Source organism: Triticum urartu, chromosome 3A, assembly GCF_056163025.1.
Source record: "Triticum urartu cultivar PI428250 chromosome 3A, HENAU_Tu73, whole genome shotgun sequence".
Lineage (NCBI taxonomy): Eukaryota > Viridiplantae > Streptophyta > Magnoliopsida > Poales > Poaceae > Triticum > Triticum urartu.
In genome coordinates, this window is record NC_141875.1 from 593,659,729 (window position 1) to 593,731,817 (window position 72,089).

Genomic DNA, 72,089 nt, shown 5'->3' on the forward strand with positions numbered 1-72,089 from the left:
CAGCTTACTGCCCCACCATTCAAAATATACACGTATCCGGTTTGTGACTTTGAGTCGTCCAGATCTGTGTCGGAGCTAGCGTCGACGTAACCCTTTACGACGAGCTCTTCGTCACCTCCATAAACGAGAAACATTTCCTTAGTCCTTTTCAGGTACTTCAGGATATTCTTGACCGCTGTCTAGTGTTCCTTGCCGGGATTACTTTGGTACCTTCCTACCAAACTTACGGCTAGGTTTACATCAGGTCTGGTACACAGCATGGCATACATAATAGAACCTATGGCTGAGGCATAGGGTATGACACTCATCTCTTCTATATCTTCTGCCGTGGTCGGACATTGAGCTGAGCTCAATTTCACACCTTGCAACACAGGCAAGAACCCCTTCTTAGACTGGTCCATATTGAACTTCTTCAATATCTTATCAAGGTATGTGCTTTGTGAAAGACCTATGAGGCGTCTTGATCTATCTCTATAGATCTTGATGCCTAATATATAAGCAGCTTCTCCAAGGTCCGTCATTGAAAAACTCTTATTCAAGTAGGCCTTAATGCTGTCCAAGAGTTCTATATCATTTCCCATCAAAAGTATGTCATCTACATATAATATGAGAAATGCTACAGAGCTCCCACTCACTTTCTTGTAAACGCAGGCTTCTCCATAAGTCTGCGTAAACCCAAACGCTTTGATCATCTCATCAAAGCGAATGTTCCAACTCCGAGATGCTTGCACCAGCCCATAAATCGAGCGTTAGAGCTTGCACACCTTGTTAGCATTCTTAGGATCGACAAAACCTTCTGGCTGCATCATATACAATTCTTCCTTAAGGAAACCATTAAGGAATGTTGTTTTGACGTCCATTTGCCATATCTCATAATCATAGAATGCGGCAATTGCTAACATGATTCGGACAGACTTCAGCTTCGCTACCGGTGAGAAAGTCTCATTGTAGTCAACACCTTGAACTTGTCGATAACCCTTAGCGAGAAGCCGAGCTTTATAGATGGTCACGTTACCATCCGCGTCTGTCTTCTTCTTAAAGATCCATTTATTTTCTATGGCTCGCTGCTCAACGGGCAAGTCAGTCAAAGTCCATACTTCGTTTTAATACATGGATCCTATCTCGGATTTCATGGCTTCTAGCCATTTGTCGGAATCCGGGCCCGCCATCGCTTCTTCATAGTTCGAAGGTTCACCGTTGTCTAACAACATGATTTCCAAGATAGGGCTACCGTACCACTCTGGTGCGGAACATGTCCTTGTGGACCTTCGAATTTCAGTAGCAACTTGATCTGAAGTTTCATGATCATCATCATTAACTTCCTCTCTAGTCGGTGCAGGCACCTCAGGAACATTTTCTTGAGTTGCGCCATTTTCCGGTTCAAGAGGTAATACTTCATCAAGTTCTACTTTCCTCCCACTTACTTCTTTCGAGAGAAACTCTTTCTCTAGAAAGGACCCATTCTTGGCAACAAAGATCTTGCCTTCGGATCTGAGGTAGAAGGTATACCCAATAGTTTCTTTAGGGTATCCTATGAAGACGCATTTTTCCGATTTGGGTTCGAGCTTTTCAGGTTGAAGTTTCTTGACATAAGCATTGCATCCCCAAACTTTTAGAAACAACAGCTTAGGTTTCTTCCCAAACCATAATTCATACGGTGTCGTCTCAGATTTCGACGGAGCCCTATTTAAAGTGAATGCGGCAGTCTCTAAAGCATAGCCCCAAAAAGATAGCGGTAAATCGGTAAGAGACATCATAGGTCGCACCATGTCTAATAGAGTGCGATTACGACATTTGGACACACCATTACGCTGAGGTGTTCCAGGCGGCGTGAGTTGTGAAACTATTCCACATTTTCTTAAGTGTGTGCCAAACTCGTGACTCAAGTATTCTCCTCCACGATCTGATCGTAGGAACTTGATTTTTCTGTCACGTTGATTCTCAACCTCACTCTGAAATTCCTTGAACTTTTCAAAGGTCTCAGACTTTTGTTTCATTAAGTAGACATACCCATATCTACTCAAGTCATCAGTGAGGGTGAGAACATAACGATAGCCACCGCGAGCCTCAACACTCATTGGACCGCACACATCAGTATGTATGATTTCCAATAAGTTGATTGCTCGCTCCATTGTTCCTGAGAACGGAGTCTTGGTCATTTTACCCATGAGGCATGGTTCGCACGTGTCAAATGATTCGTAATCAAGAGACTCTAAAAGTCCAACAGCATGGAGCTTCTTCATGCGTTTGACACCTATGTGACCAAGGCGGTAGTGCCACAAGTATGTGGGACTATCATTATCAATCTTACATCTTTTGGTACTCACACTATGAACATGTGTAGCATTATGCTCGAGATTCATTAGAAATAAACCATTCACCATCGGAGCATGACCATAAAACATATCTCTCAAAAAAATAGAACAACCATTATTCTCGGATTTAAATGAGTAGCCATCTCGAATTAAACGAGATCCTGGTACAATGTTCATGCTCAAACTTGGCACTAAATAACAATTATTAAGGTTTAAAATTAATCCCGAAGGTAAATGTAGAGGTAGCGTGCCGACGGCGATCACATTGACCTTGGAACCATTCCCGACGCGCATCGTCACCTCGTCCTTCGCCAGTCTCCGCTTATTCCGCAGCTCCTATTTTGAGTTACAAATGTGAGCAACCGCACCGGTATCAAATACCCAGGAGCTACTACGAGTAGTGGTAAGGTACACATCAATTACATGTATATCACATATACCTTTCGTTTTGCCGGCCTTCTTGTCCGCTAAGTATTTGGGGCAGTTCCGCTTCCAGTGACCACTTTCCTTGCAATAAAAGCACTCAGTCTCGGGCTTGGGTCCATTCTTTGGCTTCTTCCCGGCAGCTTGCTTGCCGGGCGCGGCAACTCCCTTGTCGTCCTTCTTGAAGGTTTTCTTACCCTTGCCTTTCTTGAACTTAGTGGTTTTATTCACCATCAACACTTGATGTGCCTTCCCCTCTTAGGACTCTTCCTTTAGGGTTTCCCCCACCCTAGGCGCATGGGCCCTAGGGGAAAGTGGCGCCCCAGCCCACTTTGGGCTGGATCCCTTCCCACTTCAGCCCATGGGGCCCTCCGGGATAGGTGGCCCCACCTGGTGGACCCCCGGGACCCTTCCGGTGGTCCCGGTACAATACCGGTGACCCCGAAACTTGTCCCGATGGCCGAAATAGCACTTCCTATATATAATTCTTTACCTCCGGACCATTCCAGAACTCCTCGTGACGTCCGGGATCTCATCCGGGACTCCGAACAACATTCGGGTTACTCCATATACATATCCCTACAACCCTAGCGTCACCGAACCTTAAGTGTGTAGACCCTACGGGTTCGGGAGACATGTAGACATGACCGAGATCGCTCTCTGGTCAATAACCAACAGCGGGATCTGGATACCCATGTTGGCTCCCACATGCTCCTCGATGATCTCATCGGATGAACCACTATGTCGAGGATTCAAGCAACCCCGTATACAATTCCCTTCGTCAATCGGTATGTTACTTGCCCGAGATTCGATCGTCGGTATCCCAATACCTCATTCAATCTCGTTACCGACAAGTCACTTTACTCGTACCGTAATGCATGATCCCATGACCAGACACTTGGTCACATTGAGCTCATTATGATGATGCATTACCGAGTGGGCCCAGTGATACCTCTCCGTCATACGGAGTGACAAATCCCAGTCTTGATCCGTGTCAACCCAACAGACACTTTCGGAGATACCCGTAGTATACCTTTATAGTCACCCAGTTACGTTGTGACGTTTGGTACACCCAAAGCACTCCTACGGTATCCGGGAGTTACACGATCTCATGGTCTAAGGAAAGGATACTTGACATTGGAAAACTCTAGCAAACGAACTATACGATCATATGCTATGTTTAGGATTGGGTCTTGTCCATCACATCATTCTCCTAATGATGTGATCTCGTTATCAATGACATCCAGTGTCCATAGTCAGGAAACCATGACTATCTGTTGATCAACGAGCTAGTCAACTAGAGGCTTACTAGGGACATGTTGGTGTCTTTTATTCACACATGTATTACGATTTCCGGATAACACAATTATAGCATGAATAAAGACAATTATCATGAACAAGGAAATATAATAATAATGCTTTTATTATTGCCTCTAGGGCATATTTCCAACACTTACGCAAAGAAATGGAAGTAGCAAAAACCCGACACAGTAGTACCGCCGAGGGGCGGTACTACTGCCTGACCGCATAGCGCGGTACTACCGCGCGGCGAAAACAGTACTACCGCGGTAGGTGCAGATGTAAAAAATTACATCCGCCCCTACTACCGCGAAGGGGTGACACTAGCCTGGTGGGCAGCGGTAGTGCGGCTCCAGGGGAGTGGTACTACCGTGGGCACCTGCGGTACTACCGCGCCACTGCGCGGTACTACCGCGGATGCCTACGGTACTACCGCTTTCCTGGGAGCAGTACTATCGCGACCAACCACAGTAGCCAGACAAGGGAGGCAAGAAAACGGAGGAAGCTCCAAGGAAAAAGGAGGGGACAAGAAGGAGACGTGTACGTGATGATTCCACCCAAACCTTTCCAACGCGGACCCCCTCTTAATAGTACGGCTTTCCTACGACTCAAATCCACCAAAAAGAAACGTAGAAAAGACGCCGTCTTGATCAGTCTTCGAGGGACACCCAACCGTCTTGTGCCTAGCAATGAAGTGTCTGGAATACTCAAGGCACATGATTAGTCTGCAAATGTGTTGTCATCAATCACCAAAACACTTAGGGATAAATATGCCCTTACAAACTTGATTATAAACCCACAATTCATCGGATCTCGACAAACACACCGCAAAAGAAGATTACATCGAATAGATCTCCAAGAGGATCGAGGAGAACTTTGTATTGAGATCCAAAGAGAGAGAAGAAGCCATCTAGCTAATAACTATGGACCCGTAGGTCTAAAGTAAACTACTCACACATCACCGGAGAGGCCATGGAGTTGATGTAGAGGCCCTCCGTGATTAATGCCCCCTCCGGCGGAGCTCCAGAAAAGGCCCCAAGATGGGATCTCTCGAGTACAGAAGGTTGCGGCGGTGGAATTAGGTTTTCGTGGTGCTCCTGGATGTTTGGGGGTACGTGGATACATATAGGATGAAGAAGTACGTCGGTGGAGCAACGAGGGGCCCACAAGGGTGGAGGGCGCGCCCAGGGGGTAGGCGCGCCCCCTACCTCGTGGCTTCCTCGATTGTTTCTTGACGCCCACTCCAAGTCTCCTGGATCACGTTTGTTGAGAAAATCACATTCCCGAAGGTTTCATTCCGTTTGGACTCCGTTTGATATTCCTTTTCGGTGAAACTCTAAAATAGGCAAAAAAATAGCAATTTGGGTTGGGCCTCCGGTTAATAGGTTAGTCCCAAAAATGATATAAAAGTGTAAAATAAAGCCCATTAACATCCAAAACAGATAATATAATAGCATGGAACAATAAAAAATTATAGATACGTTGGAGACGTATCAAGCATCCCCAAGCTTAATTCCTGCTCGTCCTTGAGTAGGTAAATTATAAAAGAAGAATTTTTGATGTGGAATGCTTTCTAACATATTTCTCAATGTAATTTTTTCTTTACTGTGGCATGAATGTTCAGATCCGAAAGATTCAAGATAAAAGTTTAATATTGACATAGAAATAATAATACTTCAAGCATACTAACTAAGCAATTATGTCTTCTCAAAATAACATGGCCAAAGAAAGTTATCCCTACAAAATCATATAGTCTGGCTATGCTCTATCTTCACTACACAAAATATTTAAATCATGCACAACCCCGATGACAAGCCAAGCAATTGTTTCATACTTTTGATGTTCTCAAACTTTTTCAATCTTCACGCAATATATGAGCGTGAGCCATGGATATAGCACTGTATGTGAAATAGAATGGTGGTTTTGGAGAAGACAAAAAGGAGAAGATAGTCTCACATCAACTAGGTGTATCAATGGGCTATGGAGATGCCCATTAATAGATATCAATGTGAGTGAGTAGGGATTGGCATGCAACAGATGCACTAGAGCTATAAGTATATGAAAGCTCAACAAAAGAAACTGAGTGGGTGTGCATCCAACTTGCTTGCTCATGAAGACCTAGGGCATTTTGAGGAAGCCCATCATTGGAATATACAAGCCAAGTTCTATAATGAAAAATTCCCACTAGTATATGAAAGTGATATCATATGAGACTCTCTGTCATGAAGATCATGGTGCTACTTTGAAGCACAAGTGTGGAAAAAGGATAGTAGCATTGTCCCTTCTCTCTTTTTCTCTCATTTTTTTATTTGGGCCTTTTTTCTTTTTCTTTTTTTCCTTTTTGGCCTCTTTTCTCCTTTTTTCGTCCGGAGTCTCATCTCGACTTGTGGGGGAATCATAGTCTCCATCATCCTTTTCTCACTTTGGACAATGCTCTAATAATGATGATCATCACACTGTATTTACTTACAACTCAAGAATTACAACTCAATACTTAGAACAAAATATGACTCTATGTGAATGCCTCCGGCAGTGTACCGAGATGTGCAATGATGCATGAGTGACATGTATGAAGAATTATGAACGGTGGATTTGCCACAAATACGATGTCAACTACATGATCATGCAAGCAATATGACAATGATGAAGCGTGTCATAATAACGAAACGGTGGAAAGTTGCACGGCAATATATCTCAGGATGGCTATGGAAATGCCATAATAGGTAGGTATGGTGGCTGTTTTGAGGAAGGTATATGGTGGGTTTATGGTACCGGCGAAAGTTGCGCGATACTAGAGAGGCTAGCAATGATGGAAGGATGAGAGTGCGTATAATCCATAGACTCAACATTAGTCATAAAGAACTCACATACTTATTGCAAAAATCTATTAGTTATCGAAACAAACTATTACACACATGCTCCTAGGGGATAGATTGGTAGGAAAATACCATCGCTCGTCCCCGATCGCCACTCATAAGGAAGACAATCAATAAAGAAATCATGCTCTGACTTCATCACATAACGGTTCACCATACGTGCATGCTACGGGAATCACAAACTTCAACAAAAGTATTCCTCAAATTCACAACTACTCAACTAGCATGACTCTAATATCACCATCTCCATATCTCAAAACAATTATCAAGTATCAAACTTCTCATAGTATTCAATGCACTTCTATGAAAGTTTTTATATTATTCCTAAAAGCAAATTTCCATGTTGTACTAAAGGACTCTCAAAATAATATAAGCAAAGCATGAGAGATCAATTATTTCTATAAAATAAAACCACCGCCGTGCTCTAAAAGATATAAGTGAAGCACTAGAGCAAAAACTATATAGCTCAAAAGATATAAGTGAAGCACATAGAGTATTCTAATAAATTTCAAATCATATGAGTCTCTCTCAAAAGGTGTGTACATCAAGGATTATTGTGGTAAACTAAAAAGCAAAGACTCAAATCATACAATACGCTCCAAGCAAAACACATATCATGTGGTGAATAAAAATATAGCTCCAAGTAAAGTTACCGATAGACGAAGACAAAAGAGGGGATGCCTTCCGGGGCATCCCCAAGCTTGGGATTTTTGGTGTCCTTGAATTTTACCTTGGGGTGCCATGGGCATCCCCAAGCTTAGTCTCTTGCCACTCCTTGTTCCATAATCCATCAAATCTTTACCCAAAACTTGAAAACTTCACAACACAAAACTCAAAATAGAAAATCTCGTGAGCTCCGTTAGCGAAAGAAAACAAAACACCACTTCAAGGTACTGTAATGAACTCATTATTTATTTATTTGGTGTTAATACTACTGTATTCCAACTTATCTATGGTTTACAAACTCTTTTACTAGCCATAGATTCATCAAAATAAGCAAACAACACACGAAAAACAGAATCTGTCAAAGCAGAACAGTCTGTAGTAATCTGTAGCTAACGCAAACTTCTGGAACCCCAAAAATTCTAAAATAAATTGCTGGACGTGAGTAATTTATCTATTAATCATCTGTAAAAAGAATTAACTAAATAGCACTCTCCAAATAAAATGGCAGTAATTCTCGTGAGCGCTAAAGTTTCTCTTTTTTACAGCAAGATCAAAAAGACTTTCCCCAAGTCTTCCCAACGGTTCTACTTGGCACAAACACTAATTAAACACAAAAAACACAACCAAAACAGAAGCTAGATAAATTATTTATTACTAAACAGTAGCAAAAAGCAAGGAATAAAAATAAAATTGGGTTGCCTCCCAACAAGCGCTATCGTTTAACGCCCCTAGCTAGGCATAAAAGCAAGGATAGATCTAGGTATTGCCATCTTTGGTAGGCAATCCATAAGTGGCTCTCATAATAGATTCATATGGTAATTTAGTTTTCTTTCTAGGGAAGTGTTCCATGCCTTTCCTTAACGGAAATTGGAATCTAATATTCCCTTCCTTCATATCAATAATTGCACCAATCGTTCTAAGGAAAGGTCTACCAAGAATAATAGGACATGAAGGATTGCAATCTATATCAAGAACAATGAAATCTATGGGCACATAGTTCCTATTTGCAACAATAAGAACATCATTAATTCTTCCCATAGGTTTCTTAATAGTGGAATCCACAAGGTGCAAGTTTAAAGAACAATCATCAAAATCACGGAAACCTAACAAATCACACAAAGTTTTTGGAATAGTGGAAACACTAGCACCCAAATCACACAAAGCATAGCATTCATGATCTTCAATTTTAATTTTAATAGTAGGTACCCACTCATCATAAAGTTTTCTAGGGATAGAAACTTCCAAGTCAAGTTTTTCTTCATAAGATTGCATCAAAGCATCAACGATATGTTTAGTAAAAGCTTTATTTTGACTATAAGCATGAGGAGAATTTAGCACGGATTGCAACAAGGAAATACAATCTATCAAAGATAAATTATCATAATTAAATTCCTTGAAATCCAAATAGTGGGTTCATTGATATCTAAAGTTTTGATCTCTTCAATCCCACTTTTAACATTTTTTATAAAAAAACTCTGAATTTTTGGAGCGCCTTCTAGGTAAAGGTGGCTCATCTTCAGTCCCATCATTATCAAGATTCATATTGTAAAACAAAGATTTAATAGGAGACACATTAATAACTTTTAGATCTTCATCTTTATTTTCATAAAAAAAATACGGCTTAGCGGCTAGGGGGTAGGCGTGCCCCCTGCCTCGTGGCTTCCTCGATTGTTTCTTGATGCGCACTCCAAGTCTCCTGGATCACGTTTGTTGAGAAAATCATGTTCCCGAAGGTTTCATTCCGTTTGGACTCCGTTTGATATTCCTTTTCGACAAAACTCTAAAATAGGCAAAAAACAATTTGGGTTGGGCCTCCGGTTAATAGGTTAGTCCCAAAAATGATATAAAAGTGTAAAATAAAGCCCATTAACATCCAAAATAGATAATATAATAGCATGGAGCAATCAAAAATTATAGATACGTTGGAGACATATCAGTGCCCCTCTCTGGCAGGTATTGGCTCCAGAAATTCTTACTATTGATATAAAAAAATCCTCGCAAAGTTTCGTTCCATTCCGAGAACTTTTATTTCTGCACAAAAACAACACCATGGTAGTTCTGCTGAAAACATCATTAGTCCAGGATTAGTTTCATTCAAATCATGCAAATTAGAGTCCAAAACAAGAGGAAAAGCATTAGGAAAAGTAGATACATTGGAGACGTATCTGGTTGGCATAGATGAAGATTAGGATTTGTCACTTCGAGTATCCGAGAGGTATCTCTGGGCCCTATCGGTGATGCACATCACTATAAGCCTTGCAAGCAATGTGACTAATGAGTTAGTTACAGGATGATGCATTATGGAACAAGTAAAGAGACTTGCCGGTGACGAGATTGAACTAGGTATGATGATACCGACGATCGAATCTCGGGCAAGTAACATATCGATGACAAAGGGAATAACATATGTCATTATTGCGGTTTAACCGATAAAGATCTTCGTAGAATATGTAGGAACCAATATGAGCATCCAGGTTCCGCTGTTGGTTATTGACCAGAGATGAGTCTCGTTCATGTCTATATAGTTGTCGAACCCATAGGGTCTGCACGCTTAACGTTCGATGATGATTTGTACTATGAGTTATGTGTTTTGGTGACCGAAGTTTGTTCGGAGTCCCGGATGATATCACGAACATGACGAGGAGTCTCAAAATGGTCAAGAGGTAAAGATTCATATATTGGAAGGTAGTATTCGGACATCGGAAAGGTTCCGAGTGATTCTGGTATTTTACTGGAGTACCGAGGGGTTAACGGACCCCCCGGGGGGAAGTTTTGGGCCTACATGGGCCTAGGGGAGAGAGATGGAAGCCCGCATGGGGGGTGGCGCGCGCCACCCTCCTAGGGAGTCCGAATAGGACAAGGAGGAGGGGGCGCGCCCCCCCTTTCCTCTCCTTGTCCCTCTCCTTCATTTTTCCCTCCGGTGAAGAAAGGAAAGGGGGGAGGTGAATCCTACTAGGACTAGGAGTCCTAGTAGGACTCCCCCCTTGGCACACCCACTCTAGGTTGGCCTCCTCCTCCTCCCCTCCTTTGTATACGGGGGCGGAGGGCACCCCAAAGGCAGATCAATTGTTCTCTTAGTCGTGTGCGGTGCCCCCTCCACAGTTTACTCCTCCGGTCATAGCGTCGTAGTGCTTAAGCGAAGCCCTGCGCGGATCACTTCACCATCAACACGCCATCATGCTGATGGAACTCTCGCTCGACCCTCTGCTAGATCAAGAGTTCAAGGGACGTCATCGAGCTGAACATGTGCTGAACTCGGAGGTGTCGTACGTTCGGTACTAGATCGGTTGGATCGTGAAGACGTTTGACTATATCAACCGCGTTAACCTAACGCTTCCGCTTTCGGTATACGAGGGTACGTGGACACACTCTCACCCTCTCGTTGGTATGCATCTCCTAGATAGATCTTGCATGATCGTAGATTTTTTTAGAAATTGCATGCTACGTTCCCCAACACGATGATCGAATCTCGGGCAAGTAACATACCGATGACAATAACGTATGTTGTCATTACGGTTTGACCGATAAGTATCTTCGTAGAATATGCAGGAACCAATATGAGCATCCAAGTTCCGCTGTTGGTCATTGATCAGAGATGTGTCTCGGTCATATCTACATATTTCTCAAACCCGTAGGGTCCGCACGCTTAACGTTTGATGACGATTTGTATTATGAGTTATGTGTTTTTGTGACCGAAGATTGTTGAGAGCCCCGGATGAGATCACGGACATGACGAAGAGTCTCGAAATGGTTGAGAGGTAAAGATTGATATATTGGATGATAGTATTCGGGCACCGGAATGGTTTCAGAGTGTTTCAGATATTTATCGGAGTACCTAGGGGTTACCGGAACCCCCCGGGGAAAGTAATGGGCCAACATGGGCCATAGGGGAGAGAGGGCAACCCACAAGGGGTGGCTCCCACCCCACATGGGAATTCCGAATTGGACAAGGGGAGGGGGCGCGGCCCCCCTTTCCTTCTCCCTCTCCCTCTTCTTCCCCCTTTCCCCCTCTGAAAGAAGGAGGGGGCGACTAGGACTAGGAGTCCAAGTCGGTTTCCCCCCACTTGGCCCGCCCCTAGGGCCGGCCTCCTCCACTCTCCTCCTTCATATACGGGGGCATGGGGGCACCCCAAATCACATCAATTGTTCTCTTAGCCATGTGCGGTGCCCCCCTCCACAGTTTACTCCTCCGATCATATTGTCGTAGTACTTAGGTGAAGCCCTGCACGGATCACATCACCATCACCGTCACCACGCCATTGTGCTGACGAAACTCTCCCTTGACACTTTGCTGGATCAAGAGTTTGAGGGATGTCATCGAGCTGAACTTGTGTAGAACTCGAAGGTGTCGCACGTTCGGTGCTTGATCGGTTGGATCGCGAAGACGTTCGACTACATCAACCGTGTTAAGCTAACGCTTCCGCTTTCGGTCTACGAGGGTACGTAGACACACTCTCCCCCGCTGGTTGCTATGCATCTCCTAGATAGATCTTGCGTGATCGTAGGAATTTTTTTGAAATTGCATGCTACGTTCCCCAACACCAATCCCACTTGAACTTTGGACAAAGTTCATCATTCCGCGAAGCCATACACATTCACGTGATGCTTCGAACAAAGGAACTATCTCAGAATGATTGGTAGGCGTTGCCACTAATGTTTGCTTTGTTGACTTCCTAGAGAAGGTTGTACCACCATGTAAGAAGACAAAACAAGTCTGCGATCTGGCATCATGGGGATCTGACAAGTATCCAGCATTGCACTACCCCACCATGGTTCTCTCTTGATTTTTCAGATATAATAAACCAAGATATTTGGTGCCTTAAAGATATCTACAAATATTCTTCACACCAACCCAATGACTTCTCGTTGGTGATGCGTTATATCTAGCCAGTAAATTAATTGTAAATGCTATATCAGGTCTAGTGAAGTTTGCTAGATACATTAGTGCACCAATGGCACTGAGATATGGAAACTCTGGTCCCAATATCTCCTCATCATCACCCTTAGGCCTAAATGGGTCCTTATCTCTACCAAGAAACCTGACGACCATATTTGTTTTTGACGGGTATGCTTTATCCATATTGAACTTTTCCAGTATCTTTTGGATGTAAGCAGACTCATGAACAAGTATTCCTCAAGAAAAATGTTCAAGTTGCAAACCAAGACAAAATTTGGTTTTAGCCAAATCTTTCATCTCGAATTCCGTCTTCAAATGATTACTTGCCTCATGTATTCTATGTAGTCCCAATGATGTTCAAGCCATGAACATACATGAAAATTATACAAAATCCATATTTCTTGATGAACACACATGGGCAATCATTGTTATTCGAGTATCCCTTCTTCAGACGGAACTCACTTAGTCAGTTATACCACATTCTACCCGACTGTCTCAAGCCGTATAACAACTTTTGTAGCTTTACTCAATACATGTTGCGACTAGCTTTCGGATCCGGAATCTTCAGTCCCACGGGAACTTTCATGTAGATATCCTTCTTGAGCGACCCACATAAATATGATGTCACCAGATCCATCAATTGGATATACAAATTCATTTGCACTGCTAGTCATATCAAGTAGCGTCACGTCATTCCACTGATCACAGGAGAATATGCTTCATCATAATCGATGACAGGTCTTTGTGTAACCCCTTGTGCTACAAACCGTTTGAACCTCCAGGACCGTATAGAGCACGCATTTTCATGTACAAGGAACGCATTGGAGCACTTTCCAACTATCAGGACCAAGTTGGACCTCGCCATCGACTACGAGGACGATAGATGCAATTATCTCCCAAACGGAGGACGCGATCACGATCTGGACACTCGTCTCTTTTTTTCATGCTATTGCGCTGGGCCGGTAATCTACTCTTCCTTTAGGGTTTAGCTGGACCCGCGTATACCTAACCAATGATATTTTCTTTGTTGAGGCCGAGAGAAGGGCGATCTCTATTTGGCGTATAGGTCACCCGCTAGCGACATCGCGTACCCCCTATGGCGCCAGATCAAGTGTTTGGCCCGGGTCATATGGTGTTTGACCCCAGCCGGTTCCGTGAGGTTCTAGAACCTTCCCTGAACCGGTTTTTTGTTTTACTTTGGGTTTCTTATTTTATATTTTTCTTTCTTACTTTTATTTTTTCATTTTTTTTGTATTTACAAACAACTTTCAAGTTTGTGATCATTTTTCCAATTTTCATAATATTTTATGAAATTTGCGAATATTTTTCAAATTCATGAACATTTTTATATACATTTGCGGTTTTTTTTAAATTCTAGAACATTTATTACAGATTTGCGAACATTTTCATAAATTGTGAACATTTTCAGAATTCATGTATTTTTTCATAAATTCTTTAACTTTCTAAAATTATGATCATTTTTTAAACTCGGAATATTTTCTAAATCAGCAAATATTTTTTTAAACTGTGAATAATTGTTGAAATTCACGAACATGTTTTTGTTTTGATGAACATTGTTTGAATTTCATTGGAATTTTTGGAATTCATGGACATTTTTTAAATCAGTCAACAGTTTTCGAATAAATTACCTTCTTTTTGTAATTCACGAACATTTAGTTGATTTTTATGAACATTTTTTAGAAATTCATGAATATTTTTTGAATTTATGAACATTTTATTAGAATATATATTTTTATAGAATATATTAACATTGTTTTCAAAATAATAAACATATTTTGATTTCCCAAACAATTTTTCTGAAGATGCGATCATTTTTTAAATAAAGAATATTTTTTAATCCACGAAGCATTTATTATTTCCTAAAACATAGAAAATTTACTTGAAATTATTTGAAAGAAGAAGCTAAAACAGAAACAAAAAGGCAGAAAAAGAAATAAAAACGTGAGAGTCTAGCCCCGCTTATGGGTCGGCCCCATAAGGCGTGCGGGAAGGGAGCGGGTGCGCTTTACCTTGTTCGCCAAATAGGAGCTTGCCTATAGGCCGAGAGGAGAACCTATGGGAAAGCTCCTATTTGCCGCCTGTGTGCAGGCTTAGCCGAAGCCAGGTATAGTTTGCAAGCCCGCTCTGCCCACGAGTGATTTAATCGTTTTTATTGGTTTTCACCCAAAAATTTTGCTATGGTTTTTCAGGATTACAATAAAAAAAGCAACAGAAATATATTTTTAGAAAATCCGTAATGTATTTTATGAATAGTCCAGTGCATATTAAGAAAAAGTTCATCGTTTATTAAAAAATGTTCAGTCTGTATTAAGAAATGTTGATTGTGTTATTTAGAAAATTCAGTTGTATTTAAAAAATGTTCAGTATGTATTAAGAAATGTTGATCGTATTAATTAAAAATTCATTTGTATTTAAAAATGTTCACCTTTACTAAAAATGTTTAGTATGAATTCGAAAAATGTTGATCGAATATTAGACAAACACACGGTGGCAAATATTAGACAAAAATTAAGTTGTATTGCATAAATTATCTAATAATTTGTGAAAAAAAATCCAGAAAAACAGATGAACTTTTACGGGTGGCAAATAGGATTGGGTCAACAATAGGATGCCCGTTGCATCCAAAAGACCCACCACAGCCGCAGTCCCCTTCTAGGCCAACCCACTGCAGCCGCTGTGCCCGCATCAAACGACGAACTATAGGTTGACGGTATTGTAGCAACCCGGTTTCCTATACTGAACTTTTTTTATTTTTATCACGCATTTTTTTAACAAGGAATATTTATTGAAAACACAAAAAAATATAGAATTTTATGATATTTTTTTGGAAACATGAACATTTGTTGAAATTCCGAACAATTTCAGAAATATTAACATTCACTGAAAAATTCCTTTTTTTGGAAACTGAACTGTTTTGAATTTGTGTGTGGGAACATTTTTTAAGTTGTCAAAAAATTAGAAATTCAGAACATTTCTTAATACTCAATATTTTCCAAATTTTTGAAATGTATTTGAAATGTGATCACATCATTAAATTATAAATAATTTTGTTGAAACCCAAACCTGTTTGAAAGTTTGTGATATTTTTAAAATATGAACATTCTTTCAAATTAGCAAACATTTTTTGGAAATGAGAATTTTTTGTCAAATCTTGAATTTTTTGTTAAAAGCTGCAAGAAATAACATAATTATTAAATAAATACTTAAAAAACAGAGGAACATTTTCTCAAAATTTTCAATTTAAAAAGAAGTAGGAAAAAATGGTAACTGTTAGAAGAAAAAAATAGAAAAACCCGGTTCAGAAATCTTCTAGAAGGTTCTGAAAACCAACAGAAAGCTTCCCAAAACCCGGTAACTGTTTTCTATCTTCAAGTGGGCCGGCCCAACACAATACGATCTGTCTCAAGCGTTGAGCGAAACAACGACAATCTGACATAGAATGCGGCAAATAGGATTTGGCAACTTCACCGCTAAGCACAACGAGTCCTCCTATGTGACACTAGGCACAACGAGTCCTCCCATGTGACAATCTGCCATAGTATCGGGCGTGCACATGTGGGGCACTAGGCCAGCCCTGTCGGGTCTCACACAAAGTAACAGAGCCTAGCAGACCTTCTTTTCTAGCCATTTTTTAGGTTTTTTAAATGGTATTTTGCTTTTCATAAAAAACATGATACTTTTTATGAAAATGTCAAATTATCATTTATTAATGAAAGAACATTTTTCTAAAACAACATAAACATTTGGTGTGGATTTTTGGAACTTGGGTCTAGGCCCACCTGATTAGTCAGTTTTTCAAAAATATTAAAAATATAAAAAATGTGATATTTAAACAAACATTCTCTAGTGCATTACTCATGTTTGATATTTTAGGATAAATTGACTGCTATGGTATTGTAGGCAAAAAAACTTTTGCAAGTACAATTTTTGTGAATAGTAAGCTTAATATAGTATTGGTTTTGTTTTTATTTGTTCAAAATACAACGAAGTCATTTTGCGGCGAAACTTTACATGTGAGTAATACACTAAACAATGCTTTCTCCAAAAAAGATTCACTTTTTAACCATTTTTTATTCGGGTTCGCCTAGACCCAGGTACCATTATATATTTTCCATAAACATTTCTTAAAAATGTGTTGGACTATTTGAAATTAAATGGGCATTTTAAGAAAATCGAATAATAGTTAAACACTTTCAAATTTACATGAGACACTTTTATGAAACTTTGTGAATTCTTTATTGAAACTGTATTGTTTTTTAAAGAAATAATAGATAGATTTCTAAACAAATACCTGATTTATCGATGAGTTAATATCATATTTAAAAATTGTTCACTCTGTATTTTAAAAAAATGTTCATTGTTTATTTGGTGGCGGAGGATGTGTGGGTGGGGATTGCATGCACTCAAGAAAATACATTTGCACTAAAATATAAAATAAAAAGCAAAAAATAGAATACAAAAAGGAAAGAAAATTCCGTGCAAAAAGAAGAAAGAACCAAACAGATACCTTAATAATCTCGTCTAATCCGTGAAAACTAAAAAAGAAATAAAAATTATATAAACTATCAAAAAGGACGTAGCTAAAGGCCCGCAAACGCACCTAGCCCGGGAGATGGATTTTCTGAGCACAAACACTTGAGTGCGCTCACGAGCAGCATAAAGTTGGTAAGTTTTCTTCGGCTCACGGAAGCTCAAGGTGAATCATGTTATTGGTTTATTTTTTTTATTTTTTTTGCAAGAGTGATTATCAGTTCCATTTTGACTGAAATGGAATTGAGAGCTAATACTACAAAAATCGTTACATTTGTTGCCCGTACCCTTTCGTCTTACACGAGGCACACAAGAGGCAACTAGGGTTCCCTGCCTCCCGTCGGCGCCGCCGGTCTACTTCGTCTTCGTTGACCTTAGGGTTACAGAGACGCAATGGACCTCATCCCTTGCTAGCAGGAAGGCTCCTGCTTCATTTTTCAAGTAATGTTTTAGTTTGGTTAGGGTTTATGTTTTATTTAGGAAGGCGAGATGGCGATGAGGGTTCACTAAAGATGAAATAAGATTCTATCCGGTCATCGGAGGACGTGTGAAGAAGTGTCTTCCATAGACCATGCACAAACCTTCTACTTGTGGTTGTAGTGATAGTTGGAGATAAGACGCTAAATCTGCCTACAAGAAAAGCGTCGTGTGTGGTAGGCGAGACGGACGAGCCGCGAGCCGTCGCATCATGCGTCTCCGTCTCCGTCGAGGTACGACGGTCGCTCACCGGTTCAACTTGGCCATCATCGTGCGTGTGGGCTTCAACGGCCGTCATCCTCACTCAGGTCAACGTCGCGGCATTTGGATCCGGCGAGCTGCTCCGGCTGAAGATAGTTAATGCTTGACGCGCACCGCCGGTCTCCGGCGTCGCTGTCGGCGGAAAACCGGTGGCCAATCATCCGAGCTCGTCCTCGCCGGCTAGTCACCGGTGAGTTAGGTTGCCGGATGGGTAAGCTCGCACCCACCGCGGTTAAGCTTGCTGGGTCGCCCACGCAACGGGCCGTGGCCGTGCCTTCTCGAAACGCGTGACGTGATGTATGCCTACGGATGGTCATGAAATTTGAACGACCGAATGCGACCAATGATTTGTTGTACGACGAGCCATCTTGGATCGGTTATCACGTCGTGATCTCTCCCCTGCTGATTGTTGATGAGTTGCGTGGCTGATCGTGGGACGGGTCGGTGTTGGTGGCGTCCGTATGGTGCTGGACAGGACAGGACAACGTGTTTTCGTAACCAAATTGTGGAGCGTGATGCGCACGACGGGCGCGCGGTCTCTGCGGGTGCAACAGCTCTGAGGGTGCTGGTCTCCCCACCTTCCGGTGTTTCTGTCGTATTAGTGCGGCTTAACTTATTGTCATTGCACGAGTGGTGGTTTAGAGTAATGTAAGACTTGAGTCGCACTTCAGCTTGACGTTTGTTAACGAGGAATTCGTTTCTTTCTCAACTGCTGTGTTCAGCATACGTGCGGAGAACCTGGGAGCCATTGGGTGCTTTTTTTTGGGGGGGGGGGGGGGGGTTTAAAACACTTGTATTACTCAGAGTACTTACAAGGGTCTGTTTAAGACACATCTAGATATGACATAGTTATGCCACATCTAAACTGATGTCCACTTTATTTGTGGTCTATTTTTTTATTCTATTTTTTTTATTTTCTTATTGATGCATTATATATTTGTGGGAGCTTAGATGTGATATCCTTAAAAAAACATCTAAATGTGAATTAGACAAACTGTTCTTACAATCCTCGGACACCAAATCAAGGACCCTCGAAGGGCCCGAGCCAATCCAAGTAACTGTTCTACCTTCTACTCTTGAGAAATTCGCTAAACAATCACTAGCCTTGTTTTGACTATGAAAAACATAGGTAATGCTAGTTTCCCTGAGACTCCTCAGGTGCTTTATTTCCATCACATAGCTGCATAGACAGATCGGTCTATTCCAGGATCTTTTACTAGCGCAATCGCCTCAAGGGAATCCATCTCAATGACAATCAGGGACTCACACCATTGTAGAGCAAAAGACAGCCCTTCCATACACGCACTTAGCTCCGCCTCCGGTGCATCGCGGCACATATGTAAGTGTCTACAAGCAGAAAAAATGATTTTGCCCGAACCATCACGTACTATCATACCAGCGCCCGCTCTCCCATCAGTACCAAAAGATCCATCCGAATTTAACTTCATCCAATCTGGCTGGGGTGGAGACCAGGGCAACTGTATATTCCCCAAGGGAGCATGAGATATAGGAGGCGCATAAGATATGCTTTGCTTCCCTTTTGCCGGATCAAAATTAGAGTTCAGCGAGTCAAGAAAACTCTGGAGAAACCTACAGGATACCCCCACCAGCGGCACTGGCTTATTATGTACCATTCCATTGCGTATGAACCAGCATCTCCATAAGGTCAAGATGAACATACATCGGGCTGTATCATCCATGGGGGCAATGACCTGAAACAGCCACTCTTTTCCAGTATTCAAAATCGTCTTGATATCAGGGAGGAACCACACTTCTACCATTGCCATTGGGTGCATATTTCGTGCAAGTAAGCCGAGGTTCTTTCCTCGAGAAAATCAACTGCAATTCTGCTAACAAAATCCACTGTGATTGAATTCTGCCGGCAGATAATTTTACCAAATGACAAAGCAAATGCCTGACGAGCCTACAACGGGCGCTACTCTATATGATTTGTCGTCTCATTTTCATCGTCACTAGATCGTTGATGACACGTGTTGCCGCGACCGTCTATAATAACTATTCCCTCCATTCCAAATTAATTGAGATGGTACAAACATGAGAAAAAAAATGAATTACACTGCTTTAGTATAGACCTGGCATATTTGATGAAAAAATAGCTTCGTCAAAACTTGTACTCCTGTATGTAACACATACATATTGGGGAAGGAACAAAGATGATCAATATTTAGAATTAAGATAGCATACGTGTATCTAGAAATGGCATGTCACGACAAACTTGTGTATCCTGCTCAATGAAAACCACGCGGGTGTTTGGGGCTTGTTTGCGGCATGGTTGGATGGTTAGACCAACGTGATTACCTGACAAATATAGATGAAACCAGTCACATAAAACAATCAATTATTGGTTGGAGTACGCGGAACTGATCAGAAATTCCAACGGTCTCACCAAAAATAGAAATTTGGTTCATCTAAAGAGCGAATGCATATTGAGATGAGTTATTGGTAGCCTATATATGATTTAGAAACAAAGTTACAAATGATTGTATCTTCGTAAGCGTAGCAGCCCATTAAATGAAGTAAGCATAACTACGAGGCTGTGACTTCCCAGGTTCAAAAGCTTCTTTATTGATCGATGACCCCCAAGTATATATACTCCACCTACTTAAGGCTAGTTTTATGTTACTTTGTGCAATAGATAATCACCTTTTTTTTGTCTACCAGGTTTGAAACTTGCACATCTTCTTTAAGGCCCTCTTTGATTTGCATGATTTTTAAAACATAGGAATCAGAAAAATAAAGGATTTGAGTGGCATGTCCACTTGAATCCTCTAGGGTTAGCATAGAGTGTTTGATGCCATAGGAAAAACAAGGAATTGTAAAAGAAGGTTGAAGTGGATGCTTAATTTCCAATGAAATGAAGTACACTTGAATCCATAGGGGGAAAATCATATAGGATTCAATCATGTGAATCAAACGACCAACATAGGAAAAAATTCTATGGATTCTAACCCTCCCAAAAGCCCATGAAATTCCTTTGAATCAAAGGAGCCCTAAATGTTTCCACTAATGGGTTTAACTCAGTATATGTTGTGTACATACACACATATCTTCTCTCTAATCTGCTACCATATCAGATTTTTAGACTCTTTGTTGAAAATATGAGCAAATTACTACGAGATTTAATCCGAATAAATACGAAATAGATCATGACAGCAATAGCAGAGATTAAACTAATCATGCGAACTAGCATAGTAGATGAACAGATCACATCTAGGGCACATACTAGAAACATGAATTCTACCACGATCTCGAACAGGAAGGATAGAATCACATACGGTGCAGCGGGAGCAGCACCGCCGGCGTTGACGTTGTCGCCCATGTCGTCGAGGATGAGGTTGCCGAGGTCGGGGAAGAAGTCGTCGCTGCCAGCAGTCGCGCGAGTGCGCTCCCCAAAAACCTGATCGCCCCTCTCCCGTACAGGATCACGAGAGGCGGGGTTCCGGAGGCCTGCTGTCCCTTCTTCCGGTGCACGCCGAAAGGAGGGATGGAGAAGACTTGCTTGGCGGCGCAATGATCTGGAACGGCAGTGAGAAACCATACGAAGCGGCGGCGGCTAGGGTAGACGTCTGCCTGACTATATAGTGCGGGCCGGGTAGGTCGTGGGAGTAAACCCCACGTCCGAGTCGTCACGATCCAAAAGAATCGGAAACGGTTCAGTAATTAACGCGTCTGTTAATTATTAATTAATGACTCATTAATTTTTCCCGAGCAGCAAAAATATAGGCAACGTGCATAGCTCTGTCCTCGACTCGGCTCAATCCCGCAACCCACGTCGAGGCGAGGCGAGCGAGGAGGAGGAGCGCGCGTGTAGGTCTCCTCTTCTCATGCTCATATAAGTGGTAGAAGAGCTCACCTTATAAAGAGGTGCAACTCTCTCTCAACTTCCGGGGTGGGACTAAACTTTAGTCTCACTCACTCCACTCACATGTGTGCATGAATGGGCCAAGAGAATTTCAGAATTTTTAGTTGGGCTTTGGGCCAAAGGCCTACTAGCAAAATTCCAACACTCTTAGTGGGTAATATATTTACTGAAACATCCGATTCGACATTAATTACATAATTTGAAAGAAAAAACATTGGGACAATAACAAAGATTACAACACAAAATGTAAAAATAATGGGATAAGAGTTCATGAGCATTATGGGAATAGTTAACATTTATCATCATACCTTCTTGACCCCAAACCGCACAAATCCTCGGGCTGTTATTCTTCGTTGGGGCAACAAATCAATTCTCCCAAGGAGCAAAAACAAGGAAAATATAAATCGTTATTAGTTGGTCATATGTATCGCTATAAAGGAACCATATGAATAGCTATAAAGGATGTTGGCCTTATGGCAGAGATATGCTTTTCAACGCGTGGTACAGCAGCAGCTAGATAATATCCCGCCTTGTTTGCTCGGATGACCTATGTATGTCAAAAATACAACCTAGAATAACAGGTACACATGAACAACCATTGTATTGACTCTTGAAGAACACAAGAAATGATGCAGAATCAAGAGAGGTGTACTAACCAAGTAACTATAACATGTGTGAACTGCCCTGAATTGATCATAGGACGCATGAGTTTAGAAGAAAAGCAGTCAGATGCAAGGTTGTCAGAATCGCGATTTTGAATCGGATCGGAGCCCTGATGGTAGGATCGCAAATCGTGGAATCTTCACTATCAGGATCGTAAAAACGTAGATTCTATTAACTAAAATCGTAGAATCAGAGGGATTAGTTTGGATCGTAAAGTCGTAGAATCGTATAACAGAATCGCGATTCTGACAACCTTGGTCAGATGTATCCCCCAATAAGCATAATACTCTTATTTATCACAGAAATGAATGTATCTAGACGTATTTTTGGTTCTGATACATGCATTTCTATCCATTTCTGCGACAAGTAATTCGGTAGGAGGGGGTATTTTGCTATACATACCACAAGACAACAATGTTTTTGTGTGAGTATGTGTGCTTACCACCCAATATCAATGTGTTCCTAGGGATGTCAGCTGAGACTGGATAGCCAATCAACCTTAGAACCCAGAAAGCGTCTCCCGCCATTCCGCCTTCAAAAGCATCCAATGGCGCTTCCAGTGCCAAGGCTATGCCTCTCATGATCTTCCTTGAAAGATCTGAAACAAAAAATGTATTATATAGACTGCCAGAGGCAAAGTTAATAAAAACACTGTTATGGACAATTGACGAGCATAAAGAAAGCAAAGTGGTTTAGATAAGTGGATCTCATAGAAGGCTTATATAGTTTTCCAGCAACGTGTCAAAACTTGATGGATAATCTGGCCTGCATGGAAGATAGAACTATTTAGTTCTAAAAATCATAGTAAGTACTAAAGGAGCATTCTTTACATTACTAATGCCCCGTTTGTTTGGGCTTTTGCTTCTACTTTTCAAGCTTTACGCTTTGGCAAAAAAGCCACAAAAGCTCGTAAATAGGGGCTTTTTGCTTACAAATCAATATTGTTATGTGATGGTATAAGCCAAAAGCCGAAGCAAAAAGCACCTATTTAGAAATTTATTTTGGCTTTTTTGCCAAAGTGGAAAAGCTGCAAAAGCAGAAGCAAAAGCACAAACAAACTGGGCCTAAAGGTGTATAGTAATTTTACTGGAGCAGTTAAGCAATAATACATGCATACTGCAAGAACTTCCTGCCACATATTTCTCAATTTCTAATGCACAAGAAAAGAAGGTATTGAATCCTTTTCTCGAAAATGCAATAAATGTGGTACTCTAAGATATACCTATAGACAAAGAAAAGAGAATGGAAGTTGGAAAAACACCACAAAATAGATCCTTCCATTGGTTTAGCAGGATCACCATACCTGCCCGGTTTGATAAGCATGTAGCACTGCAATTTTTGTTCTAATGGTTTAGCTAAAAAAACAAAACAACTTAAACAAGCATGACAAGAAATTTTGGGACAGAGGTGAACTTACATCAATTGCTTCATGCATATCAGGTTTACCCTTGGTAACATTTTCTCTCACTCTCTGGTGACCTATGAATATAATCCATAAGGAAGTTTATTTGCACATGCAGAAGTTTCCAAGGACGAAACAACGAGTTGCAAGAAGAGTTAAATATTTACTCAAAAACACACCTATATTGTTGGGAATCGTAGTAGAAAACAAAAAATATGCCTTACGAATCAAGAACTAGGATCACTATGAAGATGCATGCAAGGTTATGTCATATCGTTACCAAATTCGAGTTGTGGCGAAAGAAAGGTTGGTGTAGATCGTTCTTGAAATCCCTCGAACCGTCCCATGAACTGTCCCTCGAACGGAAGTCAAAAGCACAATCTCTCTATGGATTGGACGTGTACGAGGTCGATGGTCCGATAGTGCTTCGCCTACCAGAGCTAGGCATCGTTGGAGAACTAAAGAAGGGAGGAAGAACCTCAGGGCGTCTCTCTACTATTTCCTGAAGAACTAGAGGACTAGAGAAAACTAAAGGGGGCTCCCGGAACGGAAGAGAACTTGTGTCTCAATAGGGGCGCCCCCTCACATATATATAGGTGAAGGAGGTAGGCTAATTGACTTGTAGGAGGGGGGCCCTCCCTTGGCACGCCGACCAAGGAGGAGGAGTCCTCCGCCAACTCCTAGCCGCCCCCTTGGCTTGTGGGGCAAGCTAAAGGGGGCACCCTTATTGGCCCTCTAGGCCCATTTGGCTGCCGGCAGCCCAAGGTGCCTAGAATAATTCTGCACGCGCGCGGGGGGGGGGGGGGGGGGGTGTCTCCGGAAATACCAGAGCCGTCCTATATTATTATTAGGTCATCGGGAACTTTTCCACCTTCCCAGTTTAATTGAGTTTTCTCCTGAAACAATTTTATTGTATCTGAAACTTTTCCGATGATATTTTCTAAAATTCCTAACTCCAATAGAACTCAACAGGTCATAAACCCTTAAGTGTGTGACCCTGCGGGCTCAATGAAATATGGACATGACCAAAACACTTTTCATTCAATGGTCAATAGCGAAATTGTGGGCATCGATATTGACCCTATACTTCATGAATGATTATCAAGTCAACGTGTGATTACCTTGTGCTATTCCTTTTTGCCTCATGATACTTTACACAAAAATCAAGGTGAGATATGTCGGCATCCCATGATCACGATGCATGTCTCCCAGTTTTGCTACGTTCACCAGGAGCCCATCGCATGGATATTGGCGCAAGGTCAATGCCATGTAGATCAGCAAGAGGCATTCACTGTAAAGCATTTACTAGCAAATGCTCGCCTTTTTCTCTCCCAAAAAATTGTACGATGTGCACATGGGTGGATTCGAACTTGAGACCTCCTACAAAGAGGGCACACACTTTACCACTTGGACTAAAGCAGGTTTGTGTAAATGTGTACTAAAACATGTTTATGTATTTTTTTGAAGCTAAATTCCTTTTTATAATTCCATTTGAAAAAAATGGAAATATAGATTTTTTTTCCATTATTAAAAGAACAAAACCCCCTATATTTAGAGGGGATTTTTTTCTTCTAAACTTGCCATGTGCAGTTTTATCATAGGTGGCATGGCATTTTCTATGTCCTTTTGTAATGCCTCCGTGGCAAGCTTTTGGAAATTTTATCACTTACTCATAGCAGAATTTTGGATTTTTTTTAGTTTCTCACTTGGAAGTTCTATTTGTTTGGAGTATGGCACTATTATAATTAATAACATAGCATTTTTATTATTAAAAGGATGTCGGCTTTATTATTAAGAGCATGGCATATTTTTTCCATCAAGAAGATGCCAATTTTATGATTAAGAGCATGGCATTTTCATTATTAATAACATGGCATATTTATTATTAGGAGGATGGCAGTTTTATTATTAACATGATATCAATTTTATTATTGAGAGCATGGCATTTTTATTAATGTTGGCATGAAATTTGTATTATCGGGAGCAAAAGTTTTATTATTAAATGGATGGCAATTTCATTTTTATTGGCATGGTATTTTTTATCATAGTAAATTTATAAATAGAGAAATGTCACTTCTATAACATGTCAATTTTATATGCGAGAGCATGGCATTTATAAATTTATGTTTCTCTATTTTTATAAGAAAATGTATATTTTTTTCATGGCCTTTTTTTATCTAGAGGATGGAAGTTTCAAAGTTTAGCATGCCAATTTTATTTTTCAAGATCACACATCATTTTTTATCATACTAACTGTAAATCTGTAAATTGTAAAAAAAAATTAAAAGTAGCATTGAACTTTTCATAATTTAGAGCGTTTCATTTCTAAATTTAGGTTTTCTGTTTTTTTGTAAGAAATGTTTATTATTTTTTGTTCATGATATTTTTCCAATAAAAAAAGAGTTAACTGGGCCTTTGCCTTGGCCTGCCCCTAGCGAATGGGATGGAATCGTTAGATGGGAGCAGCTCCATGGTGTTTAGTCGCCACACATTAGGGTCCTAATTTGACTAGAAGAACGCCAGTGCGTTGCAACAAAGTCATATTAACTTTAAGAGTTCAATATTAATTATATTAATATTACATTTAATATTTTTATACATATCAGGTGACATTGACGATCTTTTTTATCATCAAATCATCACACATACACTCTCTCCCTCCCTCTTCCAGGGGTCTTTCGCCGTGATGGGCTCCTCACTGCTCCATCGGCCGCGCGCTAGAAGCAAGGCTAGAAAATGCCCGCAATGCAACCGAAGGAGTGGTTTATTGCAAAGACCCACAGTTCGCTGTACAAACTTTGGTAGTCCGCTGCACACTCCCGATTGTACTGCTCGGGCATTTGAACGTGCGTGTGTACTGCCGACCGACCGGGATCCGGGCGATCCTTGCTCCTCGTAGTCGTAGGTACTGTACTTGCGGGCAGACGATGTGCAAACAGTTCTTCCGGCGTGGCCTTCGTCACCGCTCTCATCCATCACGTACTCGTATAGTATTTCGTGAAGGGCCTCGTTGACACTGATGCGACCTTGCTCGCTCCAAGTTGAAGTCCACGACATTTTAAAACCCACCAGTACTCCCGTGCGTCCGCACAGTGACCGCGTCTCCGCTTTGTATGCCAGCGTGCGCACACTCCGAAGTTGACCCGGAGCTACACCCCGCATTGTCTTGTCTGGCCCGGAACTATTTTTCTCCTATCCCGGCCGGACAAGAGAGTCGCGACGCCCAGAAAAGTTCCGAGGGACGGACGGAACAGTGCACGCTGACGCTCTGCCTGGGCCTGCGACCACCCCGGTTTCGTGCGAGCGGCCGGGCGGCGCGCCTGGCCGTGTCAGCGCTCGGACCAGGGCAACCGTCCCGTCCCATCAGTCACGCGCCATGACCTGACACCGTGCACGAAGTGACAGCGGTCACGGCAGTCTCTGATCTCGAGTAGGCAGGTGAAAGCCCAGCTTCGCCATGCGCGCGCCCGTGCCTGCTGCCGTGCCGCCGGAGATAACAGGCAACGGTGGCCGTTTGGTCATGATTGCTGGTCGAACGGTTCATCGCAGCTGAACTCCAAAATGAACCTACGAAAACCGTGATCCTTGCGTGTCTGTAGCAAGCAACCTCGGCCGTGTATCAAGGTCCGTGACCGGCCGGCCACTGAACCGTCACACGCCGCATAGCAAACTGCGGAGCTGCTGCAGGCGGCGGACGAAGACTCAGCGCAGATCACATCAGATTATCCATCTCAGTGCATCAGCGCACGGGAGGCGTAGCCGGTCCGGCGGATAGCGTGGCAACTGGCAATGATTTCAGCACGGTCCCTGTCCAAAGTTGGCGCCGGCGCGTTTCAAAATTTAAAAGTCGGCCGAGCAGGTAGATTGCGTCGCCTGCATCTCCATGACCACCAACTGCCAAGTGGCGTTCTACTGCAGAAGTCAGCACCCAAAGCACTTGGCAGAAATTAAAAATATCCCACAAGAATTTAAGAGCACGATCAGTTTGATGCCAGCATTTGGCAAGCAAACACTCAAAAAAAAACATTTGTCAAATTAAGATAGGAAAACATTTGACAAATAAAAAGTTACTAACAAATTTGACAACTTTTTGTAAGGTTGGCAAGAAAATTTGATACTCAACCTATCCAATGCTGGCATTTGCCAAATGTTGGCATGCATCAAACCAAACATATTCTTAGTTGCCCAATTTGGCGAGAAATTTTAGCATATAAGTAGGTATTTTCTGGTAAGCCATGATTTCACAAAGGTTACGTCAGCACCGACAAAAGTTGTCGTAATCCAATTTGTTTGCCTGTTAAACGGCTAAGCTTATGTGACGAATTCCCTCTTCTCTCTATCTCTCTCTGGCAAATTTTTTTCTCCGGCACAGATCTTTTTCCGATCTTTTTGGCATGCAACGATTTCGTGAAGGTTATCTCAGCACATATAAGAGTTGGTGTGATCCAATTTGTTTCCTTACTAAATAGCTAAGCTTATGTGACGCACCATCCTCTTTCTCATACACGTGTGTGCGCGCACAGACACACATAATATTTGTTTCAAATTCTATTAAAAATGTATGACAATCTAAAAATATGTAGTATTACTTGAAACAATGGTTGTATGGACGCGACTAACTGTTTGATTCAACGATCATGGTGCAAACACCATCTCCACATTTATGCATCTCATCTCTTTTTATATCTACTATGTTCATCTCAATGTGTTTTCACGTTTTTTACAACACATAAATCATTGGTGTAGCCTTGTGTCGGTGGCATGTGATATGTTCACCAAGGATCAAAACAACCCAAACAATTCATCCATAGAAGAATCTCGTAAGCAACTAGAAAGAGTAAGAGTGTGGATTTTTGCCGTGAAACTATTATAAACGGCCAATGGATTAGTAGGACAACATTCGATATGCTAAGCTCCTTATATAGTTTTCTCGAGTCTTGGGTAGAGGAAGAAGGATATATTCATGACTATTGGCAATTTATATTATGGAGGCACCTTTTTATCTTCCTATCAATTATGATTCACCTATATGTATATTCTTTTGGAGATCACCTTCAAGAATCCACATTCTAATACATCTAAACATTTATAGAATCAACAGAGCAAAACATTTTGCATTGAAAGTACTTCCACACCAAATTGGAGATTTCAAATCAAAACATATTTAGTTGAAGGAATGTGGTTATATATAGAATCCCTGCAAACTGGTTTAAAAACCTAAATTTCATAGGATTTGTAGCAAAAGGTAGAGAATGTATTCAGTGCACCCCATATTGCAATGCACCTAGTGCGCCTCAAGGCTAAGAACACATGCTCAAAGTTGTACAAATATATGAAAATAATTGAACTGAGCACATATAAACATGTCATACATTTGCCATGACACTAAATTCAACATTACAAAAAACATGGTGTGAATAGTAGTATCAAATCAAGTTGTTGATCGACCCATTAGCTATTGTGACAAGCCTCTTTCTTTGAGTTGAAATGTTATGACATGGCTCGTGCATATTGTGTCCACATCCTAGAAACAAATAATAATTTAATGACCTCTACGGAGGTGTCTCTAGGTTTTGGTCTGGATTATTTACCATCTCGAAGTTATTGTTTATGAGGTAGAGTGGGCATATTATGGTCTTCAAGAGGTTGAACCTAATTAGATAAAACTCTTTATCCGTTCATATTCAAAATACTACCTCCCCTAGGTTTAATTAATACGCATATTGTGTCCACATCCTAGAAACAAATAATAATTTAATGACCTCTACGGAGGTGTCTCTAGGTTTTTGTCTGGATTATTTACCATCTCGAAGTTATTGTTTATGAGGTAGAGTGGGCATATTATGTTCTTCAAGAGGTTGAACCTAATTAGATAAAACTCTTTATCCGTTCATATTCAAAAGACTACCTCCCCTACGCCCAAACAATGGTGAAGTGTCATGTAGTCGACGTTCACGTAACACCATAAGAGGAAAGACAACATACATCTCATCAAAATATCGAACGAATACCAAATTCACATGATTACTTATAACAAGACTTCTCCCATGTTCCCTGGAGCAAATGTAACTACTCACAAAGCATATTCATGTTCATAATCAGAGGAGTAATAATTATCATTAAGGATCTGAACATATGATCTTCCACCAAATAAACCAACTAGCATCAACTATAAGGAGTAATCAACACTACTAGCAACCCACATGTACCAATCTAAGGTTTTGAGACAAAGATCGGATACAAGAGATGAACTAGGTATTGAGAGGAGATGGTGCTCGTGAAGATGTTGATGGAGATTGACCCCCTCTCGATAAGAGGATCGTTGGTGATGACGATAACAATGATTTCCCCCTCTCGAAGGAAAGTTTCCCCGGCAAAACAGCTCCGCCAAAGCCCTAGATTGCTTCTGCCCAGGTTCCGCCTCGAGACAACAACGCTTCGTCCCGAAAGCTCCTTCTTGATTTTTTCCAGGTCAAAACCCTTCACATAGCAGAAGATGGACACTGGAGGCCTGCTAGGGGGCCTGATAACCCACAAGTATATGGGATCGCAACAGTTTTCGAGGGTAGAGTATTCAACCCAAATTTATTGATTCGACACAAGGGGAGCCAAAAAATATTCTCAAGTATTAGCAGTTGAATTGTCAATTCAACCACACCTGAAAGACTTAATATCTGCAGCAAAGTATTTAGTAGCAAAGTAGTATGGAAGTAACGGTAACGGTGGCAAAAGTAACAGTAGCAGTTTTGTAGTAATTGTAACAGTGGCAACGGAAAAGTAACTATGCAAATATCAATATGTGAAAAGCTCGTAGGCAATGGATCAGTGATGGATAATTATGTCAGATGCGATTCCTCATGAAACAGTTATGACACAGGGTGACATAGAACTAGTTCCAGTTCATTAATGTAATGTAGGCATGTATTCCGAATATAGCTATACGTGCTTAGGGAAAAGAACTTGCATGACATCTTTTGTCCTACCCTCCCGTGGCAGCGGGGTCCCATTGGAAACTAAGGGATATTAAGGCCTTCTTTTCATAGAGTACCGGAACAAAGAATTAACACTTAGTGAATGCATGAACTCCTCAAACTACAGTCATCACCAGGAGTGGTCCCGATTATTGTCACTTCGGGGTTACCGGATCATAACACATAGTAGGTTACTATTGACTTGCAAAATAGGATCAAGAACTCACATATATTCATGAAAACATAATAGTTTCAGATCTGAAATCATGGCACTCGGGCCCTAGTGACAAGCATTAAGCATAGCAAAGTCATAGCAACATCAATCTCAGAGCATAATGGATACTAGGGATCAAACCCTAACAAAACTAACTCGATGACATGATAAATCTCATCCAACCCATCACCGTCCAGCAAGCCTATGATGGAATTACTCATGCAGGGTGGTGCGCATCATGAAATTGGTGATGGAGGATGGTTGATGATGACGACGGTGACGGATTCCCCTCTCTGGAGCCCCGAACGGACTCCAGATCAGCCCTCCCGGGAGAGATTAGGGCTTGGCGGCGGCTTCGTATCGTAAAACGCGATGAATCCTTCTCCCTGATTTTTTTTTCTCCGTCGAATGTGAATATATAGAGTTGGAGTTGAAGTCGGTGGAGTCTCAAGGGACCCACGAGGCAAGGGGCGCGCCCCAGGCGAGTGGGCACGTCCTCCACCCTCGTGGACAGGGTGTGACCCCCCTGGTGTCGGTTCTTTCGCCAGTATTTTTTATTAATTCCAAAAATATTCTCCGTAAAGTTTCAGGTCATTCCGAAAACTTTTATTTCTGCACAAAAATAACACCATGATAATTCTGCTGAAAACAGCGTGAGACCGGGTTAGTTCCATTCAAATCATGCAAGTTAGAGTCCAAACAAGGGCAAAAGTGTTTGGAAAAGTAGATACGTTGAAGATGTATCAACTCCCCCAAGCTTAAACCTTTTCTTGTCCTCAAGCAATTCAGTTGATAAACTAAAAGTGATAAAAGAAAAAACTTTTACAAACTCTGTTTGTTCTTATTGTTGTAAATATGTAAAGCCAGCATTTAGGTTTTCAGCAAAGATTATGAACTAACCATATTAACAATAACACTTAGGTCTCATATTTACTCATATCAATGGCATAATCAACTAGCGAGCAATAATAATAAATCTCGGATGACAACACTTTCTCAAAATAATCATAATATGATATAACAAGATGGTATCTCGCTAGCCCTTTCTGATACCGCAAAACATAAATGCAGAGCACCTCTGAAGATCAAGGACTGACTAAACATTGAAATTCATGGTAAAAGAGATCCGGTCACCGTCATACTCAATGTAAACTAATAGTAATGCATGCAAATGACTGCGGTGCTCTCCAACGAGTGCTTTTTAATAAGGGGATGATGACTAAACATAAAAGTAAATAGATAGGCCATTCTCAGAGAAAAGCAGGGATCTGTAGAGGTGCCAGAGCTCGAGTTTTAAAATAGAGATGAATAATATTTTAAGTGACATACTTTCGTTGTCAACATAACAACCAAGAGATCTCGATATCCTCCATGCTACAGACATTATAGGCGGTTCTCAGAGAGAATGATAAAGTTTATACTCCCCCACCACCAACAAACATCAATCTATGGCTTGTCCGAAACAACGGGTGCCTCCAACTAACAACAACCCTGGGGGAGTTTTGTTTGCAATTATTTTAATTTAAGCATGGGACTGGGCATCCCGGTTACCAACCATTTTCTCGTGAATGAGGAGCGGATTCCACTCCTCGTGAGAATAACCCACCTAGCATGGAAGATATTGACGGCCCTAGTTGATACATGAGCTATTCGAGCATACAAAACAGAATTTTATTTAAAGGTTTAGAGTTTGACACATACAAATTTACTTGGAACGGCAGGTAGATACCGTTTATAGAAAGGTATGGTGGACTCATATGGAATAACTTTGGGGTTTATGGGAGTGGATGCACAAACAATATTCCCACTTAGTACAAGTGAAGGCTAGAAAGAGATTACGAAGCGACCAACCAGAGAGCGACAATAGTCATAAACATGCATTAAAATTAATCAACACTGAGTGTAAGCATGAGTAGGATATAATTCACCATGAACATAAATATCATGAAGGCTATGTTTATTTTGTTTTAACTACATGCGTGAACATGTGCCAAGTCAAGCCACTTGAATCATTCAAAAAAGGATACCACCTTATCATACCACATCACAACCATTTTAATATCATTTTGGCACGCAAGGTAAACCATTATAAACTCCTAGCTAATTAAGCATGGCATGATCAATTATAATCTCTAATTGTCATTGCAAACATGTATCATTCATAATAGGCTGAATCAGGGACGATGAACTAATCATATTTACAAAAACAAGATAGGTCGAGTTCAAACCAGCTTCTCTCATCTCAATCAGTTCATCATATATCGTCATTATTGCCTTTCAATTGCACGACCAAACGGTGTGATAATAATAATAATGCACGTGCATTAGACTAAGCTGGAATCTGCGAGCATTTAATACAAGGGGGAAGACAAGGTAATATGGGCTCTTGGTTAGATCAACAATAATGCATATGAGAGTCACTCAACATTTTCATCACGGTCTTCTCCCGTCGACCCCCAAAGAAAAAGAAATAAAACCATTTACACAAGAAAGCTCCCAACAAGCAAAAGAAAACGAGAAATCTTTTTGGGTTTTATTTTAATTATTACTACTACAAGCATGGAAAGTAAACTAGCTAAAAGCTACAACTATTTTTTTTGTTTTTATTAAGGTTTTTTAAACACACAAGCAGAATGCTGGAAAAGAAAATAAACTAGCATGGATAATACAATAAAAAAGTATGAGCACCAACAACTGGAATGAATGTGTGAACATGAATGTAATGTCGATGAGAAATATGTACTCCCCCAAGCTTAGGCTTTTGGCCTAAGTTGGTCTATGGTCACTAATGGCCTGGTGGATATCTAAAGTTGTAGCTGGGGTCGTACTGAGATGCAGCAGCTACTGCCTGACGAGCTGCAGCTTGGAGGTAGTACGACTCCGGTTTCGCGCTGGTACCGCCTCGACTCAAGACGTGGTTTTCTCGTGTCGGGTTCAGCGGCAGTAGGAGCGGTAGTACCGCTCGTGTGCGGTAGTACCGCGGCTACCACCGCCCCTGGTGCCGCTCAATGGCCCTCCTCCCTGTTCCTTCTCCATGTGCTCGTGGTAGGCGCTGTGCGCGGTCCCAGCGGTAGTACCGCTGTGCCAAGCGGCAGTACCGCCGTGACCTATGGTAGTACCGCTGGCTCCAGCAGTAGTGCCGCTCATACGGCTCTGCCTCGCCCTCTGTTTTGCTCCGCTCTCCGTGTTCTACCATCCGGGCGGTAGTACCGCTCCCCTGGACGGTAGTACCGCTCGTGCGCGGACTGATCACATAACGGTTGGATTCGGGAGCTCTTTTAAAAGGGGGTCTTCTTCCCCATTCAACCTTATCCTTTGAGCTCGTGTTCTTCCCCCATTGTTAACCTTCTTCGAGCTTGCTAACTCTCAATCCCTCCATGGATTCTTGCTAGTTTTTGAGGGAAAAGAGAGAGGAGATCTAGATCCACATTTCCACCAATCAATTTCTCCTCTATGTGAGGGGAACCCCTTGGATGTAGATCTTGGAGTTCTTGGTGTTCTCCTTCTTGTTCTTCCTCTCATTTTCCTCCCTAGCATTAGTTGCTTTGGTGGGATTTGGGAGAGAAGGACTTGGCACTCCGTGTGCCCTTGCCATTGCATTTGGTGCATCGGTTTGAGTTCTTCACGGTGATACGTGGAAGTTACAAGTTGAGAAGCTTATTAGTCTTGGGTGCTTGGTGCCCTTGAGCTTGTTCCTCTTGGGTGCTTGGGCGCCCTAGAAAGTTGGTGGTGTTCGGAGCTCGATCATTGTGGTGTAAAGCTCCGGACAAGCGTCGGGGTCTCCAATTAGGTTGTGGAGATCGCCCCGAGCAATTTGACGGGTTTCGGTGACCGCCCCCAAGGGTTGTCAAAGTGTACGGGTTCGGTGACCGCCCCCAAGGGTTGCCATTTGTATGGGTTCGGTGACAGCCCTCAATGGTTCCTTAGCGGAATCATGGCATCTTGCATTGTGCGAGGGCGTGAGGAGATTACGATGACCCTAGTGGCTTCTTGGGGAGCATTGTGCATCCACACCTCTCCAAACGGAGATTAGCATCCGCAAGGGTGTGAACTTCGGGAAACATCGTCGTCTCCGCGTGCCTCGGTTATCTCTTACCCGAGCCCTTTTCTTATGCACTGTACTTTGTGATAGCCATATTGTTCTTTGTCATATTTCTTGCTATCACATAGTTGTTTATCTTGCTTAGCATAAGTTGTTGGTGCACATAGGTGAGCCTCATTGTTTTAGGTTTTGTGCTTGGAAAATTAACCGCTAAGTTTATTCCGCATTTGTTCAAGCCTAAACCGTAATTATTTTAAAACGCCTATTCACCCCCCTCTAGGCGACATCCACGATCTTTCACCACTGCTATCATTGTTGTTGCACTTGCTACAAAATTACTGCTATCACTGTCACCGTTACTATTGTTGCCGCTACTATTATCAAAACTATCATACTACTTTGCTACTGATAACTTTGTTGCGGATAATTAATCTCCAGGTGTGGTTGAATTGACAACTCAGCAGCTAATACTTACAAATATTCTTTGGCTCCCCTTGTGTCGAATCTATAAATTTGCGTTGAATACTCTATCCTCGAAAACTGTTGCGATCCCCTATACTTGTGGGTTATCAAACCCCATGCTACCTATTTGAACAAAAGATTCAACCTAGTTCCTCCAAGCCTCATAAAACCATTCATCCTCAATGACTGTTGCAAGAAAAGCCATTTGACTTTATCACAAGCCTTTACAAAATCTACTTTGAAAATAGCTCCGTCAAGTTTCTTCGAGTGTTTTTCATACATTGTCTCATGCAGAACCACCAATACCTTTAGGACGTGTCGGTCAGGCATAAAGGCAGCTTGCATAGGTTGGACCACACAATGAGCAATCAATATAAGTCTATTTCGTTGCCACTTTGATAAAAATCTTATAATTAACATTTAATTATAAATTCGGTGTAAATTGCTCAATTCTCATCGCCCCTTCCTTATTGTTAAGTAAGCATAGTCCCAAAATTTAACTTGAACAATTGCGTCTCATCATTAAAAAGATCATGAAACATGGGAAGCAAATCCCCCTAATCACCCCAACATCTATGATAAAATTCTGCGAGGAACTCATTTGGTCCCAGTGCTTTATTATTCTTCATTTGAAGAATTGCATCACACACCGTCTTCTCCGTGAAGGGGGCAGTCAACACCGCATTCTCTCCCGGACATAATTGCAGAATCTCACCCCTTATGTCTTCCTTTAAAGACATAAAATTATATAGGGGGCCTCAAATAATCTCTTAATATAAATTTGTGATGTATGATACCAAGTTCTCTTAACCAACAATGGTCCCTTCATCTTGTTCAAGCATAATAATCTTATTCTTCACATGCTTGCCATTTGCAATCAAATGGAAGAATTGGTATTACTACCCCCTCCCTCACTTTAGCACGTTGTGCCTAGTGAATCTCTTCCTCTCTCAGCAATTTAGCAATCTTCACCCTCAGCCTTGCATTTAGGAGCATATCCTACTAAACCGAGAGGAGCCACCTCCGCTTTAATACCATGATCATCTATAACATGTAGTAGCCTATATCTTTCGACCTATAATTCACCGGGATTCTTAACCCGACCTCGCAGGAATTGTCTAAGTTGTCGGATTTTGAATTGCCATCTATCAATATTTGTATTACCCCCAGCCCCTTCTGCCCATCCCGCATGTACCATCTCTGAAAAACCTTTTCCTCAAACCACGAAAGTTCAAATTAGAAGGTCAATATGTTCCCTAAGTGGTCTGCCTCACCCGAACCCACAAGTAGATGGTTATGACCCGAGAGTCCCCTTTGTAACGCTCGCATTGTAGAGGAAACTTTTGCTCCCAATCCATAGAAGCAAAAACACGGTCTAGCTTCTCATAAATTGGAATTGGAAGATCATTAGCCTATGTATATTTACAACCTGAAAGAGCGATCTTTCTCAAATCAAGATTGTTAATAATAGCATTAAAATGAATGTCCATCTACCATCAAAGTAGTCATTATTGTTTTTATCTTCTCTACTCCCCCGTCTCAGTTTACAGGGCGTGCGCGTAGTTTTAGGTCATTCATTTGACTAACTAAATATGAGTTATATGTCACCAAAAGTATATTATTGGATTCTTAAGCTGATGTAGTTTTTAAACATATATTTTTCATCATATATAATACATATATAGCTAGTTAAATTCTCAACCTAGAATGACGCGCATGACATGTAGACTGAGACGGAGGAAGTACCGATGATGTTGAAGTCACCCCCACGAGAATATGGAGTTTCTCATCCCCAAAATACGTACTAATTTAGATAGGGTTTGTGCATATGTTGCGCCGCACCATACACCGTAGCAAGATCCCAATCAGAGTTGTCAACTTTCGTTTGCACATGAAATTTGAAGCAAAATCACCCACATCTTAATTTCCTCACTTTAATTAATGCCTTATTAACACCAGGTAAAACCCTCGCCGGACCTTCCTTGGGGTAGAAGGCAATACCATATGAAATCTAACCCCCCTAAAATAGTACCAAAAAACTTAAAATTAAAGTTGGGTCTCCCGGTCTTCGAGAAAGCAAGGAATCTAACTTGTGTTCTCTACAAGTTTCCTCTAAAACTCCCAGTTTAGCCAAGTATAGAAGACCTCTGTTATTCAAAAAAGCCCTCTCATTAATCATCGTGAAATTTCTTTTCAAACTCGAACTACGCCGTACCTTGTTAAATATTTTTGCAAGTGCTTACAAAATTTGTTCCCAAACCAAATCTAAACATATATTTGATATGTACAACATAAATATTCTACAAGCATTTTTTTAATTATAGCAAACACAAAATAGGTCAAAGTTTTAAATGTATTTTTTCTTAGGAAAAGTTCAAAATTGCTGGCTTGATCCACATCAAGAACATCTTCTTTTTGGGCGAGTGAGTTGTCGGGGTCCTCTGTCACCACTCGACCACCACCGCCACCGTTGCATACACGTAAATTAATACAACGGTCTTAAAAAAAGTAGGCGCGACAATTTTACACAGAACTGGGCGTGGACGTGTGGTTGGGAAGAACAAACAATGCACGGGCTATATATGCTGCCCGCTTGGCCAGCCTTGCCGTTAGCAGTGACGCCACATCTTAATTTGCACGTGAAATTTGAAGCAAAATCACCCACATCTTAATTTCCTCACTTCAATTAATGCCTTGTTAACACCAGGTAAAACCCTCGCCGGACCTTCCTTGGGGTAGAAGGCAATACCATATGAAATCTAAACCCCCTAAAATAGAACCAAAAAACTTGAAATTAAAGTTGGGTCTCCCAGTCTTCGAGAAGGAAGGAATCTAACTTTTGTTCTCTACAAGTTTCCGCTAAAACCCTCCGTTTAGCCAAGTACTATAGAAGACCTCTGCTATTCATAAAATCCCTCTCATTAATCATCGTGAATTTTTTTTAAACTCCAAACCATGCCGTACCTTGTTAAATATTTTTGCATGGGCTTCCGGAATTCGTTTCCCAAACAAAATCTAAACCTACATTTGACGTGTCCAATATAAATATTCAACAAGCATATTTTCAACTATATACAGCAAACATAAAGAGGTCAAAGTTTTAAATGTATTTTTTCCTAGGAAAAAGTTCAAAATTGCCGGCTTGATCCACAGCAAGAACATTTCCTATTTTGGTGAGCGACTCGTCGGGGTCCTCCGTCACTACTCGACCACCACCACCGTTGCACACACGTAAATTAATACAATGGTCTAAAAAAACATACAGTAGACGCGACAATGTTACGCAGAACTGGGCGTGGGCATGTGGTTGGGAAGAACAAACAATGCACGGGCTATCTATGCTCCCTGCTCGGCCAGCCTTGCCGCTAGCAGCGGGAGCTAGCCTGCGGGCTTGGTGGAGACAGACGCCACGATCCAGCAGCACCTTTGATCCACCTTCTCCAGATTAAGCTCCACTAGTTTTGTTTTATATAATCCTTGGGTGTTCCCCAAACGCCTCAAGTTCGTGCTGTGTCGCCACTTTGTTGAGCAGCGGCGCGGGAATCGCACGGGCCGCCACACGACACGGGCCGACGTGCCGCGATCGAGGCGTGCCGGACCGGCGACAGTGTCCGTCCGTCCAAAGGACGTGCCTCCCTCGCATACCAGAACGGAACGCAACGGCCAATGCGCACGGATCTTTCACCCGACGGAAGATAATGATTCACTAATCAAGTGGAGTACGTGCTAATTAACCTGGTTCTGTTGGAAGTCTGAATATTTGGCCTGGAAACAATGCTGTTAAAACAAAACTAAGAACCTGCGACAAACCTGGGCTGGGCGCCTGAAGTTTGGCACGCACGTCCGCACGTTTGCTTCGCCGCGCCCCCGTCCCGCCAAACCGGAGCACGATCCCTCGAAAGCCATGGCATGGGGCGCCCCGCGCCCGCTCGCTTCCACGTTTCTTTCTCCCGGTCCCGGGAACGACGGCGCCTCACCTCACCTCATCCCACGCCATTTCCGTCGCCCCGCCCAAAACGCGACCGCTGCCGCCAAAAGAAGCGCGCGGCCGTGAAAACAATTTGCCAAACAGAACGTGGTAAATTAAGATCGTGGCGCCCGTGAGCCCGAGGCGCTGGCTGGTTTCGCGGGGCTACGTACGTAGTACTCCTACGTGCGTACGAGGGCGCCGTCGGCCGAACCGGCGCGACAAGCGCGCCGCCATTGGCGACGGGCGTGGCCGGCCTGTTCTTTGCGCGGTCGTTGCGGAATCTATCGACCCATGCAGCGGCGGTCCGCAAGAATCCGAGGAGAAAAGGTTCCCATCCCTCGTACGCCAGCGCATCTGGGCGACCGGACGAATTGTTGCATCTGTATCTGCATGCCACTCTCGGGCTCACTCACTCTCGTCGGCGCACGGCACGCACGTACATTCACGTCTGGACTGGCATGGCATGGCACGGCACGAACGCGACGCACGAACGGGCACTCCGTTACCGGTTTACCACACGCAGTACACCTGGCCGCGGCCCGAGAGGCGAGCCGGACACGAATTCAATGTGGCCGCTGGACAGCGCGGTGACATGAGACGAGTACAAACTCCTGGGGCCCGACGCGGGTCTCGTGACGCACAAGCTTCTTCGTCGCGCACGCCAACGCGGCAGTAATTTAATCACCACCACAAATAAGTATCACCCGAATGGTGGCATTTCGGTGGGGGCACGCTGGTTTCCGCGTGAAACCACTTCCGTGAATGGTCCCTCTTAATAACGCGCTGATCTGCCTATAGATCGCACGTTCGATTCGGTCCGGTGCCTTGGTGTGAACCCCATGCAACTTTCCGCTGTCCATACGATGTTGTTTCGTCGCACACCCAACACTGCAACCAAAATCACGACATTGCGAACGCGACGCCAGACAATTATTGGGTGCCATTTCCAGAGGCAAAAGTCACATGAGTTGAGCTGAGGCTCAGCCAGAAGGGATGACAGACACGACGCGGCGAGGTGAGGTGAAACTGAAACCTCTCCGCCAGACGTTGCGCATGAGGGGGGAGCCGTAAAGCGCAGCGCGAAAAGAGCTGGTTATTTTGGCCAGGTTACCATACTTAACCCGGCCGGTTAGAAACGCGGCCCCGAGGAGGCGCACAAAAAACACGCCGGCGCCACCACCACCGCAAACGCAATGGTAACTTTTTACACTTTTGAACAAATCGCCCGGTAAATTTTGCCCCCCCCCCCCCTACCCTTTCTTTATAAACCACCCGCACATCCGCCCCTTTGACCTCCACATCGGCTCGCCGTCCGTCCTTGACATTCCCCCTCCCCCACCCCGCCGCTTTTCTCCGCCGTCCGTCCGTCCGTCCGGTGAGATAAATACGCTTTGTGAGGAGTGAGAAGCATTAGCGGCAGGAGAGGCAGAGGGAGCCATCACCCGGTACGTGTTGGGCGTAATTATCTCTTCCCCGAGCGGCGATTTCTGGCCTCCGTCCCCCGCCCTCGCGCGCGCCTATAATATTCGGGTAGGGGGTCGTTCCGTCCACGCTTCACGCAGAGGAGTTGGTTCCTTCTTCCTTGGGCGGAAATGGCGGAGGAGCACCACGGCGCCGGCGCCGGCTTCTGGCTGCCGGACGAGTTCCTCGACGACGACTTCTTCTCCGACGAGAAGGCGGCGGCCGCCGCGGCGGCGGCGGCGGCCAGGAGCGACAGCGACGACGAGGACGGGCTCGAAGGGCTCTCGCGCCGCGTGGCCGGCCTCGACTGCGACGCCGGCGACCGCGCCATTCCCAAGGTTGGTTTTCGGTTGCCGGACTCTCGTCTCCTCGTCTCGTCGCTTCTTGGCCTGGTTTGGGTTGGCATCCCTGTTTGTTGTCTTTGGAAGCATCTGATTGGTTGTTGTTTCTATCTGTCTCTGCGTGTCTCGCGCTCCAGGCGGAGGTGATGTCTGGGTCTCCGCAGTCCACGCTCTGCGTGCTGCAGGCCTCCGGGGAGGACAGCCCCACCGGCGGCGCCTCGCAGGTCAGCTCGCCGCCGTCCTCGCCGCTGGAGCAGCGGCCGGCCGACCCATGGGACCTCCTGCACGAGGCCGCCGGGCAGGTGGCCCGCCTCGGCGTGGACAGCATCCCCGTGCCTGTTGTCAACCCTCCTCCCATCCACGGCGCCGGCGTCGCGCCGCCGGCGAGGAAGCCCTCTCCGCCGCTGCTTCCCTCCCCAAAGCCCGTCGGCCCTTACCAGTACCCGCCGAACAACTCGCTCGCACAGCGCCAGGCCCAAGTCGCTCGTGTGAGTTCCTCTGTCTTCTCATGCACCGTGCCGGCCAACTCTTGCGCTTCGTTTCTCGCCGGAGTGATTATTCTCTGACGTTTTGTATGATTTCGGGTTTCAGTTCCATCTCCTGAAGCAGCAGCAGCTGATGAAGCACCAGCGGGAGCAGCAGCTGGCGATGGCGGCGGCCATGGCGTGGGGTTCCGCCGACGTCGGGCCGCTCGGGCTGAACCCCTCGGCCTGGCCGCCGCTGCAGAAGTCCCCGCACCACGCCCCACCGTCCGCGGCCGGCATGCGCGCCGTGTTCCTCACCCCTCCGGGGGCCAAGCGCGAGTGCACCGGCACCGGCGTGTTCATCCCCCGGCAAGCCGGCGCGCCCGCCGAGCCCAAGAAGAAACCAAGTGCGCCCCCTTTCTCGCCCCCACTTCCTTTGCCTGCCCCTGTCATGTCCCCCAAAAGTATTCTTAGCTAAAAATCCTGTGGCTCTGCTCGGCCTCAGGCTGCTCCACGGTCCTCCTCCCGGCGCGCGTCGTGCAGGCGCTCAACCTCAACGTCGAGGACCTCGGCGCCCGCCCGTGCTACCCCGGAGCCTTCGTTCTTGATCACGGTGAGCAATCAATCCCTTCTCATTACGCACGCACTAGCAACGCCAATGATAATCGCATCTTTATTTTGGGTTATGAAGATCCGTCAATGACTGACATTTCGAACTCGTTTCTTTGTGTCCTCACAGACGCGCTGGTGAGCCGGAGCAACGCGATGCAGGCGAGCCAGAAGCGCGAGCACAACGCCAACGCCAATGCCGCCGCCGCGCACTCCCCGCCGCTCGCCGTGGCGTGCGAGGTCAATCTCCCGCCGGAGTGGACGTACTGAGATGCATCGTCCGTCCGTCTCCGTCTCCCCGCGTTTCCATGGATCACTGCCATATTTAAGTATTACTACGTATTACTATCATCATCGATGGTTAGCGCTAGGTAGAAGTTAGCTAGAGGTAGGAGGCGGTGGCGGTAGCATCAGCGTTAGGTGTTCTTTTGTGCGTGCGTGCGTGGGTGCGTGTGGGTGATATATTGGTTATTTTGGGGGACGGTTGGTGCTGGATGGATGGATGGATGGACGCCGACGAGCAAACAACGGAGGAGAAACAAAATCCATGGCATGGCCTCCGTAGGTTGTTGCCGGGAGGAATAATAAGTGTCGTCGTGGATCCGACGAAGGAAGAAGTTTCGGAGCTATGGCGCTGCCTGCCAAGTAGTTCTTCTAGCTGTGTTAAGGTGATGAACTGACGATGATTGGGAAAATATCGTCGGCGGTTCGGAAAGGCGTCGCTGTAAGATATAAGCAAGGAGGAAAGAAATAAGAGCTCCATGTTTCCATTTGTGCTTAAGGCTTGGATTGGATTTGCGTTGTTGCAATTCCACTTCGGTCAGTCATGTGTACGCACGTACCATCATCATCCCTTTTGGCATCGCTCGGTTGCTTCGTGAATAAGGAACCCCCATCTTCTATAATAAGGAAAGATATAGTGCTGTTTTTTGTTCGGTGCTTGGGCTTTTCCTCCTTGTTACATTTCTGTTTTGGAATTATTTTTGCATGTGAAATTGATCGAGTGTCGTAGCTCAGTGATTAATTACACTTGGGAGGGAGTAGGTTCGACAGAGGTGGTGGGTGCACTCCACTTGGGCGCAAAAGTCTAATCATGTGACGTATAGTTGCTTAACAAGGGGGGGTGCTCGGTTCTTTGTTAATTGTATAGCTGATGGTTCCGACTGGAGTTAACGGGCCATCCGCCTCCAAAGAATCTTCTTCCCCGGCCGGGCCGGGCCCCCCGGTATCTTGCATCTTCACGGCTCGTGTCATGGCCTGACGGCGACGCCTGTGCTGTGTCTGGATCCCCGTAATTCCACGCCTCAATTATTTGCGAGACTCCGTTTAAAATCAAGAGGTCGGGGCCGGGACGGACGAACGACCGACCTCTTCTGAATCTTCTTCCATCGTCGGTCCCTGTCCGGCGCTCCGTCCGTGCGTTGGCAGGCGAGTGCAGATTCCGTTACGGCCTCGCATGGCTCCATCCTGTCGTCCCGTTGCGCCCTGCCGTGCCGCTCTGACCCGGTCAAGGCGTCCGGCTTTGTTCTGGGCGCCGTCTCCCGCTTTCTCCACCGGCTCGGCCCGGATCGAAAGTGGCCGCGCCACATGTCGAGGGCACATTTGGGATGCCTTCCGCAGCGAATTGGAGAGGACGGCAATCCGATGCGTATCTCTTTGAAGGGTACTGCCTGCAATGGCACGATCGGACAAAGCGGATTGCCGCGTTCCCAAATGTTTCTTTCCGGAACGCCTTTTCCTGGATTCTTGTCGTACTTCTTGGGGCGACGGATATGTGCTAAAACACTTTCGGAATGTTCGGTCCTAGCAGTAGCTTATTGGTGAGATTCGGGTCTAACTTGTACTGTAACGCAGAAATTAGGCAAAAATCCTCTGGCGATCGAGCTCATTCCACTGCAGGTCGTGCCAAAAAATTTGAGACGATTCGTACGAGTTACTCTCTTCGTTCTGAATTACTTGTCGATCTAAATGTATTTTAGTTCTAGATACATCCATTTCTGCGAACAATAATTTAGAACGGAGGGAGTACTAGCTAGCGACCGCGGGTGTCGAGTCTCATGGGAGACCGAATTCTTCCCAAGTAGGAGTAGTACGGTTTTTTGTATTTTGCTTTCTCGCTCGGAACGGCTCTACTCCACGTACCGTACCTACCATCATTGCTGCTGCTGCTGCTGCTGCTAGGAACCTGGCCGTCCGTCCGGTCCGGTTCGGTGGTCTGCTGTCTGCATCGGTGGAAAGGTGGGTGCGTCCGAGCTGGCGCAGCCGGCGCCCATGTGGCTCTCACGTTGCCGAGACACACCGGCCGGGCGGTGCACCAGTGGCACGGCCCCCGTCGGGTTGATTGGTCTCCGCTCGTTGTCACGCTGGTTGTGCGAGCGTGTCGCCTCTGATTGCTCGCCCGTTCCTTTCCTTTATCAACTCAAAACCACCCACTGGCGTTGCTTAAAAAATGTGTACCGTACCGTATGTTCTACTACCATCATGGCCGTGTGTTGTTGGAATCTACGGAATACGAGGCGAGCCAACGGGGAGGATGGGCGGGCCTGTGGGTGGCAGTACGAGGGAATTCAAAATGCTGTGGCGCGCTTCCTCGCGTGGCCTGCTGGGCTATACTGGAACAGAGATGGAAGATGACCATGGCAGCGGCAGTGGCAGGCCAGTAGCATGTGCCTAGAGATTTGAACTGGCAGGGCCGGGCTTTAATGCGCATTCTCTGACATGTGGAGTGGTCAACCTCCTCGAGCAAATTATGAGTAGTAGATTTTTTAAGCGTGATTTGTTCCTTGCTTATGTCATGCACCCACATGGTTGGAGACGTGGGCGACTCACAAGAGGAGTGCTAATACTTATAATTAGGTGGACTGAAGTGTACGTACGTACGTATGCAAGGCAAATGGAGGCTTGCGGTGACATTTGTTGTACTGTATAATTGTATTGCTGCTGCATGTCAGAGTCACGGTAGTGGTATTAAGTTGAGAGTAGTATAAAATTGGCGCTCCAAGTCAAATGGCAGCAGAGCCACACAAGCACAAAGTGTGCGTTTGAATCCCTGGTCAAATGCTGGCTTCCATTTGTTGGTACGGTACCTGACCCCAAGCTTGTGAATTTTTTGGCGCGGTTGGAATTTCCCTCCAACGGCGCGGCGGCAGGCAGAGACAAGGAGGAAGAGGCGGGGTCCTATCCTATCCTAGGTAGGAGTATCCTTGAACCTGAAGAGGCTGAGGTTTGGCATCCCACTAGTGTTTCACCAGCAGTTTTTTGGCTTGGGCCATTCAAGCTGGTCCTGTACTGGCTCCGAGTGCTTCACCGGACAGGGCTACGGCCTATGAGGGGACCGATGTTTTACAGTAAGCAGCGAAGTACGGCGATCAGAACTCTTTTTATAGTGTACAGAAAGAAATTAATTTTGTGATCCTTGTTACTGTGACTGTTTCTCTCTAGGACCACCAAGTTCTGGCTGTAGGAGTATCGCTTACAGTACCTTAGCTCCTTGTGGGAACAGCTACCGGTCGTTTTCTTCATAGTTTACAGCGGGGTGGGATGAGGGACTGGTCCTTGGAGCATGTACAGCCAGACGTCTCAAACCGGTCATGAAGGCCCGGACGGCTCACCCGGTCAGTGATCGGTCACGAAAATCTAACTCAGACGGGCGCCTCAAACGAGTCTTGAACGTTTGGGCTAACCGGAACACCTCATATCCAGTCAAATATGGTGCGCTAGGGCGCGCCCACCACGTAGGACTGGCTGCAAGGTCCCAGGCGGAAAAGATCGGAAACCCTGCGGTCCGATGGACACCTCCTTTGTTGCCATGGTGTGAACACCGCGTGGCGCCGCTCCGGCTCGCCGCCCAAGGCCAAATCCAACTATTTAAGCCAGCCGGCGTCCCCCAACCCTGGTCCATCCACCTTCTCCCTCTCTACGCCGCCACCCGAGCCCGTCCGCCTCCTCTCTCCCGCTCTCCGCCATCGCCATGGTCCGACGCTATATCATGATGTACGCTATACTGACGCCGGATCGCCGGAGGCAGATCGCGGAGGAGATCCTGGCGAGGCGCGCCTCCCGCATAGCTGTCGGGCTGCCATCGGACTCGCCGGAGCCGAAGGAGGAGGAGGAGGAGGAGCAGCCGGAAGAGGAGGATGAAGAGCAACTGTCGGACCCAAATGAGGAGGCGGAGCAGTCTGCTCTGGGGTTCACCATGGCGGAGGTGGAGTTCGCCGTCACCCAAGCCGCGGAGATGGTGGAGCTGTTGGCAATCGTTGCATGGAAAACAAAAAATTTCTACGCACACGCAATGATCTATCTATGGAGATGCATAACAACGAGGGGGAGAGTGTGTCTACATACCCTCGTAGACCGCAAGCGGAAGCGTTTCACAACGCGGTTGATGTAGTCGAACTTCCTTCGCGATCCAAACGATTGAGTACCAAACGTACAAAACCTCCACGTTCTGCACACGTTCAGCTCAGTGACGTCCCTCGCCTTCTTGATCCAGCAAGACGTCAAGGTAGTAAATGAGTTCCAACAATACGACGACGTGGTGACGGTGTTGGTGATGCGATCTCCGTAGGACTTCGCCTAAGCTCTACGAAAATATGACCGAGGGAGTAAACGATGGACGGGGACGCCGCACACGGCTAAGACAATGTTGTGTGTCTTTGTGTGGCGCCCCCTACCCATGTTTATATAAGTGGGAGGGCAAGGAGGCAGCCCCTAGGGCGCCCCAAGAGACCAGGGCTGCCGCCTTGCCCTGCGCCCCCTTTCCTTGTAAGAAGAAGGGGGAAGGAAAGAGGGGGGAGAGGGAAGGAAGGGGGAGTCCTACTCCACACTTTCCTTTTCCTCCCCTCTTTCCTTCTCCTACTCATAGGGCCGGCCTGTATAAGGGCGCACCAGCCCCTTGTGGGCTGCCTTGCCCTGCGCCCCCTTTTCCAAGAGAAGTTTAGTCAACGGGTCTGTCACATTCAGATCCGTATGTACTTTGTCAATTTCTATGTCTACAATGCTTCGCATGGAGCTACTCTAACTAATTGCTCCCACTTTCAATACGTATCCAGATTGAGACTCAGAGTCATCTGCATCGGTGTAAAAGTTTGCATCGACGTAACTCTTTACGACGAATTCTTTATCACCTCATAACCGAGAAATATTTTCTTAGTCCTCTAAGGATAATTTTAACCGTTGTCTAGTGATCTACTCCTGGATCACTATTGTATCCCCTTGCCAAACTCGTGGCAAGGTGCACAGCAGGTTTGGTACACAACATGACATACTTTATAGAATCTATGGCTGAGGCATGGGGGATGACTTTCATTCTCTCTCTATCTTTTGCCGTGGTCGGGTTTTGAGTCTTACTCAACTTCACACCTTACAATACAGGCTAGAACTCCTTCTTTGACTGATCCATTTTTGAACTTCTTCAAAATCTTGTCAAGGTATGTACTCATTGAAATTCTTATCAAGAGTCTTGATTTATCTCTATAGATCTTGATGCCCAATATGTAAGCAGCTTCACCGAGGTCTTTCATTGAAAAATTCTTATTTGAGTATCCTTTTATGCTATCCAGAAATTCTATATCATTTCCAATCAACAATATGCCATCCACATATAATATCAGAAATGCTACAGAGCTCCCACTCACTTTCTTGTAAATACAGGCTTCATCATAAGTCTGTATAAAACCATATGCTTTGATCACCTCATCAAAGTGTATCTTCCAACTCCGAGATGCTTGCACCAGCCCATACATGGATCGCTGAAGCTTGCACACTTTGTTAGCACCTTCGGTATCGACAAAACCTTCTGGTTGCATCATATACAACTCTTCTTTAAGAAATCCATTAAGGAATGCAGTTTTGACGTCCATTTGTGAGATTTCGTAATCATAAAATGCGGCAATTGCTAACATGATTCGGACAGACTTAAGCATCGCTACGGGTGAGAAAGTCTCATCGTAGTCAACTCCTTGAACTTGTCAAAAACCTTTTGTGACAAGTCGAGCTTTGTAGACAACAACATTACCATCAGCGTCAGTCTTCTTCTTGAAGATCTATTTATTCTCTATGGCTCGCCGATCATTGGGCAAGTCCACCAAAGTCCACACTTTGTTCTCATACATGGATCTTATCTCAAATTTCATGGCCTCAAGCCATTTATCGGAATCTGGGCTCATCATGGCTTCGTCATAGTTCGTAGGTTCGTCATGGTCTAGTAACATGACTTCCAGAACAAGATTACCGTACCACTCTGGTGCAGAACGTGCTCTGTTCGACCTACGAGGTCCAGTAGTAACTTGATCTGAAGTTTCATGATCATCATCATTAGCTTCCTCTCTAGTTGGTGTAGGCACCACAAGAATGGATTTCTCTAATTAGCTACTTTCCAATTCGAGAGAAGGTATAATTACCTTGTTAAGTTCTACTTTCCTCTCACTCACTTCTTTTGAGAAAAACTCCTTCTCTAAAATGTTTCCATTCTTGGCAACAAAGATCTTGCCTTCGGATTTGTGGTAGAAGGTGTACCCAATTGTTTATTTAGGGTATCCTATGAAGACACACTTCTCCGATTTTGGTTCAGGCTTATCAGGCTGAAGCCTTTTGACATAAGTGTCGCAACCCCAAACTTTAATAAACGACAGCTTAGGTTTCTTGCCAAACTACAGTTCATACAGTGTCGTCTCAACGGATTTAGACGGTGCCCTATTTAACGTGAATGCAATTGTCTCTAATGCCTAACCCCAAAACGATAGTGGTAAATCGGTAAGAGACATCATAGATCGCACCATATCTAATAAAGTACGGTTACGATGTTCGAACACACCATTACGCTGTGGTGTTCTAGGTGGCGCTAGTTGTGAAATGATACGTCTCCAACGTATCTATAATTTTTGATTGCTCCATGCTATATTATCTACTGTTTTGGATGTTTATGGGCTTTATTATACACTTTTATATCATTTTCGGGACTAACCTATTAACCCAGAGCCCAGTGCCAGTTTCTGTTTTTACCTTGTTTTAGGGTTTCGAAGAAAAGGAAAATCAAATGGAGTCCAATTGACCTGAAACTTCACGGAACTCATTTTTGGAAGGAAATAAGCCCAGAAGACTCGGAGTGCACGTCGGGGGATCTGCGAGGAGGTCACGAGGCAGGGGGGCGCGCCCTCCACCCTCGTGAGCCCCTCGTGGCCCCCCTGACGTACTTCTTCCGCCTATATATCTCCATATACCCTAAAAACATCCGTGAGCATAATAGATCGGGAGTTCCGCCGCCATAAGCCTCCATAGCCACCGAAAGCCAATCTAGACCCGTTCCGGCACCCTGCGGGAGGGGGCAATCCTTCTCCGGTGGCCATCTTCATCATCCCGGTGCTCTCCATGATGAGGAGGGAGTTGTTCTTCCTCGGGGCTGAGGGTATGTACCAGTAGCTATGTGTTTGATCTCTCTCTCTCTCTCTCTCTCGTGTTCTTGAGGTGATACGATCTTGATGTATCGCGAGCTTTGCTATTATATTTGGATCCTATGATGTTTCTTTCCCCCTCTACTCTCTTGTAATGAATTGAGTTTTCCCTTTGAAGTTATCTTATCGGATTGAGTCTTTAAAGATTTGAGAACATTTGATGTATGTCTTGCCGTGCGTATCTGTGGTGACAATGGGATACCACGTGATTCACTTGATGTATGTTTTGGTGATCAATTTGCGGGTTCCGCCCATGAACCTATGCATAGGGGTTGGCACGCGTTTTCGTCGTGATTCTCCGGTAGAAACTTTGGGGCACTCTATGAGGTTCTATGTGTTGGTTGAATAGATGAATCTGAGATTGTGTGATGCATATCGTATAATCATACCCACAGATACTTGAGGTGACATTGGAGTATCTAGGTGACATTAGGGTTTTGGTTGATTTGTGTCTTAAGGTGTTATTCTAGTATGGACTCTAGGCTGTTTGTGACACTTATAGGAATAGCCCAACGGATTGATTGGAAAGAATAACTTTGAGATGGTTTCGTACGCTACCATAATCTCTTCGTTCGTTCTCCGCTATTAGTGACTTTGGAGTGACTCTTTGTTGCATGTTGAGGGATAGTTATGTGATCCAATTATATTAGTATTGTTGAGGGAACTTACACTAGTGAAAGTATGAACCCTAGGCCTTGTTTCCTAGCATTGCAATACCGTTTACGCTCACTTTTATCATTAGTTACGTTGCTGTTTTTATAATTTCAGATTACAAATACTATTATCTACTATCCATATTGCACCTGTATCACCATCTCTTCGCCGAACTAATGCACCTATACAATTTACCATTGTATTGGGTGTGTTGGGGACACAAGAGACTCTTTGTTATTTGCTTGCAGGGTTGCTTAAGAGAGGCCATCTACATCCTACGCCTCCTACGGATTGATAAACCTTAGGTCATCCACTTGAGGGAAATTTGCTACTGTCCTACAAAGCTCTGCACTTGGAGGGCCAACAACGTCTACAAGAAGAAGGTTGTGTAGTAGACATCAAGCTCTTTTCTGGCACCGTTGCCGGGGAGGTTAGCGCTTGAAGGTATATCTTTAGATCTTGCAATCGAGTCTTTTAATTTCTTGTTTTATCACTAGTTTAGTTTATAAAAGAAACTTACAAAAAATGGAATTAAGGTTACCTCATATGCTTCATCTTTTTAATGTCTTTCGTGAGAATAAGGATTCCGATAATTGTGCTCAAGTGCTAGAGGAAGAATGCATTAGAATGTTTGGCATTAAATATTTGAATGATGACCATGATTGCAATGTTCTTAGTATGAATTCCTTGAATATCCATGATGCTAATGATATGCAAAGCCACAAGCTTGGGGAAGCTATGTTTGATGAAGATGATATTTTTTGTCCCCCAAGTTTTGATGAGCAAATTTATTATGATGAAAGCATGCCTCCTATTTATGATGATTATTGTGATGACACGTATGCTTTAAAGAATAATGATAACCATGAAACTTGTCATCTTGATCTTAATTTTCAATCACATGATAGTTATTTTGTTTTGTTTGCTTCCACTATTATTCATGAGAAGAATTTTGCTTGTGTGGAGAGTAGTAAAATTTCTATGCTTATGCATCATGAAAACAATGCTTTAGGTTCTGGTTATATTGTTGAATTCATTCATGACGCTACTGAAAATTATTATGTGGGAGGAACATATGCTTGTAGGAATTGCAATAATATCAAGTTTCCTCTCTATGTGCTTAAAATCTTGAAGTTATGCTTGTTTTGCTTTCCTATGCTAGTTGATTATTGTTCTCATAAATTGTTTGCTCACAAAATCCCTATGCATAGGAAGTGTGTTAGACTTAAATGTGCTAGTCATATTCTTCATGATGCTCTCTTTATGTTTCAATTCTTATCTTTTATGTGAGCATCATTGAAATCATCATGCCTAGCTAGGGGCATTAAACGATAGCGCTTGTTGGGAGGCAACCCAATTTTATTTTAGTTCATTGCTTTTTGTTCCTGTTTAGTAATAAATAATTTATTTAGCCTCTGTTATGATTGAGTTTTTATATTTTAATTAGTATTTGTGCCAAGTAGAACCGTTGGGAAGACTTGGGGAAAGTCTTGTTGATCTTGCTGTAAAAAAACAGAAACTTTAGCGCGCACGAGAATTGATGCCATTTTTATTTAGAAAGTGATATTTAGTTAATTATTTTTGCGGATTATTAATATATAAATTCCTCAGGTCCAGCAATTTATTTGAGAATTTTATGAGTTCCATAAGTATACGTTTGATTCAGATTACTACAGACTGTTCTGTTTTTGACAGATTCTGTTTTCATTATGTTGTTTACTTATTTTGATGAATCAATGGCTAGTAAAATAGTTTATAAACCATAGATAAGTTGGAATACAGTAGGTTTAACACCAATATAAATAAATAATGAGTTCTTTACAGTACCTTGAAGTGGTGATTTATTTTCTTATACTAACGGAGCTTACGAGTTTTCTGTTAAGTTTTCTGTTGTGAAGTTTTCAAGTTTTGGGTAAGAATTCGATGGACTATGGAATAAGGAGTGGCAAGAGCCTAAGATTGGGGATGCCCAAGGCACCTCAAGGTAATATTCAAGGATAGCCAAGATCCTAAGCTTGGGGATGCCCCGGAAGGCATCCCCTCTTTCGTCTTCGTTCATCGGTAACTTTACTTGGAGCTATATTTTTATTCGCCACATGATATGTGTTTTGCTTGGAGTGTCAATTTATTTTGTTATGATTTTCTTGCTGTTATTTAGAACAATGTTTTGCATCTTTTATTTTAATAAAAGTGGCATTGATAGTCTTTACTATGCCTATTTTAGAAGTCCACATGTTGCTGTTTGAAAACAGAAAGTTTACCGCTGTTGCAATAATTCCCTAGAAAATTCAGAATGTGAGAAAATGTTGAAACCTTTTTCATATTAAGCTCTGATAAATTTACTACAGTGGGAATTTTCTTTCATAATTTTTGGAGCTAGGGAAATATGGATGTTGCAGCATTCTTTACAGACTATCCTGTTTAGGCAGATTGCTGTTATGTTTGCATTGTTTGCATATGTTTGCTTCTTTAATGATTCTATTTGAGGATAGGGCTATTAAATATGCAGAGGCATTTAGTATGCAATGTTGAATAATAATTTTAGTGATTTGCTACAGTAGAGTATGATAAGATTTTGGCAATGGTTTATACTAACTTATCTCACGAGTCCTTGTTGAGTTTTGTGTGGATGAAGCTTTTGATATTTAGGGAGACCTTGATATGAGAGGAATTAAGGAGACACAAAAGCTCAAGCTTGGGGATGCCCAAGGCACCCCAAGATAATATTTCAAGAAGTCTCAAGCATCTAAGCTTGCGGATGCCCCGGTTGGCATCCCACCTTTCTTCTTCAACAATTATCGGTTAGTTTCGGTTGATCCTAAGTTTTTACTTCTTCACATGATGTTTGCTATTCTTAGATGTCATTTTATTTTGATTTGCTTGTTGTTTGAATAGAATACCAAGATCTGAAATTATTAAATGTTAGAGAGTCTTCACATAGTTGCATAATTATTCGACTACTCATTGATCTTCACTTATATCTTTCGGAGTAGTTTGTTGTTGCTCTAGTGCTTCACTTATATCTTTTAGAGCACGGTGGTGGATTTGTTTTATAGAAACTATTGATATCTCATGCTTCACTTATATTATTTTGAGAGTCTTAATTAGCATGGTAATTTGCTTAAAATCCTAATATGCTAAGGTATACAAGATTAGAAAAACTTTCATATAGAGTATTGAATACTAAGAGAAGTTTGATGTTTGATGATTGTTTTGAGATATGTAGGTAATAATATCAAAGTCGTGCTAGTTGAGTAGTTGTGAAATTGAGAAATGCTTGTGCTGAAGTTTGCAAGTCCCGTAGCATGCACGTATGGTAAATGTTGTGTAACAAATTTAAAACATGAGGTGTTATTTGATTGTCCTCCTTATGAGTGGCGGTTGGGGACGAGCGATGGTCTTTTCCTACCAATCTATCCCCCTAGGAGCATGCGCGTAGTGCCGAGGTTTTGATGACTTGTAGATTTTTGCAATAAGTATGCGAGTTCTTTATGACTAATGTTGAGTCCATGGATTATACACACTCTCACCCTTCCATCCTTGCTAGCCTCTTCGGTACCATGCATTGCCCTTTCTCACATTGAGAGTTGGCGCAAACTTCGCCGGTGCATCCAAACCCCGTGATATGATACGCTCTGTCACACATAAACCTCCTTATATCTTCCTCAAAATAGCCACCATACCTACCTATTATGGCATTTCCATAGCCATTCCGAGATATATTGCCATGCAACTTTCCATCATTCCGTTCATCATGACACATTCATCATTGTCATATTGCTTAGCATGATCATGTAGTTGACATAGTATTTGTGGCAAAGCCACCGTTCATAATTCTTTCATACATGTCACTCTTGGTTCATTGCATATCCCGGTACACCACCGGAGGCATTCATATAGAGTCATCTTTGCTCTAGTATCGAGTTGTAATCATTGAGTTGTAAATAAATAGAAGTGTGATGATCATCATTATTAGAGCATTGTCCCAAGTGAGGAATAAAAGAAAGGCCATAAAAAAGGAGAGCAGGCCCCCCAAAAAAGAAAGTCCATAAAAAAGAGAAGGCCCAAAAAATGAGAGAAAAAGAGAGAAGGGACAATGCTACTATCCTTTTACCACACTTGTGCTTCAAAGCAGCACCATAATCTTCATGATAGAGAGTCTCTCATGTTATCACTTTCATATACTAGTGGGAATTTTTCATTATAGAACTTGGCTTGTATATTCCAACAATGGGCCTCCTCAAGTGCCCTAGGTCTTCGTGAGCAAGCAAGTTGGATGCACACCAACTAGTTTCTTTTGTTGAGCTTTCATACATTTATAGCTCTAGTGCATCTGTTGCATGGCAATCCCTACTCCTTGCATTAACATCAATCGGCGGGCATCTCCATAGCCCATTGATTAGCCTCGTTGATTTGGGACTTTCTCCTTTTTTGTCTTCTCCACATAACCCCCTCATTATTCTATTCCACCCATAGTGCTATATCCATGGCTCGCGCTCATGTATTGCGTGAAAGTTTATAGGTTTGAGATTACTAAAGTATGAAACAATTGCTTGGCTTGTCATAGGGGTTGTGCATGATGAGAGCATTCTTGTGTGACAAAAATGAAACATGACTAAACTATATGATTTTGTAGGGATGAACTTTCTTTGGCCATGTTATTTTGAGAAGACATAATTGCTTAGTTAGTATGCTTAAAGTATTATCATTTTTATGTCAATATGACTTTTGTCTTGAATCTTTTGGATCTGAATATTCATACCACAATTAAGAAGAATCACATTGAAATTATGCCAAGTAGCACTCCGCATCAAAAATTCTATTTTTATCATTTACCTACTCGAGGACGAGCAGGAATTAAGCTTGGGGATGCTGATACGTCTCCAACGTATCTATAATTTTTGATTGCTCCATGCTATATTATCTGCTATTTTGGATGTTTATGGGCTTTATTATACACTTCTATAACATTTTTGGGACTAACCTATTAACCCAGAGCCCAGTGCCAGTTTCTGTTTTTACCTTGTTTTAGGGTTTCGAAGAAAAGGAAAATCAAACGGAGTCCAATTGACGTGAAACTTCACGGAACTCATTTTTGGAAGGAAAGAAGCCCAAAAGACTTGGAGTGCACGTCAGGGGATCTGCGAGGAGGTCACGAGGCAGGGGGGCGCGCCCACCCCCCAGGGCGCGCCCTCCACCCTCGTGAGCCCCTCATGGCCCCCCTGACATACTTCTTCCGCCTATATATCTTAATATACCCTAAAAACATCCGTGAGCACAATAGATCGGGAGTTCCGCCGCCAGAAGCCTCCGTAGCCACTGAAAGCCAATCTAGACCCATTCAGGCACCCTGCCGGAGGGGGCAATCCTTCTCCGGTGGCCATCTTCATCATCCCGGTTCTCTCCATGAAGAGGAGGGAGTAGTTCTCCCTCGGGGCTGAGGGTATGTACCAGTAGCTATGTGTTTGATCTCTCTCTCTCTCTCATGTTCTTGAGGTGATACGATCTTGATATATCGCAAGCTTTGCTATTATATTTGGATCCTATGATGTTTCTTTCCCCCTCTACTCTCTTGTAATGAATTGAGTTTTCCCTTTGAAGTTATTTTATCGGATTGAGTCTTTAAAGATTTGAGAACACTTGACGTATGTCTTGACGTATGTCTTGCCGTGCGTATGTGTGGTGATAATGGGATACCACGTGATTCACTTGATGTATGTTTTGGTGATCAACTTGCGAGTTCCGCCCATGAACTTATGCATAGGGGTTGGCACACGTTTTCGTCGTGATTCTCCGGTAGAAACTTTGGGGCACTCTTTGAGGTTCTATGTGTTGGTTGAATAGATGAATCTGAGATTGTGTGATGCATATCGTATAATCATACCCACGGATACTTGAGGTGACATTGGAGTATCTAGGTGACATTAGGGTTTTGGTTGATTTGTGTCTTAAGGTGTTATTCTACTACGAACTCTAGGGCTGTTTGTGACACTTATAGGAATAGCCCAACAGATTGATTCGAAAGAATAACTTTGAGGTGGTTTCGTACCCTACCATAATCTCTTCGTTCGTTCTCCGCTATTAGTGACTTTGGAGTGACTCTTTTTTGCATGTTGAGGGATAGTTATGTGATCCAATTATGTTAGTATTGTTGAGGGAACTTACACTAGTGAAAGTATGAACCCCAGGCCTTGTTTCCTAGCATTGCAATACCGTTTACGCTCACTTTTATCATTAGTTACCTTGCTGTTTTCATAATTTCAGATTACAAATACTATTATCTACTATCCACATTGCACTTGTATCACCATCTCTTCGCCGAACTAGTGCACCTATACAATTTACCATTGTATTGGGTGTGTTGGGGACACAAGAGACTCTTTGTTATTTGGTTGCAGGGTTGCTTGAGAGAGATCATCTTTATCCTACGCCTCCTACGGATTGATAAACCTTAGGTCATCCACTTGAGGGAAATTTGCTACTGTCCTACAAACCTCCGCACTTGGAGGCCCAACAACGTCTACAAGAAGAAGGTTGTGTAGTAGACATCATGAAATAGTTCCACATTGTTTTAAAAAAAGGCCAAACTCGTAACTCAAATATTTACCTCTATGATCAGACCGTAAGAACTTTATTTTCTTATTACGATGATTCTTCACTTCACTCTGAAATTCTTTGAAGTTTTCAAATATTTCAGACTTGTGTTTCATTAAGTAGATATACCCATACTTACTCAAATCATCTGTGAGGGTCAGAAAATAACGATACCCGCCGCGTGTTTCAACACTCATCGGACCGCATACATCGGTATGTATTATTTTCAATATGTCATTAGCTCGCTCCATTGTTCTGGAGAACGGAGTTTTAGTCATCTTGCCCATGAGGCATGACTCGCAAGTATCAAATGATTCATAATCAAGTGATTCCAAAAGTCCATCTGCATGGAGTTTCTTCATGCTTTTTACACCAATATGACCTAAACGGTAGTGCCACAAATATGTTGCACTATCATTATCAACTTTGCATCTTTTGGCATCAATATAATGAATATTTATATTACTACGATCGAGATTAAATCAACCATTTACATTGGGTGTATGACCATAGAAGGTTTTATTCATGTAAACAGAATAATACTTATTCTCTAATTTAAATGAATAACCGTATTGCAATAAACATGATCTAATCATATTCATGCTTAACGCAAACACCAAATAACATTTATTTAGGTTCAACACTAATCCCGAAGGTAGAGGGAGTGTGCGATGGTGATCATATCAACCTTGGAATCATTTTCAACACACATCGTCACCTTGCTTTTAACTAGTCTCAACAACTCATGTTTCGAGTTACTAATCTTAGCAACTAAACTGGTATCAAATACCCAGTGATTACTTCAAACATTAGTATAATACATATCAATAATATGTATATCAAATATACCTTTGTTCACTTTGCCATCCTTCTTATCTGCCAAGTTTTTGGGGCAGTTCCACTTCTAGTGACCATTTCCTTTGGAGTAGAAGCACTCAGTTACAGGCTTGGGTCCAGCTTTTGGCTTCTTCACGGGAGTGGCAACTTGCTTGCCATTCTTCTTGAAGTTCCCTTTTCTTCCCTTGCCTTTTTTCTTGAAACTAGTGGTCTTGTCAACCATCAACACTTGATGCTCTTTCTTGATTTCTACCATTGCTGATTTTCAGTATCGTGAAGAGCTCGGGAATCATTTTTGTCATCCCTTGTATATTATAGTTCATCACGAAGTTCTAGTAGCTTGGTGATAGTGACTAGAGAACTTTGTCATTCACTATCTTATCTGGAAGATTAACTCCCATTTGATTCAAGCGATTGTAGTAGCCAAACATTCTGAGCACATGCTCACTGGTTGAGCTATTCTCCTCCATCTTGTTGGCAAAGTACTTGTCAGAGGTCTCATACCTTTCAACACGGGCATCAGTCTGAAATACCAATTTTTAGGTCTTGGAACATCTCATATGCTCCATGGCATTCAAAACGTTTTTGAAGTTCCGGATCTAAGACGTAAAGAATGGCACACTAAACTATCAAGTAGTCATCATATCGAGTTTGTCAAACGTTCATAATGTCTGCATCTGCTTGTAACATCCCAAAATTCTAAATTTTGGAATGTTATATTAAATAAATAATTCTGATTTGTTTGTTTGATTGTTGAGTGATTGATTGTGTGAAATTGAGTGGAATTTGAAACTTTTTGAAAGTTTAATGAGAGGGAATGAAATGACTTTCCCAGGCTTTCTTTTTGACTTTTGATCTCTGGGGATTCAAATTCATTTATCATCATAACACTAGTGTGAAGATGACATGACTTCTTCCATTTGAAATGAAAAGGGTTTTTGAAAAAAAGAGAATATTTGAATTCCATCTGAAAGTATTTCAAATTCATAAACTTTATGCAACTCAATGATTTTCATGAGGGAAGATAAAATGACTTCTTCAAAGTATATGAAATATGAGTTGGAAGTATGAAGAAAGGTTTGAAGATGGTTTGAATTTTTTTAAATTCAAAACCATTTGGAGTTATTTGGTTTATTTCGAATTATTTTTCTCCAAAATTAAACTATATGGAAAATAGGGTAAAATGATTCCCTACATTATAAAAATGGAGAAAATTTAGTTTGAAATAATTTTGGTATCTTAATGTAATTTTATTTGAATTTTAATTGCATCAGTAGCACTTTTTGATTTATTAGAATTTATGTGAATTTTATTTCACCATGTAAAAATGTTCATGTTGTAGGATTTATTCTTCCTGTCATTTTGATATATAATATGTCTATATAAAAGTATTATTGTTTTTCCTTTATTTAGTTTTCTTGTCTGTGCTTTATAAAAAAAATTAGCCGAAGCCAACGGACCAAGGGCCCACCTAATTTTCTCTCTCTCGCTCTCCCTCGGCCCATCTACGCGCTAGGCTGGCCCAGCAGCCACGCGCACGCCCGGAGCCCCTTCGCCTCGGTCGCCCGCTCTCTCCTCGCTCGCCCTCTGCCGCTGACCGCTGGGGCCCACTGCCCGATCGCCCCGCCCGCATCTTCCTCTTCTTCCTCCCCACGCCAGAACCACCGCCGCCGCCGGCGTATCCCGGAGATCGCGGGATCCTCCCCTGATTCGCCCCCTCCACCAAGGAAACCCCTCCCCCTATATATATACCCCTCCCCTCACCCCGTTCTACCCCTTCCTGACCCCCGAACCCCTCTCCATCGCCTGCAATCCCTCGCCGGAGCCCGAGCTCCGCCGCCACACCATTGCCGCCGCAGCACTCGACCCCGCCACCTTGCCGCCACCTAAGATCACCACCACAACCCCATCGCTCGTCCGCATCTCCCCATGCCTTCGCCCGAGCCCGAAACCCACCGGAGCGCCGTCATCCGCCGACGCCCGAACGCCATCGCCGCCTCAACCTCACCGCCGTCCTCCTCTGACGTCCCCGAGCTCACCGCCGACCACCATCGGCATCGCCGTTGTCTTCCGCATCGCCTGGGCGTCTTCACCGTCGTCGAGGACCACTGGAGACCTCACTGCATCGTCCCCGAGCCGCCACCGCCGCCGATGACCTCGCCGGAGCTCGCCCCACCGCGGTGAGCCATTCCCCTTCGTCCGATCTGTTATTGACGCGCTAGATTAGATCTAACGAACGGTTAGGTTTTTCTGTTTATAGATCAGTTTAGTTCCGGTTCGTTTCAGTTTTATTCGGTTTAGATCGGTTCAGGTCGAGTCGGTTTAGCCGATCGGTCTTTCTATTTTAGCCCGTACACGTTTCTACTATTTTCCGCCCGAGCGCTGTTTAGTTTCAGCTCGCACACCCCGTAGCGCCCGTTAGTTTTTTTTCGTTTCTGTTTTAAAAACAGAATAGTTCTGATTTTATATTGCTTATAACTTTTATGTTTTAGATCCAAATTGATTGATTCTTTTTGAATTAGATTCAAAATTTGTTGAAGTTTCTGCTTGTACCATTGGATTTCAAATGTGAGTAGTTTAAAACTGAATTTGATGAAATTTATCCAAATCGCTATTTTGGCCGTATCTTGAATTTTATGAAATATTTTTGATTGATTCTTTTTGCTACTGTTTTGTTACTGTTTTGTCTATCCAGTAGCTTATAGTTATTCATTTTTTTAGTTTAATTTAATTAGGTTTATTGCGAAAACAGTACTGTTTTGCTTATGTAGTTGTTTTGGTCATATAATTGGTGTTTTTAATTATTTTTAGTTAATTCCTTTTGTAAATTTTTACATGTTGTCGTATGTTTATGTTAGACTGCAGTAGATAAATTTTTGTAGTTATTTACTAGTGTTTAGCTACTATTTTAGTATTTGTTTGTTTAGTTCATAGTGATAGTTGATAAAAGTAGTTCCATTAGTTTCAAAACTAACTCTTTTTGCCACTTCATTATATGTTGTCATTGATTCTGTTATTTAGGAGTAAATTAGTTTGATAATTATTTTAGTATTGTTTACTTTTGTCTTTTGCTAGTTGTTATAGTTGTTCTGGTGTTAACTAGTCAGTTACAATAGTTTTCATACTAGTTCCTTTTGCTAGTAAATGCTTTAGTAAATTTTTCGTTGTTGTTTTATTAGAATTTTATTTTCTTTACTGTAGAAAAGTTATTAGAGTAATTTAGTGATGTTATGTAAGATTTGTGTGAATTTGGTCTGCACTAGTTTTCCTTGAAGTTTTCTTTCGAAGTTTTCCTTTGGTTTCCTTTGGTTTTCTTCTTGTTTTTATTGTTATTTCGAGTGCTAGTATTGTTTATATGATTACCATGTTTGACTATATAGATTTACATCGGAGTGACGAATAGTTTTATCAAGTTTCCGAGAGCGTTTATATCTTCATCAACATACCAGGCAAGTTCACTTTGACCATGTTTTTCATACCTATATTTTTATTGCATTTAGTGTCATCCTTGCAACAACTTCTCCAGCAGTGATATTGATTCTTGTAGTTGAGTAGAATGCATGAGGTAGGAACCCACCTCCCTGTTACCAAGCCCGGGACGTATATAGTTTTAATGCTACGCTGTAGTAGACGGGGTTGGTATGAGTGCTCGGGAGTGGTGTGAGAATGAAGGACTTTACGTCAAAGACGACAACTTCATGATGGCATCTGCAAGGACTGCATCTTCAGGACTCCTCAAGATTTCGAGACTCGAGACAAGAATTCAATACACACTACTGGGTGAAGGACGGTTGACGGGCACCCTGGAGAAACCAGTGGTTGGCCGGGATGCATGGAGAAGCGCCATGACATCTTGCGGAAAGCTTCACCCAGACTCAAAGAGACGGGAGGATACTTCATCCCCGGAAGCTTACCTGTGCAACCGCAAGTCACTATGGGCTCTGGCTTGGTTGACCTTAGTGGTGACACTGGCTGGGACGGTGCTAGCAGATGTAGAACTATGGTAGGATTGGATGAGCACCGGACAATGGTCAGAGGAACTCTTCGGAAGACCATGTTTCGGTCATCTTGTTCTCAAACACCCTGAAGTGCGAGAATGAAAAGAGAGGGATCGAATCTTGCGGGTAAAGTGTACAAACCTCTGCAGAGGGTTAAAACCTAATCGATTAGCCGTGTCCCCGGTTACGGACAATTTGAGCCTCTGGACTTGGATCTATCTCGGAACTCTCAACACCGGATTGATAACTTAATTGTGGGCAACTTATGATGATTTGGGCTATGAGACATCGGTTGGCGGAACCTTGTCATGATAGAAAACTCCGTAGTACAGACTCCTGATATTCCTTTGTTGTAGGGTAAATAAAACCAGCTTTTACGCAAAACATCAGACACAGAGCCACAAAGCCATATTGCATATAGAATGGTTTTATCATCTATTTTCCTCATATTGTGATCTTGCCGGTACATTCAATGTACTGACCTACACGGCTGCAACGTCTCATGTTGCAGATATGTTCCTTCCGACGAGTAAGAGTACGGTACAGGGTTACGGTCTACACTCAACCTACCGATGGCGTTGATGGGACTTCACACCTGATTGTTTGTTTCCGCTGAGACTTATGAGGTATATATCCATTTTACGTTATTTATACATGTGATTGCACTTTGATATATACATTGATGTACTGTGTGTGCCAGCATACCGATCTAGGGATGGCACAGATACACAGAGGCTTGACCGTCTGAGGTCGGGTCGCTACACTGCTCCTGCATTAGGTCTGTCACCTAGCGGTGAATCAAGGGCATAATTCTTCTGTGCAGCAATGAGGATAATCCTCAGATCACGGACCCAGTCCGCATCATTGCTACTATCATCTTTCAACTTAGTTTTCTCTAGGAACATATCAAAAATAGGGGAGCTACATCACGAGCTATTGATCTACAACATAGATATGAAAATACTATCAGGACTAAGTTCATGATAAATTAAGTTCAATTAATGAAATTACTTAAGAACTCTCACTTAAATAGACATCCCTCAAGTCATCTAAGTGATACGTGATCCAAATCAACTAACCCATGTCCGATCATCACGTGAGATGGGGTAGTCATAAATGGTGAACATCTCTATGTTGATCTACTATATGATTCACGTTCGACCTTTCGGTCTCCAGTGTTCTGAGGCCATGTCTGTACATGCTAAGCTCGTCAAGTTTAGCCTATGTATTCCGCATGTGCAAAACTATCTTGCACCCGTTGTATGTGAACGTAGAGTCTATCACACCCGATCATCACGCGGTGTCTCAACACAATGAACTGTAGCAACGGTGCATACTCAGGGAGAACACTTTTACCTTGAAATTTAGTTAAGGGATCATCTTATAATGCTACCGCCGTACATAAGCAAAATAAGATGCATAAAAGATAAACATGACATGCAATCAAAATATGTGACATGATATGGCCATCATCATCTCGTGCTTTTGATCTCCATATCCAAAGCATCGTCATGATCTCCATCGTCACCGGCTCGACACCTTGATCTCCATCGTTGCGTCGTGGTCGTCTTGCCAACTATTGCTTGTACAACTATCGCTAACACATAGTGATAAAGTAAAGGAATTACATGGTGTTTGCATTTCATACAATAAAGAGACAACCATAAGGCTCCTGTCGGTTGCTGATAACTTTACAAAACATGATCATCTCATACAATAACGTATATCACATCATGTCTTGACCATATCACATCACAACATGCCCTGCAAAAACAAGTTAGTCGTCCTTTACTTTGTTGTTGCAAGTTTTACGTGGCTGCTACATGCTTCTATCAAGAACCGTTCTTAGATATGCATAAAACCACAATGGTGTTTCGTCAAGTTTGCTGTTTTAACCTTCTTCAAGGACTGGCTGCAGTTAAATTCGATTCAACTAATGTAGGAGAAACAGACACCCGCGAGACACCTTTATGCAAAACTAGTTGCATGTCTGTCGGTGGAACTAGTCTCATGTGCGTGGACATGTAAGGGTTGTCTGGGCCGCTTCATATTACAATACCGCCGAATCAAAATAAGACGTTGGTGGTAAGTAATATGACTATCATCACCCACAACTCTTTGTGTTCTACTCGTGCATATCATCTACGCATAGACCTGGCTCATGATGCCACTGTTGAGAATCGTTGCATGGAAAACAAAAATTTTCTACGCACACGCAATGATCTATCCATGGAGATGCATAGCAACGAGGGGGAGAGTGTGTCTACATACCCTTGTAGACCATAAGCGGAAGCGTTTCACAACGTGGTTGATGTAGTCGAACTTTCTTCGAGATCTAAACGATCGAGTACCGAACGTACGGCACCTCCGTGTTCTGCACACGTTCAGCTCGATGATGTCCCTCACCTTCTTGATCGAGCAAGACTTCGAGGTAGTAGATGAGTTTCGACAGTACGATGGCGTGGTGGCGGTGATGGTGATGCGATCTCCACAGGGCTTCTCCCAAGCTCTACGAAAATATGACCGAGGGAGTAAACGGTTGACGGGGGCGCCGCACACGGCTAAGACAATGTTGTGTGCCTTTGTGTGGTGCCCCTACCCATGTATATATAGGTGGGAAGGGAGCAGACAGCCCCAAGGGCACCCCAAGAGACCTGGCGGCAGCCGTAGGGATGCTACCTTACCCTGCGCCCCTTGTAAGAAGTAGGGGGAAGGAAAGAGGGGGGAGGGAAGGAAGGGGGAGTCCTACTCCACACTTTCCTTTCCCTCCCCTCTTTCCTTCTCCTCCTCATAGGGCCGGCCTGTATAGGGGCGCACCAGCCCCCTGTGGGCTGGTGTGTTCCCTCTCTTGGGCTCTTGGCCCATAAGGCCCATATCTTTGACGGGGGTGCTCGAAACTCCTTTCCGGTGACCCGATAAGTACCCGGTACCCTCCGAAACACTTCCAGTGTCCGAATACCATCGTCCTATATGTCAATCTTTACCTCTCGACCATCTTGGGACTCCTCATCATGTCCTTTATCTCATTCGGGACTCCGAACAACATTCGATCAACAAATCACATAACTCATATAATACTATATCATCAATGAACGTCAAGCGTGCGGACCCTATGGGTTCGAGAACTATGTAGACATGACCGAGACACCTCTTCGGTCAATAACCAATAGCGGAACCTGGATGCCCATATTGGCTCCTACATATTCTATGAAGATCTTTATTGGTCGAACCGTTATGACAATATACGTAATTCCCTTTGTCCATCGGTATCTTACTTGCCCGAGATTCGATCGTCGGTATCTCTATACCTAGTTCAATCTTGTTACGGGTAAGTCTCTTTACTCGTTCCATAATACATCACCTCGTGACTAACTCCTTAGTCGTTTGCTTGCAAGCTTATGATGTGTATTACCGAGAGGACCCGGAGACACCTCTCTGATACTCGGAGTGACAAATCCTAATCTCGATCTATGACAACTCAACAAATACCTCGAGAGATACCTGTAGAGAATCTTTATGATCACCCAGTTACGTTGTGATGTTTGATAGCACACAAGGTATTCCTCCAGTATCTGGGAATTGCATAGTCTCATAGTCGAAGGAATATGTATTTGACATGAAGAAAGCAATAGCAATAAAACTGAACGATCATTATGCTAAGCTAACGAATGGGTCTTGTCCATCACATCATTCTCCTAATGATTTGATCCCATTATCAAATGACAACACATGTCTATGGTTAGGAAACCTTAACCATCTTTGATCAACGAGCTAGTCTAATAAAGGCTTACTAGGGACACAGTGTTTGTTTATGTATCCACACATGTATTTAAGTTTCCGGTCAATATAATTCTAGCATGAATAATAAAAATTTATCATGATTAAGAAAATATAATAATAACCATTTTATTATTGCCTCTATGGCTTATTTCCATCAGGAGCAGCATGCCATCCTGGAGTCCATCCACGATGAGGCCTATGTGGAGGCCAACCAGCAGTTCCTCCGACAGGAGCAAGCGACGTCTGACACGCTCTTTGCCGAACTCGACATGGAGATAGAGAAGGAGGAGGTCGGAGCGGAGCAGCCAGAGGAGCTGGAGCTGCAGCTGCCGCCCATGCTGCTGGAGCCGGGCACGGAGATCGCTGAGATCTCCAGCAAGGAGTAGGTAGAAGGGGGATGCGCATGGGGGCAGCTACCCCTTCACCCTTGCACATTGCCTCTCCCAACTCCTCCCACGTTTCTCCGATACGTGCTTGGCGAAGCCCTGCCGGAATTCCGCTGGCACCACCACCACCATACCACCATGCTAGTTCCGATCTCATCTACCTCCTCTTACTCGCTTCCTTGATCAAGAAGGAGAGGATGCCATCGAGATGAAAGTGTGCTAATCTCGGAGGTGCCCTCCATTCGACAATAGATCAGATTGGATCGTGAAGAGTACGAGTACATCAACCGTGTTACATACACTAACGCTTTTGGTCTACAAGGGTATGGACACAGTCCCCTCTCATTGCCTTGCATCTCCTAGATTAGCTCTTGGGTGTACGTATGATTTTTTTATTTTCATGCTTCGTTCCCCATCAGAGGACCCCCCATACAACTGAAGAATAGGTCATGTTTGCCATAACCCACTACGTACTCAAGACAGAATCCTCCAAAGACTTGGTGCGCAGTTCAAGGCACGTCCGAATCATTAGCGTGTTTATCCCTAGATGTAACCGACCTACATGTAACCCTAGGTACCACTGCTGCCTATATAAGCCGAGGGTTTAGTTCATAGGGTTAGGTTAGAGACATACACATACGATCTCGATCATCCTATACATTGAAGCCCATCACATCAATACAATTTAAGCAGGGCGTAGGGTTTTACCTCTTCGAGAGGGCCCGAACCTGGGTAAACATCGTGTCCCTCTTCTATCATGTTAAAATTCATCTAAGATCCACAACTCAGGACCCCCTACCCAAGAACCACCGGATTCAACCCCAACAAAGGGGACCCGATTTCTTCATAACTTTTCTCGTTAGCAACAGAGGAGCTTTCTGTTGGAATATGCCCTAGAGGCAATAATATTTTATTATTATATTTCCATCTTCATAATTAAGAGTTTATATTTCATGCTAAAACGGCTCTGATCCTGGAATATGCGATTCAATGGAAAACTCATATGGACGTGTGGAATGATAAACGGTAAAGAATAGGGTCCTAATCTTGCCTCTAAGACTGGCTCAAGTGTCGTTGGTGATCATGTCTTCCGGATCTTAGGAAATCGTTAAGTATAACGATAGTCATAAAACAACATTGAGGGTATGACATTAGAAGAACGATCATATTGAGTTGACCCAAACTTGTTTGTTATACTCCGATATGATATCTTCTAAAATCAATTGTTATAACATAGAATGTTAGCATGTGTTTTAGTTCCTCAGACCATGAGAGTCTCGTAGTCATTTCCTACCATACGATGGACTTTGGGGTTTCTCAAACGTCATCTATAACAAGATGATCCTAATGACAACTTACAGGTTCATCATAAAGTTTGGCAAGGGACTAGATAGCTAGAAGTGAGATTTGCTCCTCCGATGATGGAGACGTATTCTTAGGGCCCTCTCGGTGTGATGGCATCCATCATCGTCTAGCCAGACATAGGTGACTATGTCACGGGGATGCTGGAACACTTCAACGAGAAAGAAGAACAAAACAGGTAACTAGGAGACGAGGACGACGGTATAACGAGCATGTGGGACTCAGAAGGATACCGACGCTCCCCGGGTTTTATATAGTATCGCGAAGCAAAGGGAACATCACATGATTGCCAAAGGTTCACTCAAATGTCATTATTTTGTGTAATCATTGGGATCGATATGGATGTCCACGGTTCCGCTATTGGTCATTGAACGAAGGAGTTTTGTTCATGTCTATGATTTAGCGAACCTACGGGATCACAAGCTTAAGGTAATCACAATATATTGAGTGTTAGTAGGACAAGAGTATTGAGGATTTACTTTTTATTTTTTTCATTAATATTCGGAATAGTTTCAAGAGGAAACCAAAAGCATTTCAAGGTCGGCGGAAGGGTTTCAAAATTTATCGAGCAATACCGGGTATTCCCGATAATTAATATATAGGTGAAAAATGTTTTCAGTGATGTTTTTTTGAGCTTAATGTTGCCGCTTTATTTAATCAAAAGCATTCGGAATTTCGTCCGAGATTACATCTAGAACACAGTCTGGGGTGTCACCCAACCACACCTTACACAAATCATCACCTACACCAACTTTAGCAAGCTTGTGCGCGACAACATTACCCGAACGACGAATCCACGAAACTTTAAATTCAGAGAAAGATGCAAGAATGGACTTAATCTCTTGAATCCACGCCCCAACGTTGGCACGATCCTTGTGTGGGCTTTGCAGCCTTTAGACAACACCAAGAGAATCGAGCTCGACGTGGTCCCTGTGTGCATTGATCTCCTTCGCCACCTCCAGTCCCTGCTTGCAAGCCAGGATTTCAAGAGCTTCCGGTTCTACAATGCCGTGATACACATGACAGAGCCCTGCACGGAACGCGCCACCATGATCTCGATTAACCGCTCCCGCTCCGCCCTTGTCACCTCCTCTATGCACTGCTCCATCGGAGTTGATGTTGAACCAACCCTCCTCAGGCGGCCGCCATTTCTCCTTGACCGGCGCCGTTGTCGTTCGCCTTTCTTTGGCATGAACTGTTGTCCACTCATTGATATATGACACAACAGTGCTCATGATTTCATGTGGGGCAGCAATTGCCTTACCATCCCTCGCTTCGTTTCTTGCCAACCAAAGACCGTATGTAGCTTGAACCATAGCAGCTCGCTCCTCATTGTCAGCATCGACAAACCACCCAAGTAGCCAGCTAGCTAAAGCACCCTGGGAGTCGATCTGACAAGGTGGGATCGCCATCCTAACTCCCTTTTCCTAGTGAAGAAGCTGCCAGAACAGCGCAGAATGTTGGCATGACCAGAAACGGTGTAGCACCGTCTCTTCCCGACCACACACAACACAAAAAACACCGGGTTTGATGCGACGTCGGTGAAGTTCAGCTCCTACCGCAAGCCCATTCCTTATCATCCTCCATATATGGGTCTTTGTCTTGGCCGGCATGTTTGTGTCCCACAATACCATATATCCCTTGTGTTGCGCCACCGTGCTCGAGGGACCCGGCTGTCCGGTCCCCGATCTGCTCATGGCCATTCGCAAGTGATACGCCGACTTGACGGTGAACTCTCCATTCTTTGTGAAATTCCACGCATGAAAGTCATCCGTTCCAGGGCCCCCAACCGCTATTTGCTTGATGTCATGTGCATCCTCGTCAGAGAACATTGCATGTAGCTTAGCCATGTCCCAGCTCCGTCCATCATGGGCAAGCAAGTCTGCAACCTTGGTAATACCTGGGATGTATAGCTGACCCAGTGGCCGCATACTACCAGCCCTTGGAATCCAGTTTGCGTGATGGATTTGCACCGAACTGCCATCCCCAATGCGCCATACAATCCCCTCATTCAGTAAATCCCTCCCATGGAGAATACTCTTAAAAGTGAACGATGCAGAAGGAGGTGCTGTTGCAGATAATACCGATCCATCCTCAAAATAACGAGCTTTTAGTACCCTCGCGCAAAGAGATGTTGGTACCTGTAGGATCCTCCATGCTTGCTTAGCCAACAAAGCTTGGTTGAAAGCCCCAGGGTCACGAAACCCCATACCACCATCTCGTTTTCCTGCACACATTTTTTTCCATGATATCCAGTGTACCTTACGTTCACCATTCGTTGCCGCCCACCAGAATTTTGAAGAGATTGAGGTCAGGTTCTGACACGTCTTCTTCGTGAGCTGAAAACAACTCATGGTGAAAGTGGGTACAGCTTGTAACCCAGATTTTATCAACACTTCTCTCACAGCTTTCGGTAGTCCTTGCCTCTTCCATCCGCCAACCTTGCCTTTCGAGCTTTCCGTCACATACCTGAAAGTACCCTCCTTAGACTTCCCAACCAGTGTTGGTAGCCCGAGGTATCGCTCACTAAGATCTTCTGAATGAACTCCCAATAAATTCTTTATTTCCTCGTCATCCTCCTGATGGCCTTTCCCAAAGAAGATTGAAGACTTCTGTAAGTTGACTCGTTGGCCTGATGCCTCTTCATATCTCCTTAGTATTTCCCTCAACGTTACCATGTTGTCATGTGATCCTTCCAAAAACACATTACTGTCATCTGCAAAAAGAAGGTGAGTAACATGGGGGCCAGTGCGCCCAAATTTCACACCCTTCACCTTCCCCTCCTCTTGGGCTTTTTTGAGCATCGCAGAGAATCCTTCCACACAGAACAGAAACAGATAAGGGGATAATGGATCACCCTGTCGGAGCCCTCTGGAAGGGGAAAACCCCCTCGATAAACCACCATTGAGCTTCACCGAAAAAGTGGCCGACGTTACGCACCGCATGATCATGGCAATCCATCCTTGTGCGAAACCAAGTCGTTCCATCATCTGCCGGAGGAAAATCCATTCAACTCGGTCGTACGCCTTCATCATATCGAGCTTGACTGCACAAAAAGGTTTCTTCCGCTTCCGTTTACGTATAGCGTGCACGCATTCATACGCAACAATCACATTATCAGTAATCAACCGCCCCGGTATGAAGGCACTTTGCTCCTCAGAGATAAGCACAGGTAGAATACCCTTAAGCCGGTTAGCCAAGACCTTCGTCGCGATCTTGTAGAGAACATTACAGAGGCTGATCGGACGGAACTGTGAAAGTAACTCCGGTGAGCTACATTTCGGGATCATGACGATAATCATATCATTGAAAGCCTCCGGAGCAGCTACCCCATTCAAAAAGTCCTTTAATGCCCGGCACACATCGTGTCAAACCAGGGACCAGTGTCGTTGGTAAAAGAGAGCCGGTAATCCAGCCGGCCCCGGTGCCTCCGTGGGTCCCATCTGGAAGAGCGCCGACTCAATTTCCTCATCCTTGATCGGCTCGAGCAGCAGCTTGTTCATATCCTCCGTCACCAAGCTATCAATGTTCTGTAACAAGTCAGCCGCCCCCCATGCACCTTCCAATGTGAATAGCTATTCGTAGAAGTGAGCAGCCATGTTGCGCATCTCCTCATCAACCCTGCACAAAGACCCATCATCCAGCTTCAGAGCTTTCACCGTGTTCTTCCTTTTCCTATGAGAGGCTTTGTTCTGAAAATATTTAGTGTTTTGATCGCCCGCTTTTAGCCAATCATGTTAAGTTATATATAAATGGCTCTAGTAATTATTAGAAGGCTTTTATATTTAATTAAATATCAACTGGCCTTAAAAGGCCAAACGGTGGAAGGAGTATTGGGTCACAAGGGCCCGATAGGGAGGCGCTCCCTTCTCCTCATGGTAAGGAGGGAAGGATGCCGAATTGGAGGGGGTTCCCCCCTACTCTTGGCCGGCCAGGGGGGGGGCTCTTTCCCCCTTGTGTGGTGCCTCCTCTCCCGTCTCCAACTTATATATACTAGAGGATTTGGACCATTTAAAGATATAAGTTTTGGAGCCTCTTCTAGTTCATCTCGTTCTAGTTAGTCCTAGTTGACTAGTTAGAGCTAGGCCTAGTTCCTCTAATCCTCATAATTAGAAGCCCAATGTGGTTCTAATCTCCCGGCGACGATTAGCTCTGGACGGCGAAGCACTGTCGGATCCTGAAGACTGTACGCTTGCAACCAAGTAGAGAGGCTGTGCTTTCGGTCTTTCGCTCGAGGGATCGTTTGAGGGCAGTTTGCGGGATCGTCATCAACGGATCAAAGGGACTCCAAGTACGATCTACACCGACTCGTCTGCTTCTGCTGCACTTCGAAGTCGGCAACGATCGTTGATCCAAACCCTATATGCATCTTCATATTGTTCCTAGGTGATCATAGGGCACTTTTTTTGTTTTCTACTACGTTTCCCAACACTTTTGTGCCGCCTAAAATCAATAGATGAGTCATCCGATCTTCGTGGAGTACAAGCGCCCCCCACGGTGCCACCGGTAAAACATTTATTATTTGCAGATGAACACCTAACATTTTTCAGGGCTAATGGTGTGGGAGTAACCGAGGTGAACCAGGTTTTTGATATATATTGTTAAGCATACAAGCAATGAATTAATTATGACATGTCATCAATTTTCTTCAGTAAGGGAGTACCTGAATTGGTTATGAAATAATGGCTCTACCGCAAGTCCCAAATGAAACCCTGGATTAGAAATATTTGGGCATGCCATCAGATGTGGGGTCTTCAAAAAATGGGGCTTTCAAATATCT

The 72,089-nt window shown here is 43.5% G+C and overlaps 1 protein-coding gene across 1 annotated transcript; it reads left to right on the top strand.

Annotated features, from left to right (window-relative positions):
- Positions 1 to 40,684: 40,684 nt before the first annotated feature.
- On the top strand, positions 40,685 to 43,182 carry LOC125545292 (uncharacterized). The gene is made up of 5 exons (XM_048709190.2): positions 40,685 to 41,171; positions 41,312 to 41,662; positions 41,766 to 42,045; positions 42,144 to 42,251; positions 42,378 to 43,182. The coding sequence occupies exons 1-5, from the start codon at positions 40,965 to 40,967 to the stop codon at positions 42,515 to 42,517; spliced, it is 1,086 nt and encodes a 361-aa protein (XP_048565147.1). The 5' UTR covers positions 40,685 to 40,964; the 3' UTR covers positions 42,518 to 43,182.
- The last annotated feature ends 28,907 nt before the right edge of the window (positions 43,183 to 72,089 follow it).

What these genes read in the sequence shown, in the direction of transcription:
- LOC125545292 (XM_048709190.2), top strand. Translation starts at nt 40,965, where the DNA reads ATGGCGGAGGAGCACCACGGCGCCGGCGCCGGCTTCTGGCTGCCGGAC. An exon ending in GCCAGGCCCAAGTCGCTCGT is followed by an intron (nt 41,663 to 41,765) that starts GTGAGTTCCTCT and finishes TTCGGGTTTCAG; the next exon opens with TTCCATCTCCTGAAGCAGCA. An exon ending in AGCCTTCGTTCTTGATCACG is followed by an intron (nt 42,252 to 42,377) that starts GTGAGCAATCAA and finishes GTGTCCTCACAG; the next exon opens with ACGCGCTGGTGAGCCGGAGC.